This window comes from Beta vulgaris, chromosome 3 (genome assembly GCF_026745355.1).
Source record: "Beta vulgaris subsp. vulgaris cultivar EL10 chromosome 3, EL10.2, whole genome shotgun sequence".
NCBI lineage: Eukaryota > Viridiplantae > Streptophyta > Magnoliopsida > Caryophyllales > Amaranthaceae > Beta > Beta vulgaris.
The window spans coordinates 7,091,362-7,162,004 of NC_079204.1; the positions used below are offsets into that span (position 1 = coordinate 7,091,362).

The 70,643-nt window shown below is 35.3% G+C and overlaps 8 protein-coding genes across 13 annotated transcripts in view; 5 read left to right on the forward strand and 3 right to left on the reverse strand.

The window, feature by feature from the left end:
* Window positions 1-1,410: 1,410 nt before the first annotated feature.
* Window positions 1,411-6,611, reverse strand: LOC104888455 (probable pectinesterase 67). The gene is made up of 5 exons (XM_010673436.4): window positions 6,145-6,611; window positions 4,818-4,980; window positions 3,852-4,058; window positions 2,590-2,837; window positions 1,411-1,785 (listed from the first exon to the last, which is right to left on the reverse strand). The coding sequence occupies exons 1-5, from the start codon at window positions 6,420-6,422 to the stop codon at window positions 1,629-1,631; spliced, it is 1,053 nt and encodes a 350-aa protein (XP_010671738.2). The 5' UTR covers window positions 6,423-6,611; the 3' UTR covers window positions 1,411-1,628.
* A 3,055-nt stretch (window positions 6,612-9,666) lies between these two features.
* On the forward strand, window positions 9,667-15,088 carry LOC104888457 (pentatricopeptide repeat-containing protein At2g37320). 5 transcript variants are annotated; one of them, XR_007272426.2, is made up of 4 exons: window positions 9,667-9,851; window positions 11,458-13,200; window positions 13,728-14,530; window positions 14,670-15,088. XR_007272426.2 is itself a non-coding variant. In XM_048640960.2 (2 exons), the coding sequence occupies exon 2, from the start codon at window positions 11,517-11,519 to the stop codon at window positions 13,101-13,103; it is 1,587 nt and encodes a 528-aa protein (XP_048496917.1). In that variant the 5' UTR covers window positions 9,667-9,851; window positions 11,458-11,516; the 3' UTR covers window positions 13,104-15,088. The 5 variants fall into 5 exon arrangements, 1 of the variants encoding a protein (XP_048496917.1); XR_007272424.2 differs by having other exon boundaries at window positions 13,342-15,088; XR_007272423.2 differs by having other exon boundaries at window positions 13,728-15,088.
* On the forward strand, window positions 14,687-20,897 carry LOC104888456 (peroxidase 29). The gene is made up of 4 exons (XM_048640961.2): window positions 14,687-14,802; window positions 16,539-18,517; window positions 18,884-19,250; window positions 20,392-20,897. The coding sequence occupies exons 2-4, from the start codon at window positions 18,287-18,289 to the stop codon at window positions 20,799-20,801; spliced, it is 1,008 nt and encodes a 335-aa protein (XP_048496918.1). The 5' UTR covers window positions 14,687-14,802; window positions 16,539-18,286; the 3' UTR covers window positions 20,802-20,897.
* Window positions 20,898-24,632: 3,735 nt separating this feature from the next.
* Window positions 24,633-30,255, forward strand: LOC104888458 (protein ABA AND ROS SENSITIVE 1). Of its 2 annotated transcripts, XM_048640962.2 has the most exons (9): window positions 24,960-24,983; window positions 26,510-26,609; window positions 27,324-27,397; window positions 27,540-27,756; window positions 28,452-28,671; window positions 28,832-28,907; window positions 29,139-29,185; window positions 29,283-29,469; window positions 30,062-30,255. In XM_048640962.2, exons 3-8 carry the CDS (start codon window positions 27,350-27,352, stop codon window positions 29,461-29,463), a joined length of 789 nt encoding a protein of 262 aa, XP_048496919.1. In that variant the 5' UTR covers window positions 24,960-24,983; window positions 26,510-26,609; window positions 27,324-27,349; the 3' UTR covers window positions 29,464-29,469; window positions 30,062-30,255. The 2 variants fall into 2 exon arrangements, with proteins under 2 accessions (XP_010671750.2, XP_048496919.1); XM_010673448.4 differs by lacking the exon at window positions 27,324-27,397 and having other exon boundaries at window positions 24,633-24,983.
* A 1,957-nt stretch (window positions 30,256-32,212) lies between these two features.
* Window positions 32,213-41,449, forward strand: LOC104888459 (pathogenesis-related homeodomain protein). The gene is given in 13 exon segments (XM_057393234.1): window positions 32,213-32,238; window positions 32,357-32,455; window positions 33,172-33,206; window positions 33,209-33,713; window positions 35,622-35,787; window positions 36,190-36,313; window positions 36,394-36,506; window positions 36,596-36,952; window positions 37,662-37,895; window positions 38,023-38,112; window positions 38,738-38,788; window positions 39,140-39,349; window positions 40,946-41,449. Coding segments are annotated over 13 exon segments (2,295 nt in total). The 3' UTR covers window positions 41,231-41,449.
* A 16,302-nt stretch (window positions 41,450-57,751) lies between these two features.
* On the forward strand, window positions 57,752-62,038 carry LOC104888461 (GDSL esterase/lipase At4g16230). Its single transcript, XM_010673450.4, has 5 exons — window positions 57,752-58,099; window positions 58,995-59,125; window positions 59,731-59,976; window positions 60,655-60,910; window positions 61,567-62,038. Exons 1-5 carry the CDS (start codon window positions 57,835-57,837, stop codon window positions 61,788-61,790), a joined length of 1,122 nt encoding a protein of 373 aa, XP_010671752.1. The 5' UTR covers window positions 57,752-57,834; the 3' UTR covers window positions 61,791-62,038.
* Window positions 62,039-63,137: 1,099 nt separating this feature from the next.
* On the reverse strand, window positions 63,138-67,638 carry LOC104888462 (putative ubiquitin-conjugating enzyme E2 38). Its single transcript, XM_010673451.4, has 2 exons — window positions 66,449-67,638; window positions 63,138-63,991 (listed from the first exon to the last, which is right to left on the reverse strand). Exons 1-2 carry the CDS (start codon window positions 66,920-66,922, stop codon window positions 63,440-63,442), a joined length of 1,026 nt encoding a protein of 341 aa, XP_010671753.1. The 5' UTR covers window positions 66,923-67,638; the 3' UTR covers window positions 63,138-63,439.
* A 2,348-nt stretch (window positions 67,639-69,986) lies between these two features.
* Window positions 69,987-70,643, reverse strand: part of LOC104888463 (probable enoyl-CoA hydratase 1, peroxisomal) — a 4,634-nt gene continuing 3,977 nt past the window's right edge. The window contains exon 3 of the mRNA XM_010673452.4: window positions 69,987-70,643. This exon is cut by the window's right edge and continues 10 nt beyond it. Coding sequence (XP_010671754.1) covers window positions 70,555-70,643 — 89 coding nt within the window. The 3' untranslated portion in view covers window positions 69,987-70,554.

Here is a 70,643-nt window from a genome sequence, read left to right on the forward strand (position 1 = left end):
TTCAGGTCATTGCACTAGTGGAAAAATGAAGACGGGCTGCACTGAAAAAGGCTTGTAGTGCTGTGCTTTTTGACAGCAGCTCTTTCAATAGCAGCCCTTCACTTTTTAAGTAGGGCTGCGCTAGCCCTTCACAAAGAAGGGCTGCACTTTTTAGGTAAAAGCTCATCCCTTCTAAGCTAGAAGGGTTGCGCTTTTACCTAAAAAGCGCAGCCCTTCCTACCAAAAAAAAAATAATAATAAAATTTTTTTTTGACATTTTTTTACTCATAATCTCACATTTTCTGAAATTATACAGAAGAGAAACGAAACGAAAATGAAAATACTAAACCCAAAACAAAAAAAAAGAACGGAACGAAAATGAAAAAAAGGAACAAAAACTAATATACAGAAGAGAAGAATTATAGATCTGAAAATACAAGAACATTAATCAAAACAAAGATGAAAATACAAGAACATTAAACAAAACGAAGATGAAAATACAAGAACATTAATCAAAACAAAGAGAAGTATACAAGAACATTAATCAAAACAAAGAGAAGTATACAAGACCTATAGATCTGAAAATACAAGAACTACCTCCAAACATTAACCTAATAATGTTTAGATACATAAAACAAAACCCTAATACATAATTAAGGAAAAAAAAAATCGGAAAAACTTAAAATGGCTATTTGGAGCCTTAAACGAACTCGGATGGCTTAAAAAACCTAAACATCACGGCATAGCGGTGAGTTTGACTCGTTGGCCCGTTCCGCTTCCGAAAAGGTATCACAATAGGCAATCGGACTCCGTCGGCATGATTAGTGCAAATCATTTCAGGCTTTTTGTCGCAACTTTTCTGGGAGTTTTTGAGAGAGAAGAGAGAATGAAAGAGGAGGAGGAAAGGGAGGACGGACGTGAGAGAAGGAGGAAAAGTGAGGAGGGACGTGAGAGAGGAGAGAGAATGAGGGATAATATATATTTTGACGAATCCCGCTTAATATTTGAAGCCCGCGAACTTTTTTATTTCAAATTTTTTTTAAGAAGGGCTGCGCTTTTTTAAAAAGCGCAACCCTGCTAAGTGAAGGGCTGCGCTTTTCTTCAAAAGCGCAGCCCCTTTCTTTTTTTTCCCCTAGTGTTGTTATAGTCATCCGTAAAAATGCTTTAGGGTGGCCAAATTATTGGGACCAGATAAATAAATTTGATATAATTATTTTGAAATTATAGACGGCTTAGAAAAATTGATATGTTTTAGTATAACCACATTGGAACAATCACAAAATTCATTTTAATTTCTCAAATAACCTAGACATTTACAATAAACAATACTATACACTCCAACAACATGAATATAAACATCCATCCACACCACAACTAATAAACATCCATCCAAAACTATCATTGTCAGAATAAAGTCTAACAAACTACTTACTCCAAAAGAAGCAAAAGAAAATAATTTTATGTATAGCAATAACACTCAATTTCAATTCCATTTAATAAAATGATTGAAATGGAGTTTACATGAAAAAGTTGAATCAATTTGAACCCCTTTTAGCTTCTTTTTGTTTTAGTTGATCAAAGTTGTGTAATACATATTTATACAACCAACTCTCTTTATCAAAGCTCAACTAATGAATGGAAAACACACATTAATCCAGCCATGCTGGTACCCATTGCTTGCCATCAATGAAGTCTATAGATAGAAAAGGAGCTACTTCTTCATCACTTAAACGACGACTCCATGGAGCTCGTTCTCCTGTGCTTGATCCAGGTCCATGGCATGCATACTCCGCATGATATAAATTGCTGATGACATTCAAACAATACATTCTTTTAATATCAAACCTTATGAAGTAATTGATAGTGATTCATGTTTATTTATCATGAACAACATGGATAATGAAAATTAAACTACATGAAAAACAAATGCACCCTTTTCTTTTCTTCTTTGAATGTAAGGTTGTAGTCTTAGTAAAAGTGAATCTAGATAAATCTAATGGTTAGAATCTATCTATACAAATATATTAAAAGGTGTGTCTAACAACGTCTGCACGTCACGTGGCACCTCTACCCCACTAGAAATCTAGAATTGTTCAATATGTACATATGTCATGTCAACTAACAAAACTAAATTGGCTTGCAACAAGATCTGAACCCATGACATCTTATTATTACATAAAGCATAGTTACCATGTATCTCAACCAACTTTTAATCATGCTTATAAATGTCCATATTATTATATTTGTACCTTTCACATGGTGACTTTCCTTTATTATATTTCAATGCAAATGGAAAAAAATGCATATCAAGTTCGGAAAAAATATCACCCGGGACAACGCACGTTCAGGCCTAAATACTAGTTGTACTTTAAAGTATGACAAATCCCAATTTACAATGTCCGGGCCTAAATACTAGTTGTACTTTAAAGTATGACAGATCCAAATTACAACGTCCGAACCTAAATACTAGTCGTACTTTAAGGTATGACAGCTCCCAAGTTCAAATTTTTATCCTTCATTTACACTGACCTTTGTAACGTATGTTGTATGAAAAGACAAAAAACAATAAGCATGCCATATAAGTAATGGTATGTGAAAAGAATGACTTACTCAGTGGAACCATCATAACTCCAACTAGTCCATCCTTCAGCAGTAACTGTTCCAGAAAAGTAAGTATTTGCAAAGATTACTCTTGAGTAGGCACCTTTAGCTCTACCTAGGTAAACTTGTCCTGTGCCATAAATTTTTCCTTTATTGAACACATATCCACTTGGTTCGTTTGCACTTTCCCTGTTATGTGCTGTGATTGAGCCATGGATCTTTATCCTACGGTCGACGAGCACAAATATCTCACAATCCTACAATGTATGGGCAACAAATTCATGCATAAAACAATCAACACGTAATCAAATCTATATAACATAATGCCTAAAAGATAAATGGTCCACAAAGTATTGATACATAGTAATGATTTAGGCAGTATTTAACTATTTATCGATGTCAAGACAATTAAGTTAGAGTAGTAAGACAATATTGGCTGTAATTAGGCCATCTTTAGCTCACCTTAGTATGTTATTGGTTATATCAGATCAAATTAGATATCAACAAAAAAAATAAGTTCAATTTAGAGTAGGAATATTAAGGTCTGATTAAACGTGGGAAAAAAAATTCACATAAAAAAATGGTTGATTAGATGAGATAAGTTCATATTAGATCAATGCAATACTAAGACCCTCCACATGGATGGTTCAAATTCTTAGGTGTTCCCGAAAGCATGTAGAACTATGTGGTCCTAACTCCCAAGAACTCATTTTTGTCACATACTGTAAACGCTAAATATGCAAAATATGTGATAAGGAACAACTAGTTCTAGGTGCTTCCGGAAGCACTATGAAAGCATTGATGAGTAAACTTGTCATTTTTCTCTCCTTCAATTTCCTCCTTACCTATACGTCACCTTCTATTTTCCCACCTTACTTTCCACTAATCTTATTCCTTTTCCTTTCCAATTAATTCTTTTCTATTATCCTTATTAATAAACTCACCCAACAATTTTACTCTCCCATTTTTTAAAATCCTCACAAATGTTTAAAGCATTAAAGCGCCACGTGATCCTATTTCTCATGTCATTTTTTCATTTTGGGATGTGCGGAGGAAAGAGAGAGAAAAAGTGAGGAGAAATGAGAGTAAAAGTGATGTTCCAAAATGAAAACAACGGAAACAGGATTGGATGAACATTTTTGGACATCAAAATAGAATACGGAAACTATATTTTGAGACGGATGGAATATAAAATATTAAAACTATTAAAAAATAATAGTAATAAGTGTTTAGAATAGTCAATAAAAAAAGTAGTTTAAGAGAAAACTCACATGGAATAGGGATCTAGCACGACCGAAGATGAAATCGATGGAGCCTTGAATATAACATGCTTCATAGTAATGCCTGCCCTTTAGATCAAAGAGAGTGTTATGAGTACTGAAAAATCCACAATGGTAAAATGCAACCTTATCTGCTGCTACATATGCGGCCACTGATTGATTTTGTGAGGTGTATGCTTCTCCAGTTGGTGCATCATTCTGTAAATACAACAATATGAAATTAAAACTACCTAATTGGAAAGTATTCTATAGCTTTTTACAGTGTCATCAAACCAATACGTTTTAGATGGTTATTTGACATACTTATATTTGAAAAACTCAACCCTAACCCGACTTATTTAATAAACGAGTTACCCGTATAATCCGTTTAACTCATTTAATACATTATATTGAAAAATAATTATTTTTTTAGAAATTAAATGAGCAAGTTCACTATTAAAAGTATGCATGTTTAGAGTTTATTGGAATAATTATGACATACTTTAGAGATATTTTAACCAAATTTTAGATTTATCAATATATTTTTTCGAGAATTTTCTATATGTTTAAGTTAATCGGGTCAAATCATGCCCTTTTCAAGTCAGAATTGTCAACCTAAATCTAATCCGTTTAATCAAACGGGTTATCGTGTCAACCCATTTAATTAAATGGGTCAAAAATCCAAACCCTAACCCGTTTATTTTGGGTTAGGTTCAAATCGGGTTGTCGAGTTGGGTCAACTTTTGCCAGTCTTACTTTCAACCAATCAACATGTTTGACTTTCTTTTTGAAATACACCAATGCGCCAAAACTCTTATATTTCTTGGGTTGTGTAATAAGATTGCACAATGCAAAACATACCCTAATACAACGAGAAAATATTATTCTAATAATATTATTCTCTACCACAATGACTTGATGCAACACAGCTTTTACAGTAAGCAAAGAGTTGTATAAAAAGTCCTTAGATAACATTACCTTGATACTTAATCCAAACGCAACAAAATTAGGGGCTTCAACCTTGAAAGTTGCAGATTCAATGTTGTCAGTAGAGCTTTGTGACCAAACAATGTACGTCCTCCCTTTACCATTTCCTCTCATGAATATGTTAGGTTTAGATCGAGGTATGTGTACTTTCTCTCTGTTAATTAAAAACCACATCCTCTAATTAATTAAGCACATAATATTCGTAATAAGATAGATATACAATTATCTTTCAAGAAAAAAAAAAGTAGACATACCATTATAAATAGGTAAGATGTTTTATATATAAATCTCTTACTAAAATTAAATTTGAAAAGAAAATATATGACCACATATATATCTATCTACCTTTTTATTTTTGAGGGGAACATATATATATCAACCTAATAACTCTCTTAACGCACTTCTTACATTCGAATATCACGTTGAAATGAACCAAATGTGATGTCCAATGAGCAAATTAAAGTAACAAACCTTAATGTCAAAGAAAATTTTTTGAGCTACTACAAATAATAATATGGATTATTATCTATCAAGTTTCATTTTGAATTTAAACGTTAAAGTTCAATCATGACTCAACCTTTTTAATAAATGGATAATGTCACGTCAATCTACATAATAGAATAGGCTGAAAATCTCAACCCAAATCCATTAATATGATGATATGTTTGGATCCTTTGGTTGATCATGTCCGTGTTTGTTGCCTCTCCATTTAACCATGTCACAAACATACTTCCAACAACAATGAAGGTTTTAGAAGAAAAAAACACTCCTTCTTTTAGTTGTATCATCTGTCTTTTCATACACTCTAACGTGCTTCTTTGGACGTACATTAATATTTTTAATTGCGTATAAGTAAAAATTATAATAAAACTTGTCATTTGAAATGTTCGTATTGACACGAATTTAACAAGACCACGTCGGATTATAATTTTTTCCCCTATATTATGGGATTTACGATGAAATAAAGCTTGTCAAAATTGATTTATGAATTATGCTGAAATATCAATTGGTACAACTGAAAGAAATATAGGACGTATATGAAATGCTTTAGTTATTAGTATTATATATTACTCCCTCCAGTCTTTATTAGTTTTTTTTCCACAAATTTTTATGAGAAACAATATTGTGCGATATAGAAAGAAAAAAAGAGATCTATTATTTTATGTTAAAGTTGAATGTATATGTGATGGAAAATTAGTAATCTTATTCCAAAAATAAAATAAAAGAAATAGATAAATTAATAAGGAATATCCAAAAGAAAAATACGATAAACTAATAAAGACAAGAGGCGGTATACAGAAAGGAACTGCATTATAACCTGTAAACTCCTTTCCTAAGATGAATTAATATCCAATTTGGATTTCCATCAGGAACTGCATTAATGGCGGATTGAACAGTTTTATAGTCTCCCTTTCCATTAGGATCAACAACAATTGTGCGATTACTGCCAATTTTTTCTGTTAATTCAGGAGCACCAATTGCTACCTTATGGTGAGGAGCCACATGTTTATGATGAGAATTATGCCCAGCTTTTCCAATAATCACATTTGAAATTAGAACAACAAATATTGTTGCTAAATTATTTAGAATTTTCATAGTTGATAATGATGAAGAACAATATGGATAAGAAAGTTGCAATTTTTATTTTTCTTTGAAAAAAAAAGGTTTTTTTGGGGTTGAAGAAAATGGTCTAAGTTTGAAGGAAAAAAAGAAAAGGTTGTAGTAAAATTTCAATTAGCCATTTTTGGTGCTTGATATTATTGGATTTTGGAACCGTAATATAAGGAAAGGAGATTTTCTATATTGGAAGATCAACCAGAGATTTTCTAGTGGTGGTTAAAAATATTATTTGTTTTCTCTTAAAAAAAAATCTTTTGGATTCTAATGGTAAATGAACTAATGAAGGAACAAACATTAGGTGACATTAATTAGAGGTGATTTATCCATTTTAAACTAGAGGTGGTAAAGAATGAGAATTCCTTTTATGAATTTTACTATAACGAGAGATAATATTTTAATTTTTAAGTGACTCCTTTTTTTTATTGATCACCTCGTACATCTCTACATCATACTTAAATCTTTAACCATTAGAGTGAAGGAGTTTTCATTCCATTAAGATATAGCAATTATCATATTTAGTATTGGATTATTTATGAAAATAAATAAACTTAAATATACTAATATTTCACCAAATACCTTTAATTAAAATTCCTTTTTTCATCAAATATCCTCCGATTTTTGAAAATTCAACATATGTTCCTCAATTTCTTATAATTAACCACATGCCTTCTTTAACTACTAACTATTGTTAGATTTTTAATTTTTAAGTCATTAATTAATCCCTACTTCAACTACTAAACCTTATTTGACCTCTGTTTGTCTCGTTTACCTCATTGACAATCATTGAAATACCTTTTATAATCATTTTTTCACTCTGTTCCTCCATAACTCTATTTTCTCTTTTTTTTTGTCATAACTGATGTTTTAACTATGATCTATTAGAGTAAATGACTCAAATTGGAGTTAATTAGGATTTAATAAAAGAGTTAGGGGTTAACGACTAAAAAAATGGATGGTCATTTGTCATTAAAGGGTTATGGCAAATTTAAGAGAAATTTAGAAAGTATATGGTGATTTTAAAAGGTTTGAGAATATTGGTGAAATGTATATTATTCGAGTGTATTTGGTGAAAAATCCTTTAAATATATATTCTTAGGTAGTTGTACTGTTTTGCTCTAAACAAACTACAAAATCTAAGTCCTAAATTCCTAATTAGATGACTTATTGCTAATAGTATTCAGATCTTATTAAGACACACATTATAAGTAATTGAACAAGATAAGAGAAGTAACCATAAGTATTCGGAAGGCAACCATGGATTATCTTTTGTATATATCTAACATAACAAATTTTGAGAAGCAAAAGCTAGTCAAATCTCCTTTGGCGGCCCCCTAGAGTAGGGGTGATAATGGGCCTGACAATGCAAGCTCGCGAGCAGCTCGGTCTCGACTTGGTCAAAGCTTGGCTCGAGCTCGAAATCTGCTCGTGACTTAAACGAGCCGAGCTTGGCAAAGCTCGTGAACAGCTCGATTAATATTTTGTACTAAAAAAAATATTATATAAAAATAATATTTTATATTAAAAAATTGTATATATATTAAAAAATTATTTATATATATTAAAAATTATACTAAGTATTTCTTTTAAGATACTAATTAATATATATAATAGAAGAAAGATAAAAACAATTAAAATGAAAAAGAAAACAAAAACGATAAAGAAGAGCTCACGAGTCGAGCACGAGCCTAAATAAGCTCACGACAAGAGCTCGAGCCGCAAATTCTAATCATGAGCTCAAGCCGAGCTCGGCTCCCCCGAGCTCCCGAACCGAGCCGAGCCAAGCCCATGAAAAGTTAAACGAGCTCGAGCCGAGTCCAATGCTATTCAGGCTCGGCTCGCTCGATAAGCACCCCTACCCTAGAGGCCCTAGTGGAAAGAAAAGGAAAGTTTTGTTCCTCCTTGTTCACTTGGGTTCTTGTTCGTTATTCAGTGGACCAAGTAGATAAACTATACTTGAAATCTTGATCTTTATTGTAAGGTTGATTTTAATGGTACATTTGTCTATATTTCAATAGGTTGATTTCATTTTTCAGCATTGTTTTGGATTTTTCTCCATTTTTGTTTTTTATACCTCTCTAGTTCTCGTGTTCCACTTCTCTCTCGTTTTAACAAAATTTCTACCCATCCCCTTCTTCAAATCATGCATATCATTTGTGTCACATCATATGGTGTGACACATATGATATTCATCAATTTTCTATTCAGGTCTACCTTCAATGCAATACATAATAATGAATCACATCAATTTTTTACGATTTTGTGTCACATAAAAAAGAGACTAAATCTAATAATGGGAGGGGGAAAATCACACCAAAAACTGAGGAAAAAAGAGCAAAAGGAGGTAAAATAATAATAATAATGTGCTAGGGACGTGTGGGTCAACACCAAAAAAACGAAGCCGATTCAACATATTAATAAAGAAAGTAGTTTCGTACCCCTTTCTCATTAGGTAGCTTTTTGCAAAAAAAAAAAAAAAAAAAAACGCTTCATTTCATAAAATAGTTTCAAGCAGATTTTCCTAGCACTAGCTTCGAAGTTCGAACACAACATCTTCTTTGTTTCATCAAAGCTCGACCGTTATGATAATCGGTAGCAGTGGGGTTACGTGGAGAACAATAAAATTTGTACAACTGTACTTATTCTACTTAAAATATGTTTCCTAAATTGATAAAAAGAATAACATATTTTATTTCATTTTTCTCTAAACACCTTATGTCTAATCCTTTTATTAGTCGTACTTTCTTGTTTTTTTGTTGGTACGGTGTAAACGAAGAAATTAGGGCATCCATCTTTTAATAAATACACCTAATGAATCAAGAAGGATATATAAACTTATCCAAACAAGCTCGAAGGACAAATACATAATTCGAGCATTGTATAAGATTTGATTTCGTGATCACAATATATATATTTCAATCTTAACCGATATAGTAGTAGTTTATACTTCCTCCGTTTCTTTTTACTTGCAACGGTTTGAGTTTTACACTATTCACCAACTCTACTTAGTTTATATTTGGTGTATTATAGTTAAGGAAAAACATATTCATGTGGGATTTTGTTAGATTCGTCTGAATGTATATTTTTCGAATATATACTTTTTATAAATTTTATTTATCGGTAGTCAAACTTATTTTGAAATTATGCATTGACAAACGTGAAAGTCAAACTATTACAAGTAAAAAGATACACAGGAAGTAACTAAAATTTGCCCTTACTTTCTCCTCTTTCCACAGCAAACTGCCCAAGTATTTGAAATAAGCCATCCTCATTGATTCTTCAGAGTTCACTCCGACATACCGACTTACACCGGCCGACCACCTCCATGCACGCCGGCGTAGACTCATCTGGCAGCCGGTGGCCTCCTTCCTCAATTCCTCTACTGTGAGATTGCAACTCTTGAAGATAGTAAGTAATTTTATTTTTCGATTTTCCAATTTTCCAATTTTTTTTTAGTAATGCTTGGATTAATGACAAATTGGATTATTGAAATGCTTAGATAAATTGGAATTATTGACCCATGAGCTTAATTGAGTGAATGATAGAATATTAGTTAGTAGGTAGTATTGCTTGGATTAATTACAAATTGGATTATTGAAATTATTGAGTTAGCATGAGCTTAATTGGGTGGATGATAGTATATTAGTTTGTAGGTAGTATTGCTCGGAATAATTACAAATTGGATTATTGAAATGCTTGGATAAATTGAAATTATTGAATTGCCATGAGCTTAATTGGGTGAATGATAGAATGTTAGTTAGTAGGTAGTATTGCTTGGATTAATTACAAATTGGATTATTGAAATTATTGAATAACCATGAGCTTAATTGGGTCGATGATAGAATATTAGTTATTAGGTAGTATTGCTTGGATTAATTACAAATTGGATTATTGAATTGTTATGCCATGAGCTTTATTGGGTGAATGGTTCGAGAGATACAAGCTTAAGAAGTGCTAGAAGTATTAGATATGGGTGAAATTGAAGGTGGACAAGGGTTAACCAAGAGCTTGGTTTGAGTCCCCGTGATTATTGTTGGGGGTCACACTATAAAATAGTCAAACGATTTCGCTTCATTATATTATGCAATCGTTAAGATTCTTGTGAACATTGGAGAAAATAAGATTTATAAAGAGGATCGCGTGAGAGCTATTGCTATTATGTCTAATTTTGAGTCGTTTATGTTTGTTTCCATGATACATCTGATGTTAGAAATATTTGGGCAAACATATAAATTGTGTGAAGCTTTCCAAGGAGGGAACCAAGATATTGTTAATTTTATGTCATTTGTTTCTTTGACGAAAGAAAGATTTCAAAAGTTGAGTGACCATGGATGGAATAACTTTTGCAATATTTTGACTTCCTTTCGTGCTAAGCATGATATTGAAGTTCTTAATATGGATGATTTGTATGTTCCTCAAGGAAGATCAAAACGCTTATTTGCCGTAGTTCCCAATTTCCTATGCTTTTGGGTTGAAATGTTTTTAAGTATCATTGATTCGCAACTTCAAGAGCTTAGCAATAGGTTTGATGAGGAAAATATGAAGTTGCTTATTTGTATGGCTAGCTTGAATTCCGTTGATTAGTTTGCGGTATATGATATTTAAAAGTTGGTTAGATTCGCCGAGTTTTATCTGAAAGAGTTCTCAAGTAATGATATTTGGTCCTTTTTTTGTTTATCGACTCATCGATTCGGAACCGATGTGGGTGAAATTCTGGATCTGCCACTGTGATGTCTATCAATAATATATAAAATCTACCAACATATCTGTATGTCTTGTATCAAACATAAAGATCTTGTGATATTTGTCTAATCTCCATGTGATTAAAAGCTAAAGAAAGCTTTTCATCAAAAAGAAGATTAGACTTATCTGCATTTCTATTGTGGCTAATATCTAACTGATGTTAATTTTATTTTCACCTACCTGTATCCTTCATATCTCTTATTGCAATATTGTTTCGAGTGTTATATATACATTTTTTTTCCTTGTTACTACACATTTATTTAAACTTGAGTTTTTAAGCTGTGTGCAGGAGAGGGAGCAAAATATGGTACTGGTGAAATTTGTTTAGGGATGAACATCTGGAATCTTCCTGGGTGCTATATGAAGTGTAATAAGAGGATCTTCAAATCTAAAGCATATTTGGCGGTTTTGCAGACACTTTTTCAATTTAGGAGCTTCACTACTCATAGACTGAAAAGCAATGATATCAAAAGTCTGAATAAGGCACTGAGAATTATAGATCTTGTGTCTCCCAAATCCACTCATGCTAACAACCAACATTGCCATTTGCAAATTATTCAGGACTTACTACAAACTCATTCAAAGAATCCTAATGAAGAAAAATCATCCGATGACTTTGCTGTCTCATATTTTGGAAACCAAAATCTATTTGATCAAATCCTTCCATCTTCCCCTTTGAAGGATGATGCAGTTTCTGGGGTTTTTGAACTGCATAGAGAAGGGTTAAGAATTGATGTTGCAGTGCTTTCATATGCACTAAGCGTTTGTGGGTATATAGGGAATCTTCATTGTGGAACCCAACTTCAGTGCCTAGTTATCAGATTTGGTTTTTCAGTAAATGTTTATATTGGAAGCTCTTTGATTAGCATGTACTCAAAGTGTGGGGATTTACGATCTGCTTTTATGGTGTTTGAAGAGATGCCTGTAAGAAACATTGTATCATGGACTTCTCTTATTTCTGGTTTTGCACAGAGATATCAAGTTGAGATCTGCTTGGATCTTTATAATCAAATGAGACATTCAACTCTCAAACCCAATGATTTTACGCTAACAAGTCTATTGAGTGCATGTGTAGGTAACAGCTCTCTTGGACAAGGAAAAATTGTTCATTGTCTGGCCATTCTATCGGGTTTTGATACTTATGTTCATGTTGCCAACGCTCTTATCTCAATGTATTGCAAGTGTGGTGATGTTGAAGATGCATTTTGTGTATTTGAAGCAATGCATGATAAAGATATTGTGTCATGGAACTCTATGATTACAGGGTATGCGCTGCATGGACTAGCTTGGAGAGCAGTCGATCTCTTTGAGGAGATGAGACAGCAGAAAATAAAGCCTGACAGTATCACATTCCTAGGTGTTCTCTCATCATGTCGTCATGCTGGTCTTGTTAAAGAAGGTCATATGTATTTTAATTCAATGGCAGAATTTGGTGTGGAGCCTGATATGGCTCATTACTCATGCATTGTTGATCTTCTTGGTCGAGCTGGCTTGGTTGAAGAGGGCCGAAATTTGATTTTGGAGATGCCAATACAACCCAATGCCATTATATGGGGCTCACTTTTATCTTCTTGTAGGCTTCACAATAATGTGTGGATTGGAATAGAAGCCGCTGAGAATAGGCTTGCACTAGAACCTTCATGTGCAGCCACCCATGTACAACTTGCAAAGTTGTATGCAAGAATGGGATTGTGGGACCAAGTGGCAAAAGTGTGGAAGATGATGAAAGACACAGAGCTCAGAACGAATCCTGGATACAGCTGGATTGAGCTAGGGAATGAAGTCATCAGCTTTAGAGCAGATGATACTGCTAATTCCAAAATGAACGAGGTGCTCTTTATGTTGGAGCTGTTGAATGTTCAACTGATGCCAGATCATGCGCCTGAATCCCATGGAGAGTTGGATAGTTATTCTTGAACCATAGTTTCATGATGAACTGACAGGGTAATGCTAAAGTACAAATTTGTCCAGCTGCTACATACGTTTTCAGCCATCCACTGATTGATATCATGAGGTACATGCATCCCCCTGTTGAACTATCAGATTTTGATTAAATATCAGTCATGTTTTTTTTAATGAAATCCCAGTTTTTCGAACCATATCATTTTACTACCTCCGAATCTGATTCGTTTGCTTTACCACTTACATTGTATAGTTTGTCGAGGTGCACCTTTGTGGTCTTGTGCATCAGTGCATGTAATGGAATATTTTGTAAAAATAGAACCTTGTGATGACACGATACTAAAAAGGACTTGTAGCCTGATAGCAGCATACTACAGGTTATTTGTAAATCACAATACGCTACCATTTAAACTCACATGACTTAATTTACCTTGTATGTGGTCAGGCAAGCGCTACACATGCTCATATACATTCAGTTAAGTATATTGTTAGCTATGTTGATCATAATCTGAACCTGTTTCCTCAATGGTTTTTCAATAATCATTTTTATTGTCAATTAACGTGGTTGTGGATCTTAAGAAATCCATTGTGGATATGATTTCTTTTTGAGAATCTGGTTTCTTTGGATTGTGACTTTAGATGTACGACTTTGACGAAGGAGAAGTTTCTCATATACCTGCTAAAACATATTGGGTGTACGGTACACCAGTTCCTAAGGGATGTGCTGGGTTGTCTGTGCTTCACTATATTGCTCAACGGAAAAACATAGAAACTACTTTATCAAACTGATAGTCTCTCACCACCACGAGAACTGCATAGGCCAGTACAAGCCACTGAATGTGAAAAAGACAGGAACAGAGGGCCGATTTTGCACTAGCATAGGAAAATCTGGTAACATAAACTTCGTTGAAAGAAATGAGTAATAAGCCCCTTGTCTATGTCACAGGGAATCTTAGTGGACTCTGGAGAGGTGATGGTGGATCTTAAGACCTTCCTTCAATTCATAGGACAGCCTAGAAGAGTAGAAGGCGATGAGTCACAATTTTAGCATCGCGTCCCTGTCCCTTGGGGTCAGCTTGCGAATATTCGCCACGAGGACTCCGAGTTCATCAAATAGGATCACTAAAATTTGTCGCTGAGGTAACGGGAATCAGTTTCATTAATAGCCCTGGTCAGACTATAATATCCTGGCAAACAGGAGCCCTTGTTTCTGGCCAGGAGCGCCGCAGGTAAAGGAGTCACAGTGTTGAACTTGACAGAAAATCTTGTGAACTACTCTCCTTTATTTTCAACGATGACACCTTCAACGATGGCAAACAGGGCAGAGTTTCACCGAGATCCATCTGTTTTAATCTTCATAGAACCTGGAGGAGGCTTCTGAGCAATAATTTGGCGGGGAAGAGTGACCAGTGTTCCGTTCTTCTGAAAAGCATATTATTGAGGTAAGCTAGGAGAGAGAAGTAGGCTCTCCAATGTGTCTTTGAAGATTGCTTCATCTATACTGCTATAAGCCTATGCTGCTCCCCATCAGCATATGACCATCTGTAATGACAGCATAACTGACGGCACATTGGTTATCAGGATGCTAACTTAAGTTTCGACTTTTCGTGAAAGGAGTTACCACATCAGTGCTGATTTCTTCTTTGCTGTTGAGCACATTTGACAAGATGATCCCTGGATTGTCACTGTCCGAAGTACTTTTCACGTTATCCAGGTGCGCTATTTACCTTGGAAACTTCTTCTCAGAGACATTTCACAACTTTGGTTTCTCTACCCTGTCCAGATTTTTAGGGTCAGATTAGTTATTTGGGATTTGAAGATGTGAGATATCTGTGGGCTTTTTTGTGTTTTTGGTCGCAATTTTTGCAAATTTTGAAGTAGGATTATCAAAAAAGATCGAGAGTAACTCATTTGTACAGTATACATGCTCAACAATGTATCCACAAACTCTCATGTAACTTAATCCAATTTTATGCAATGATAATCATCTTGATAACTCATGACAAGATTGCAATTTCAACATCATGACATGTAATGTTATTTCTGCTACTGAATTAATTCAACATCTTTAAATGGAGACATAGTTTGTGACTTATTAAAAGTGATCCCTGCCATAGAATGTCTGAAATTTTTTCTGCTGTATCTCATTTTGTTTTTGTTCTCTTACACATCTATAAAGTCAGAAGAGACAGTTGCACAGAAACTTTTGATTTGTAGTATTTTGGTGATGACAGATTCTCTTTCCTTAGAAAATTTTCTCTGCCTTATTTTAGGAAGCATGAATGCGGGATGCTGTAAGTAATAAGTATTAACCAAAAGTGTAATATGGTTGTTAGAAGTCCTTATCATTACACTCAATACTAGTGAAGTCGTTTCTTTTATGTTTTTTCTGTCCATTCAGGTAAGAGAGGTAAATTTGGGATATCAGGGTTCATATTATGCTTTTGCTGATAAAGCTAGTGTGGGTCATGTTTATACCATCTAAAGAAACCTCTTGGAAACAGGAGAAACTGATAGAGGGGAAGAAATTTTTGAGGACCACGACGAGAGATTAGTGTAGATCTTTCTGCTCTATTAAAGTACTAGCTGTCATAGATACATATTCTGATATTCATATTTTTATTTCCCTGCTATAGAAACAGGAGGAAAATGATGAGTTAATATTCCCTATTTATTTCTTGTCAGTATTGATTTCGGCCTCGCACTTTCGAGGGGCGAAAATTATTTTATGATGAAGAGAAAAACCGTGGCTGGTATTGGCTTACAGAATCATTAGTGATGGAAAAATTGTCTATATGTATAAGTCCATTTTATAGAAATGGAGAGGATCATAAGCTGAATGCACCAAAAGATATTCAGAATTCTGATTTGAAAATCCCAAATTGAAAGAGTACTTGTAAGTTGTATAGTTGTATTTCCAGGATGTATATACAACTCCTTTTCTAGTCTTCCTGTTTGTTAACAGAAATAGGTGATTGCTTCTTAGCTGTGGTAGGTGATAAATGACATTAAGCTTTTCTGATTTTCTTTATATGATTTGAATGTTCAGAGATTGACACTAGTAATTATGATTTCATGATTTCAATGTGTTTGAAAGTAAGAAAAAAAAATCCCCATTTTACATTCCCATTCTTGTATAAGATTTTGCCTATTATCTTCTACACTTAAATTAGTTTTAATTTATTTGTAGATCAGGAATTTAACACTACAAGATGTCGTTAAGGTCAATTTCTTTCGCATTAAGGGAACTAGAAAACAAGAAGAAAAAAAATTAGTGTGTCTTTGATGTCTAATGTATTTCAGAGTTATTAGTAATTGCTACCATAAAAACATTCCATACATAATAAAGAAAGTTGGTGCTTCCAGCAGTTTGGCTAAGATAGTCGTACATCACCAGTATAGTTTCTGCTTTCAGTTGTCTAACATTTAATCTTGTGATGTAATTTTTAGTTTGCAGTATTGTTCGCTTAGAAAGAAAAAGGAGAAAGGCAAATTATAGTATCAGTTTTCTTCAGATCATGTGGCAGGTTTGGAAATCTACTGCATGTATGTATGATCTTTCTTTAATAATGGAATGCATGGATAGCAGTTTGGTAATGCTACTTTTACTTAAGGGGTAAATTCTTGTTTGTTAAAACCAAATTTCTACAACATTATAATTTATAGCACCAATTCTTGAAAGGTAGGCTGTACAAAGACCAGGTTCGCACCGGAATCTCGACCGGATCGGGCCAGATTTTTGACCATGGTCCACAGAAAATCCCAATTCCGAGTTTTCGGTTCAGTCCGGTCCAAAACCAGAAAATTTTGGTTCGGACCAGTGGATTGGAATTTTTGTTTTTTAGTAAAAGAAAAATTTATATTAAAAGTTAAAAAGTTTAAAACCTATTATTTATTACTTTAGTAATTTTGTTATTAAAATGATTAAATTTAAATGTATCTAATTTATAAATATGTTTAAATTAAATAAAAAGGATTTTCTTTTATAAAATATAGATTTCGATCGAACAGGTTCACTAGCCCAAGCGGTTCTTGCCGGTCCTGGACCGGTGCACATCCCTACAAGTTTAGCCATTTACTTGGCAATAGGAAATCATAAAATATGGATAGAAATTTCCTTTTCTATGGCAAGTGTCAGTGAGAGTACACCTCATTCTTCTAGTTCTTTAATTTGAAAAAAAAAGTATACCTTGGACAAAATTACTAAATAAACCATATATTGGCTTGGCTGATATACTGGGTTGTTGCTTGTCCTATATTTGCAAAATAATGAACAAATATTGTGAACGTTTTGTATACGTGGTGTCAATTTTGATATAGAAAAAGGTTAGCAAGAGGGAATAAGCCATTTAAATCATTGTAACTTAAATACTACATTACCATCAATAAGCAATAAGAGTATCAGATATACTTTATTGTCCACGCTTTTCATCTATGAAGCATATAAACCTCTAAAACATGAGGTTTCACCACTTTTGAAATGTTTTCATTCTTGAAATCATAGCCTCTAACAAACCCCATAAATTGGTTAAAATTTGATGTTCTCCCCTGTTCTAAACAACTATGTTCCCGAAATCCGAATCATTTCATGTCACATTTCTTTTCAATAATAGTATTAGCGTACATTGGTTCAACCTTAAACAAGCTAAGTTTGACCTAATGATAAGAATCGTACTTTCTAATCTCAAGTTGGGAGGGTTCAATACCCACTAGGGACATCAATTCCTTACCTTCCGGCTTCCCCCACTCTCAATGTCTAGCCCACTAAGGCACTAACTTGGGCTAGGTTGACCTTCCAGCCTGATATGACCCTTATCTTAGTTCCTTGAGTTCGAATATTACCAAGTATGGTGTTTGGGGAGTATGAATGCCCTTATCTTTCCCCCTTTCAAACACCTGATCCACAAAATAATAAAATAAGAAACTCTAAGTTGAGGTCTAAACAAAATCCTTCACCTTACGGTTTAGAAAAAAACATTGGTTCACCCTAGAACAACTGTGATAACTCACAAAAAGGTAGTACTTCATATAATGTTGTCAGCCGAGACTTTTACTGCTTTTCTAGAGTTATAAATACACCATTACACTCCCAACCGGCCAACCCCATATCATATATTATCGTTTTCCCAACAAATAGTCCAAAACCATACCATATCCTCCTAAAATATTGGAAAAATTTGGTGCAAACTAGGTATATCATGGGTGGCATATGCATTACCTTATCATTTATTCTCATCATTTTTGTTGTAAACAACAATTTAGCTGGTGCAACTAATCAAATTCCTAACGGTCTTTCCTATAATTTCTATGAAAAAACTTGCCCTCAACTTCACAACATTGTCAGTACTGCCCTTCTTCCTGTCTTTACCACTGATCCTACTTCTTCTGCTGCTCTTCTAAGGCTCATGTTCCATGACTGCCAAGTTCAGGTACACACAAGGTCATATTTGTCTTTTTCTTACTTCCCCTACTTTTAAGTTATCACACAATCTTTCTGCTTCTTAAGGTTATTGCTTTTACATAGTACTAGTATATACTACTATATGATGTTTTAATTTTAACATATTAATTAGCAATGTTCTATACCTTCAAATACTGCATTGGAGTAAAAAAAAAATGAAGAAGAGATTTTTTTGTGGGGCACATGCCATCCAGGCACCCTAATTAATATGGCCCTATAGTCCAGGGAACTAGCTGCTATATGTTGTAAATTTGTAATGTTGGTCGGGAAAATTCGGGCTGTTACATCTTATTGGTACGAGTTTTTCTTAGACGAATTCTTATTTTCTTGGTAGGGTTGTGATGCATCAATTCTTATCGATGTTTCAAACTCGGACTCCTTGGGGCCACCAGAGTTGGGTGCAAGCAAGAATTTCGGGATTCGAAAGAGGGAATCAATTAATATGATAAAATCAAAAGTTGAAGAAGAATGTCCAGGACAAGTCTCTTGTGCTGACATTATAGTGTTGGCTGCTAGAGAAGCTGTGGCTATTTCTGGAGGGCCAAGAATTGAAGTTCCACTTGGTAGAAGAGACTCAATTTCTGCTTCAAACTCTGAAGTAACTGATGCTTTGCTCCCTTCATCTGATATTGGAGTTAATGATGCTCTTACCCTTTTTTCCAAGCTTGGGATGACTACTCAGGAAACAGTTGCCATTATGGGTACTTTTCTATTTACTATTTTCATGTTTTACTTCAGTGTTACTCCGGCACTTTCATTCACCTCAAAAACAGGATGTCGTGTTACTCATGTCGTGTCATGTCCGACACAACACTTTACTTGGATACTTCATTTTAAACTAAAAACTTGACTTTTTTCTACAAAATAGCCGAGACGGACACTTGGACACCCGTATCCGAGTAGACGCACAAGTAACATAGATTTACTTCAATTCTGGTTAACTTTTCTCACCAAGATAGTTGGTATTTCCATTATTACTTTTTGCTGAACAAAAGAAGGTACTTCCTCACATGTCATATCTCATTCTCTAGCTAGTATACTTTTTGGTGTGTCACTATGTTATACTCTTACATTCATGCTTTTGTATAACAGTGTGAATATAGTAATAGGCTGTACTACATTATGTTCCAACTTCCAACTAGAACTGACATAATTTTACTTGACTTGGAAACATGATCAAAATCAGCAAAATGAAAATCTACCTAGCTAAACCTTTCAGAAAATTATCTATACAAGCAGACTATCCTACATGGCAAAGTGATCCAAATACTTGTACAAATATTTCTAATCGACTTATTGACCTTAAAATTGACTCAAAGATTTGACGTGTGACAAATGAACGCTTCCTAAATTATCACGACGATAAGCAAATAGCACAACCCGCAGTTCACATCTTATTTATTAAGTGATTGTAAGAGAAGTTATGAGTATATAAGAATTTCGCTGAAAAATAAGGGGTGTTTTAAGAAATATTTTTGTAAAAACTACATATCTCTATTATATAAGGCAATACATGGGGATACCAAAAAATAGAAAAAAGGATAAAAAAAAAGGGAGATAAGTAACTATTTCATTTGAATAAAAAAAGGGGGAAAGTATGACATTTAAACTAAATATCAGTTTTTAGAGAAAAATAAATTTCATTTTCTACTTTATATGCTATCACACGCTGTCGCACGCATTGCGTGCATGTAAGGCTAGTATATAATTGTGGGCTCAACCACATTACTAATTTACTAGTTTCTTCTACTATAGTTGGATAGAAAAGAATGTATGTTCTAGCAATCAACTTCATAGGTCATTCAAACATATTGTAAACAACAAACTTATTTATGGTTGCAGGATCACATACTTTAGGAGTCACACATTGCTTAAACATCATGGATCGTTTGTACAGTCCATCTGATGAAAGAATGAGCAACATGGATCCAAGATTTGAAGCACTGTTGAAATTTAGTTGTCCAGAATTTATACCCTTAACTCAGAATATAAGTTTTGTGCTGAATGATCCTTCAGCATTTATATTTGACAATCTGTATTACAAGAATTCCATGCAGCGTCGCGGTGTTCTAAGGATTGATGCAGAGCTGCCTTTGAACACACAAACTGCAGGGATTGTGGAGCATTTTGCTGTTAATGCTGATGATTTCTTTCAAGAATTTGCTTCAGCTTTTGTAAAGCTTTCATATGCAGGAGTTTTAACTGGTAATTCTGGTGTAATTAGAAGCATGTGTAATTTTGTTGACTACTAGTTAAGGACTATATTATGTAGTAGAAATGAGTAGCTAACCTAGGCCTGCCTAATTTATGTATTTATCATTTAATGCTGTAATCTACTATCTATCTATATATATGAAGTATGAGAAATTCGTTGAGTAATACTCCATCTTTTAAAATTCACTTTTTGCTTAGAATTACCCTTTTTCGAAAAATTGGCTTAAGAGGTATCTGTTTTTGAGATTCCAGCCAAAAGATTCAACATTCTTGTGCTAAATTTATTAAATCCATTTTCCCTTACTTCTTTTTATCGTTTTCTCACCCTACTTTATACCTAGGGGACCAGGAGTGTGCAATTTTGGAACGAGATCGGAATTTGGACCGAACCGGATCGGAAAATTTCTGTCCAGTCTCCAGTCCATAAAAACTTGGGATTTCGGGTTTCCAGTCCGGTCCAAACTCGGAATTTTTCGGTCCGAACCGTTTTTTGTTTTTTAAAAATAGGTTTGAAGGTTAAAAAAAAAAAGTTTGAAACTTAGAAAAGTTAGAAAGTTAAAACTTTATTTTTATTGCCTTTAAAATTATTGTTTTTAGTATTATTAGTTTTTAATTTATTAATATGTTTAAACTTTAGCAAAAAAGATTTTTTCAATAAAAAAATACAAATTCCGGTGAAATCGATCCAATACCGGATCGAAATATTCTGGTCCGATCCCGGTCCGAAAAAAATCGAATTTCGATCCAATCGATCTGGTCCGGTCCAGTTTTAGACCGGTTTACACCCTACTAATACCTACTTTCCCTTCATTTTCGTTTTTATCTTAGAAATGGTTAGGTGAGTAAATGGGAGGGAAATTGGAAGGGGGGAGGTGGTACAAGGTAGGGTGAGAAAAACAACAAAAGAAAAAGTTAGGAAAAAATCGATTTAATGAAAAAATTTTGGTTGTAATCTAAAATATATGTACCTTTTTAGCCACCAGAGCATCTTTAAAGTTATTTTTGAGGACAAAAAAAAAACAAATTTCCTCTATATATTTTAATAGAACTGTTGGTAAATATTGTCTCTTGCCATTAAGTGTCGTCCCACCTCATACGCTGATGTGAGTTGGTTGGAGAATATTTTGTTCAAATCATGGAGTTTTTAATAAAGCAGTGGCGTGTGCTTTTCTTTGAAGAAAACAAGATTAAAAGAAGACTTGATAGAGTTTAATGCAATTACTATGTTATATGGTAAATGTCAAATATTGTAGGATAATGCCTAATGTAGCTTCTCTCTCTAAAAGAAACACCCTCCCAAACCCTAACCCTACAACCCTCCCTATCCGTCGCATTTCTTCTAGGCTCGCCGGAGGCTGGCTGGCCTCGTCTCCGGCGAGCTTAGGCCTCTCCCTCTTCTCATCGCCTCCCTTTACTCTGTTTTTCACTCATTGGTGCCGTCAGTACTTTCCCTTTTCCGGTTTCAGGTTGATTTGTTTGTGTGGTCGCGGCGGTCCGGCTGCCACAGTCGAGCGTCGGTCTTTTTTTGGTTTTCCCCAGTTAGTCGTCGTTTCACCAGTCTGTCGTCGTCGCTGTGTCTGTTGAGCGATTCCCCCCTCCCCTGTTTGGTGAGTCCCCATTCCTTTTTCCCCCCTTTCTTGTGGTTGTTTCTTCTTCCCTCTGTGTCGCCCACCCTCCCTTTTAGCTCGTCGGCGTAGTCAACCCCCCAGCTTCCCTGGTCAAGAGTCTCCCCTTCCCGGTCCCCCCTCTCAAGGTAGTTTAGGTTCAGTTTCCCCTTCCCCGTCCCCTGGTTAGGCTTAGGTGTAGTTGAGTGTCCCCTTCCCGTTCCCCCGCTAGTATTAGTTGGAGTTAGTTATTTAGCGTGCCACGGAAGTGTACGGTATAGGTTCTTTGACGGTGTATTTCTGCCGGCGTGGCTCTATGTGTCGGGTGGTAAATCTATTTTCATTACTTTCATGTTTGTTTATTTCAGATCTGTTGCTCGTCGGTCTTCTGGCTTTGGGATTGTCATTTTGGATCTTAGGATATGTCAGTGGGGAGTAGTTCATCAATTTAACTCGCCCCAAATTCTCGTGATGACTTCATGTGTCATCACACCTAAAAAACGCATCTTGTGGGAGGCCCCCCAACTTGATTTGGGGTACGTCAAGACCTCCACCTCGTTTTTCGGGTTTCAGTCTAATGTGACTAATTTTTGAAGACCCTCGCAGTAGGGTCTGAAGTCACTCTCGAACGTGACTTCTTTGTTCGTCGAATCAGGAGAATCCCAGGAGGCTCATCAAGGACCTTGGGATTTCGTGCCTAGTGGACATTGGGATCTACTAGCGGTTGTACGACAATCTCTTCATGAAGATCGTCAGAGTCGTGTATTTCAACAGATTTCCTCTCATATCCTACTTCACTCCTCATCGCTCATGACAAAATGTATTCGGACTGGACTGTTACTAGTTAGTGTTTATGTTAAGTTGTTTGTACGAGTTAGTGTCGTTTTTCTTAGCGTTAGTTGTTTCTTGTTTTTGTTTCATTTGGTAGTATTACCATTAGGTTGTACTCTAACTTTTCATTAATGCAAATTTCCTTGTTGTCAAAAAAAAAAAAAAATGCCTAATGTAGAACTGTAGAAGTGTTCGATCCAAAAATTGTATAGAATAATAATGACATTTTACTATTTTAGTAATAAGGAAAAAGTTAAGTAGTATAGTGGCAATTTGGTAGATATGAGAAAATGGTTGAGTGCAAAAGGTTGAGGATTAACATCATTCTGTTAAGAAATAAAGCTAGTGGTATAATAAAATAAAAAAAAAGGTAGTCCATCTAATTAAGAAAAAAAATTACTACATTTAACCAATAAAATAGTATATTAAATCTAAAATTTATTACATCTTTTTGTTGAATATATCACTTTTTTAACCCTGAAATAACGGTGTCAATTGATCAAATTACTTTTATAAATTTATATAGAATAATTCTAATTATGCGACCTTCATATGTTGTATAAGAAAATATTAATGTCGTTCAAAAAAATGACAAATGTTGTATAAAAACTTATGAATTTTGCATAATAAATCGAAATAAACAGGGCTATGATTAGAAATTTTAGGAAGACATTTAACTGTTCCATCACCTCTCCATGCATTACCGAGTTCCTTTGTCCTTATTTGATTCAATCTGTTATCATTATTCGATGGTATGTATTCCCCTAATATGGTACCTTCCTCTCCCCTAAAGCAACAAAATTCATTAGTCATTACTTGGTAGTAATGGTTACTTGAACCAACCACTCAGACGCCGTTTGGTTGGGTGTAAAGTAGTGTAAAATGATTTTCATAGAAAACAATTTACAATGAAAAACACAATTCAAAATTAGTTTTCCGTTATTTGGTTAAATGTAAGAAAAGGAAAAATGTTTTCCCTTCATTTCGAAAGGAGAATGTCAAAAATAGAAAAAAAAATTCAGTAAAATATTTTATGCTTTACCAAATTATGCCTAAATAAAATAATCATTTTCGTGTCTATTTCCTTCTCTAGCATTCGTTCCCTTTTGGACGGCATTTGGTTCATATTATTATATGGGTTTGGAATCAGAATTGAAACCAAGGTGGTATGGGTTTGAAACTTGATACTTAATACCTTGTGTTTGGTTTCATTTAGAAATGAAAAATCTTCTTTTATTTGATACCTAGAGGTAAGGTATGAGCCATACCCACCTCACTCCATTAGTTTCTAAACCTCATACCTTATGAGTTTGAGACTTTGAGGTATGGGTTTAAAATTTAAAAATAAGTTGAACAAACACTAAGTATGGGTTTTGTTCATTCCAAACCCATACCTCATACCTAAAACTAGTTAACCAAACACCCCCTTAACTCTATCAGTATTATGTCGATTCTGCTGCTCAATACACCAGCATCTGATTTGATTACACTATCATTTCAATCCCAAGTTTCATACTTGCGAAATTTCTAATACCCTTTAATCTCACATAACCAAAATTGCAATTTTACAGACTTAAATTTGATGGTAATCTAATTCTATGCTTAAAGAGGAGCCCATTACTGTAGTACCTCGAATTTGGGAGTTTTTGGTACTTTTCAAGAGATTCTGGAATTTTTATTGAAGCTTAACATAACAATGGCTGATCGAGATAGGAAGAAAGCATTATTTCGCGCTAAATTAAACGCAAAACAACAGAAAAGCCGTATTGATTCTCCTCTTGTGAGGTATGGTACTTTTTCTCATTCAATTTGATTTTAGTTTTTCTTTTTGCGAAGTTGGATTTTTTTGTTTATGCTAATTTGTAGAAAACCCTAATTAAAGAAATTATGTGGCAGTTTTTTTTTTTTTGAATGTGCTGTTTTAAAGTTGGTGATAATAGTTGAATAATTTTCTTTGAACACTTTACTATGGAATAACCCTATATTTTAATATTTGTATATGCACTCAAATACTCAATGCCCGTGAGATATACTGCTTGTGGTTGCTGTTCTGCTAGGTTGTGCAGAGACGGATACAGGGACGGAAAACGGTGAGATTTTTAAATTTTAGGGATGGGTAAACTTACCCATACGGGATACATAACGTATCGGGGACTAGTACGAGTACGTGACCTAGAAGAAGTAGCTGTGCTACATAGCTGTTCTGTTTTTCGGGCTGTAGCTCGATAATTGCTGAAATTTGCAACTTATATTCGTAGTTGGCGGTGGCGTAATATCTGTTCGGTGGTGTAGGTGTGGCAATTTTTGATTGCTAAATTGGTGTCTGTGTCAGTTTCTTCTTTATTAGTGTGTAGTAATTGCTGCTTGAAAGTATGAAGTTCGTTTGTTGATGAAGTTAGTAAAGGTTAAGGTGAGTGGTACACGGCTGCATCCAAGAATTTGTGCATAGAGTATATTAGTTGGATTTACTTCGCAGGCTACTTGTACATCTGTCTAATACAGAACTAATTAGATGTTAGAATCGAGAGAGAGATGACAAGAGATTGAGAGATTAAGAGATATAGAGAGAAATGCAAGACAGATGTGAATTGTGTTTCATTATTTTCTGAATGGTTAGCTGTAAGAATACTTTGCTAAGAGTATTTAGACAGAATTCTTGTTACAATTCTGTTACAACTAATATGTTATCACCTTTATATATGACATTTCAGCTGGAATCCACCTTCCTATATCACTGTCTGCAATCAGAAGCTACTGAACCATAACCAAAATTGTTTGTAGAGCACAAAGATCATTGTTTATCCCTTCTGCCTTGTTTTCTAGTAAGTAGTAACTATTTCCAGTATCGCAGACAGCTATTGTTACTTAATTAGGGCTTGTGTGGAAACTTTTTTTCCGAAGACATTTAACACTGTCAACCTTTTCTTTCATCTTCTTTTTACACCGTGTGGTAGATCTCCTTCAGTGATGAAGTTCATTCGGTTCAGTTTGGTAATAAGATGGAACTTGTAAGAAATAATCTGCTTTTTAGAGAAGAATGTGGAGAAAATTGTGGTATTACTAATTGCTTATTGGTAGTAGGGTCTTGCGAGCCTAATGCACAATACTGGGAGTGTATGTTTTAATAGAAAGGTAAGCAAGATAGATTAATGGCTTCTTTGCTAGTTAGAAGAGAGTGGGAGGGGGATATTATCTTCCACGTTGATACTTGATCTTACTCTTATTCTTGTATAAATTATTAATTTAATGAATGACAATGCTTGTATTAGAACATTGATTGACAAATTTTCCATTTACCTTCTCATATGCAGGTATAACGAAATTGATAAGCCTGTTTGTCGAGTTTGTGACGTCGTATTAAAATCCGATTCTGATTGGATAGCACACCAAGCCTCTCGGAAGCATCATGAGGTAAAAGTTATCCATTTATGGTACTGAATTCGGATTTGATAATCTGGTTCCACTTTAATTATGTTTTGGTAATTACTTCTTGGTGTGAGGCTCTGAGCTCTATCCTGAGTGTTGATTTCTTGCTCATTCTGACTGCTCATATTCCTATATTTTCTTTTTTCTTTCACTCCCTATCTGGGTCTATTCGAAATGGGTGGGATAGAGAGAAACAATCTCATTTGGAGGGTTGATCTATTCTGTATTTGTGTTGGTTGTTGCCACTCTGTTACGCAGGGAATCTCGATTGGTGCTTGTAGAGAGCTCAGTTCCTGAGTCATTCCTTTGTGATTTAATGTGAAGAAACAACCTCTTTGCCTCCTTGTTGGTGTAACTTTGCGAATATTTGATCTTCAATGGACATGTTTGAATGAGAGGATTTCTGGGCTTTTCTTCTTACTTCTAAATTAGATTTCAAAGATATACTCTGCTACGGCAAAAGATTGAAACCGGGGATGGCATATGGTACTGTAAAGATGATTGTTTATAATAGATAGGTGAAGTCTTTTCTTGTCTATTTGACTGATATACAACTTCTGATCTATGTGTGATTGTCTCCTCACTGAGAAGCTGCATGTAAAGATTGTTTTTACACATCTTCTGTGGAACTGGTGAACTGGTTTCTCCTCTTTTCTCTTGTGTTCAACTTGCTGATTTTACTTGTACTTTTGTGGTCAGCTGATTAAACATTAAAGCCTCATTGGATGGACAACTTAAGTGCTCTTTATCAAATTTGCTTCAGTTCTGTGCTTGTGAGTTGTGATATTAAATTTTTATTTATATATTTGAAGATATGTCCCGCCAAAAAAAACAGAAGAAGATATGGCTTTTGTGAGGAATGCAAATGTAGTTGAATTTTCTCATCAGCAACTAATGTTAATGGTTACTTATCAGGCAATTAACAATCTTAAGGCAAGTGCGGGTAAGAAAAATGTGTGTGACAACAGAAAATCTGAGACCGTTAAAGAGATTCCTAAACAACAAGGGGATGATTCTCTAACTTTCAAGGATGATAAGCCAAATATGTCTTCGGATGTACAGAAGTCCAGGCCATCTTCTGTACTTCCTGCAGATTTCTTTGACCAAGGGAACGCCAAGCGGCAAAAAGATTGTAAGTCCTGTGTTGTGCAGAATCTCTCTCCCTCTAAACTGGCTGTACCTGCTTCCAGATCATGTATATGTGTAGCTTTCATGGATAGAAGAAATTACACTCAGGAAAAAGGGGAAAACATTTTGCATTGCGGAAAAAGAAAGAAAGAATATTTTTTATCAAATAAGACAAATAATGTATTACATAAAAGTTAAAAGTTATTCCTTGATGGCTTAGCCAGTTAACAACCCTCTACTTGGTGATGATAATTGCATGACATGTCTAGAGACTAAATCTGCTGCAAATAACATGTTAAGAATTTTTTTGTAAATGCATCTTGTTATTAGATTCTATCTCAAACTTCGTTTGGAGGGCAATTATCTTGCATGCTGATTTTATTCCTGTTACATTGTAATTTTATTTTCTCTCCCTGGATGCTCATTTGATTTTTGACTTCATTACTGAGGCATTCTCTTATGTGTTATAGAACTTCCAGACTAAATAAACTGGAAGCGTATGGGTAATTAAATGACATGAAGTGAAACTTTTAGTGCTTCCTGGTTATTTTGCTCTCTCTTTTAACTTTTTATTGTTTATTGGACCTTTTAAGTTTTAAGTGCGGAATGATAGATTTTCTTTGGCAAAATAGTCCTATTATTTAAATTTAAACACCCATATCTGGAAAGAGAAGTAATGTTGATTAATATTATCTCTAGTATCTGCTCAAGTACCGCAAGCTAATGCTGGTGTGGGTGCAATTTCATCCAAGCCTGCGAAATCTAGTCAACGTGAAACTCAGCCGGCTAGGGTTGCAGAAAATGTGATTGCTGCTTCAGAAAATAAGCAGATCAAGGGAGAATTGCCTGAAGGTTTCTTTGATAACAAAGACGCTGATCTACGTGCACGTGGTATTGAACCTGTGAAGCCAGATGTCAAGTGAGCTTTTCTTTTGTCCAACTTGGGAACCTTAATGTGTAGTCTGTATTGTTTATTTGCTTAGTAGGTTGAGTATAATGCATTTATCAGAATGCTACCAGCTACCACATCTTTTACTAGCTATGATGTAAGCTGATGGCTAATCTGTAATCATTATCAGAGATGAGTACAAGGAATTTGAAAAATTGATTCAAGAAGACTTGGCCGAGGTGGACAACCGTTTTGAAGAAGAAGAGGTGAGACTCTCCCTTTTACTTATACAAGGAAAACACGAGTCAATCTTCTGAACCAAATGATTCTATGACGACTAGAAAGGGATATTCTTCTCTGTGTATGTTGGGCTGGGTTCACATTGTTAGAATCAATGAGAATTTTCAATTGAGATACTTCAATGAAGCCATGTGACAATCTCAATAATGATGTTGGTTTGACTCCTTATGCCCTGTTGTATTATATTGTTGTTACAGATTGATGCAGCTGAGTTGATAGAAGAGGAAGAAATCATAGAGCAAAGGTTAGCTGTAGTGCCGAAGACATTACATGGCTGAATCTCTTATTTCAAAGGTCCGGCTAACTATGTTTCCCCCTCTCCTTTCCCCTTCTTCTTGCAGGACCTATAGAAGCAGAGTGGAGGAGCTAAAGAGAAAGAAAATGGAACTTGCTGCTGCTAGATCTTCAAGAACTAATAAGCTGTCTGAAGTTTCTGGACCGAAGGCTGAGCAAGATGGCACGTCAAGTGAAGATGAAGATGATGAGAGCTTTTCTGTTGATTGGAGAGCACAACATCTGTGACAAGATGTATAATTTCTTCTCTATCTTGTTAAAGCTCTAACTAGTCTTCAGTAATTTACTTCAGGAAAAATTTAACCATCTAATACTCTTAATACTCCCTCCGTTTTAATTAGTTGTTCCACTTTGACTTTTACACTATTCACATAACCTACTTTGAGTCTTTGACTATATCACTTAATTATATATAAAAGCAAATATTATCATGTAAGATATTGTTGGATTTGTCTCAATGTATATAATCATAATATTAACTTTATATATTTTTTTTACTAATTGGTAACTAAAGATATAAATGGTCAAAGTTGTGCATTTGTGAGTGTGAAAGTCAAAGTGGAACAACTAAATAAAAAGATGGAGTATATAGCTCATAAAAATAATATTTTGAAAGTTGATTTCAAGATGAATCTAGGGGTATAATTTTTTAGTATCAAAAGCATATTATAAGAGATTAGCGAGCACAACAAAGTGTCAGAGTAGCGTGCATGCGTTACGAAGTAAAATGAAGCAGATGGAGTATTATCGAGGGTTTGTAATCCCTATAACACTTCAATGACTTGTTTGTATGGTATTTTTACACACTTCCAAGTTCCATCTGTAGGTTGAAAGGAGGAAGTACGCCAGTTTGTTGTAGCTGTTCACAATCAAGTATCAAGGATCCTGGAACTGAGGAGATTTTACAATTTTGTTTATTGCACTTCTTGTACATTATTTGATAATATGTGAGCAGACACTATTGTTAACCAAGAAATTTCAGGCAATATAATCCTTGTAAGGAAATGAGTTCATCTTATAGTCCATTCTTCATTTTTATGTTGTTGCCACTTTTAAGATTGCAATTCCGACCTTTTATTATCTCCTTTGTACCAATTTTTTTAGTTACAAGCATTTTGTGTGTGTGTGACTTGATCAATTTAGCCTGGCTAATCTAAAATAACCAACTTCATTGTAGACTATGTTAACACTGTGTTAGTAGTATATTGAAAAGATGAGCAATGGTGTGTAAGAAATTTTGGCATGTTGGTTTGAAAATTTACAAACATAGATACTTCATATGTTTTTTTTTTTGGCAACAATATAGGTGTTTTATATAGATACAACATCTTCTTTCTTGGTAACGATTCTGAGGCAATTTAACCATTTTATTTTTTATTTTACCTACCCCACATGCAAAAAGTATGAATATTTGTGTTAAATCTTAATTTCTCTCGTCTTCTTTCCTTAATATTTGTGGAAAAAGACATTTCTTACAACTAATAAAAATAGAGGTAGTATTAGATAATTAAAGTTATTACATGTGACAATCTATATTTTTATCCAAATGACAACCAATAACTTTAGAGTACGTCTACATTAGAAAAAATGAAAAGTATTATTGTTGTATATAGTCTTAGTTGTAGACCAAGGACCCTTGGATCCAATGTATGACTTCCTATTTCCCACAGGCCTACATGGGAGATCAAGGTTCAAATCTTGATGGAAGCAAAAATTTCAATATTGTTGTAGGGTAGGGGTTGGCGGTTGGGGCTTGTTGGGCCTCTGAGTAAGTGACCCTATACAAGGATAGTCGAGAGGAAATTCATCTTACCACGGGTTCTCAAAAGAGGATCCCAAAAAAAAGTTCGTAGTTGTAGATATAAATAACGAATTACATGTATGTGACGGAAGAATAATGCTACATTCGAATTTGTGAAATGATTTTCTAACTTTAGCTGTAAATAATTATTACATAAATTTAGGTGAAGACCGCCTTACAATAAGACAACTATAAGACTACCTCATTTTTACTTAGAAGGTCATTACTCTAAAAGGGTCTCTTTTTGAGGTAAGTTCAATTAGGTCACTTCAACTAAACTATGTGAGTAATCCCTTTGTGACCAAATATTTTCCCCGTCTCATAATAATTTATTTTAAGATGATTTTTTTATAAGATTGTGTAAATATTATTTAGAGAGTCTTGAATATTTAAATGTTTGCACGTAGTCTACTAAATAAATACTCATAAAAAAAATAGTGAAGGTGGCTTAATTGGTTACAGTTCCATATTTTCTTTAGGGCCGGGAATTGGAATCAACAATTAATTGAAATTTTTTCCTTGGATAATGCAAAATTGGGTTTTAATTCCCAAAATATGCCCAAAAAAACTAAAAATCCCTGCGTACCGTCCACGTAGGACGGCACGCGAGAATTTTTTTTTTAGTAAAGCCGCTACTTGCAGTAGCGGTTTACAAGTGCCGAGATTTTTTTTTTTTTCAACTAAAACCGCTACTCGGAGTAGCGGTTTACAAAAAAAAAAAAAAAAAAAAAAAAAAAAAATTATGAAAACTGATATCTGCTTACCATATTTTGCGCAGGTAAACCGCTACTCAGAGTAGCGGTTTATATTTATAAATCGCTACTCGGAGTAGCGGTTTATATTTATAAACCGCTACTCCGAGTAGCGGTTTATTTTAAAATTAAACCGCTACTTTGAGTAGCGGTTTTCGTGGGTTAAAACAAAAAAAAAATAATTTTCTCGCGTGCTGTCCTACGTGGACGGTACGCAGGGAATTTTAATTTTTTTGGACATATTTTGGGAATTAAAACCCACTTTTGCATTATTTAAGGAAAAAATTCCAATTAATTGCCAAAAAGAAAAAATTACCCTAAGAAGAATACAAAATTCAAAGTATAATCGAACCTTCTCATGCTAATTGCTTACGCGTGAGGGGTTTAACTGAATCGAAAGGAGAAGTGCTGGAAGTCTAGAACAATGGAGAAATTGAGTGAAAATAGAAAGTTTTTTAGTGTACATTTCTAGAATTTGTACATAGAAAAAAAATTACTAAATTCATCTTTATCAAACAGTAAAAATAAAATAACATTTATGAATTTAAAATTTAGAGCTCGTTCTCAGTTTCGCAGAATTTGAAAGGTCTCATAAAAAGGCTTCAAACAAAAGGGATGCAACCCATGGTTGTAAAAATAGCAACCAAATTGTTACTCGTGATTTCAGGTATGTTTTTTTATGAACTTTTTGATAAAAATTAGTATGGAGTATAAATTTTTTGATGAATGAAATTATGTGTTTGATCTTTCTCATGAAGACTTGGGTAAAGTTTAAAGGTCTCATATTTATAGATCAATTAATCAATTTCTTCTCTTTCTGAAAGTGAAAGATGGGTTCTTTTCTATGATCTTAATTGTGCTAAATTGGGTAGCATTGCAAATAAATTAGTTATGTTTTGATATATGGGAAATTGAAGAATTCCCCAGTTATTGAAATTTTGCAACTTTTTCAGATTTTAATGAATCAAAGATTTTTCGAGTTAGAAGTAAGATGCTACCCCATTATAATGTTTGAGCGTGAAATTTTTTAGTGTTTTTTCTGCTTTTCTGCAGTCATGAATATCATGATATGATACTAGTGTTTTTTTTTTTTTTTTTCCTTTGTTTCTTTATCCAACTTTAGTATTTTGTTGTATAGATAGATATTTTAAAGATTTTTTCTTGCTTATAGAATTGTCAACTTAAATTTGTCTCGGGCAAAAAAATTTATGAAGTTCCCACAAATTTAGATGACCAATTGACTATGCTTGATGTTTGATTTATGTGTTTCCTAAGATCTTTGATTCCACTGTATTTAATGGAAGTCAAAATAAGTGACTGATTTACTTTGGGAAGTTGATTTTATTGGTTTGTTTATTCTTTACAATGTTATTAATTTTGCAGTTTCTTTGCACTTTGGAATGCTATGTATGGAGGTGCGGGAGAATTTGCCTTCTAGAGTTTGATGTGTATCCTAAATCTATTAAAACTAAGGTGAAGATGAAAACATTGGCGCAGATGAGAAACGGTGTACTTAAGAAGCTTAATAAGAAAAGAAAATTAGAGTTTTCTTCTCTGGTAATGAGCCCGGGAACGAGGCTAATTAAGCAAAGAGATCAGAAAATAAAGGGTGAATCCACCAGAGAAAAATTGGTCCACAAAGAACATCTGCAGAAAGGCCGTCTAATTGATTCTTCTAAGAAGCAAAATCATGAGGAGTTTCGAGGAGAAAGATCTTCATGCTCAAGCTCTACTGGTAAAAAGGACGGTGGGGTCTCACAAACTGTAAGTTTAAAGCGAAGGAGAAATCATAAGGAAAAGAAAGATAAGGTGGTTCCAGATAAAGCTGCTCAGTTGCAGAGGAGAGCAAGATACCTTATGGTTAAAATGAAGCTAGAACAAAACCTCATTGATGCTTACTCAGGAGAAGGTTGGAAAGGTCAGAGGTACCGGAAGAATCTTACATTTCTTCGCTGAACATTTGATTTTGTGATTGGAGGGGGATAAGCCACCTAGGCCCATCTTGCATATGTCCTGGATCAGTTAGTATGTATGCATGTATATCACTTTATAATCAATTCTGGCTATATGCAGAAAGCTCTGTGAATGACCACTCTTGATTCTGTTGTGTGGAGCATGCTGAACAAGCACTAGCAGCTAACACAGTTTCCTGTATGTTGAAGACTTTTAGTGTGCTTCGTGTTGCATGCCATTGCTTTCAGTTAACATGATCAGCTTGAGTTCCCCAAAACTTTCATATTTCTTTTTGCTCTTCTGGTATCATTAGGTCCTAGCTTGTTCATATTGCACTGTGACAAAGTTGGGATTTTAGCTTTGGACTTATTCTATTGGAAGGTCAAGTAAGAAACATTCAAGTAGTCCTGGTCTTGCCAATATGTGGTTGGGAAGGTCTCCTGTCCTGTGAAATGGTTTATATATCTCGCAAGTTCATTCACATCAAGTTTATTTGCTTGCCTTCATATTGATTATTGGCTACTACCATAATATCCAAATCTGTTATTTTTGTTTGATTGCATTCTCATTAATTTAGATTCTTCCTACCCAGTTCAGTCTACCCATGAAAGAAGTTTGTTGGCAACTTGGGATAGAGAGGCTAGGAGATGATCTTCCATTTTGTTTGAGAAATAGATGCTTCTGTGTTTGATACAATCGTTGAATTCTTCCTCAGGCCTTGTGTTGTCCCTTATACTCACAGACTTCTTGACTAAAGGGATATGTATAATTGAGTTTGAGGATGAGTGACCAAACTGAGGAGTTCTGTGCATTCCTGGCACCTGGATTTTGGAGGAGTGAGGTTTAAAACTTAATAGTGGGGTATGAAAGGCAAATTGATATATTGAATTGTTGGCATCTATACCATATTTGCATCGGATATTGAGGGATTAAAATTTCGAAGAAAATTAATAAAATAATATCCTTCTTAGACATGTATGAGTCGTATGGGAGTATAGGACCCTTACAAAGGGTTTTTATCTTCTAAGATATTGTTTTTGCTATTACACAATGCTTAATTTCTGATTGCTTGCAAACTCTTTTTTATTTAAGCTTTTCTACAGAAGCCATTCCTCATCTAGTCATGGTAAAGATGGTTTGAAGCGATACAAAACAGGGCTTTTAGAGTATTTTATCTCTATTATTGCGCAAGTTTAAGCACCAGCCCTAAATATGATAAGATTTAGGGTGTGGGACTGGGAAATGGATCACTTTACCTTAGTCTTCCTGATTCCCATAGGTGTTGTTCTGTTGTTGATTACGTATTCAGATTGTTCATGATAGATGGTAAATATGCTCATTGTTGAGAGCATATAAGGAAAGATTTCTTTATTTTTGTGCTAGACACTAGCCTCATTGATCAACTAATAGGTTTCCCGTGCTTGTAGCTTTTTTTTTTCTCTTCTATTGAAATAATCTTAGGCGTAGGGGGGCCATAAAAAAATGCTTGGATAGAGAAGCTGCAGTTATGTTTTAATATTATGTATTATGGCACTCTTGTGAGTTCGATGATGAATAGAGTATGAGATCTTTTGGAATCTGTTAATGAAATGAAATACTTTCACCAATTTAATGTTTGTACTGGGCATGCTGCAATGGACCGGAGCTGTCAAGTGTCTCATATACTTTTTCCACTTATTGAAAGGTCATGGCCTTTTGGCTTTTTACTGATATATCAGTTGCTATATTTGACTATTGATTTCCAGGGGAATGTATGACATTGAGTGCTCACCATCTTCCCTCCCTTCAACTCGAAGTGTGAAAATTGTCCACCTGTCTTCTTCTTTTTATTATCATTATACTCATTGCATAACTGACTTGCTATATTGATTTGTTAATAGTCGAGAAAAAATTAAGCCTCAAAACGAGCTACAGAGAGCCAAGGATCAGATAGTGAAATGTAAGCTTGGAATTCGTGATACAATTCACCAGTTGGATTTACTTGGCTCTGTTGGGAAAATTGATGACTCTTTGATTGAACCAGATGGCTCCATTCATCATGAACATGTAAGTATGCATATCTATTTCACCTTTTGTCCTTAGAATATAGGCAGAAGCCATCTAGTGCTAAAGGAACTTGTGAGAGACTTCTTTGTAAATTCTCTTGGGTGAATTGGACATTGAGGATGCTGTCTCTGATGGTTGTCTTATAGAATCAACTTCGTCTCTTGGACATGAATTTTCCAAGTTCCTATATAGCGAATAGGCCAATCCTCATTGATGTGGAGATTGGAGTCATGACAGCTGCATGCTAACCTTTTTTTCTTTTTCTTTTTCTTTTTCTTTTTCTTTGTGGTGATGATTGATGAATATGCTCCAGATCTTACTACTATTAAGCAGGTTATTTATTATTTGGATATATCTTGTGATCTAAGCTTAGACTTAAAGCTTCCTGCTTTATGCTTGTAGATCTTCTGCAAAAAGTGCAAGTCTCAGGAAGTTTCAGAGGATAATGATATATTATTATGTGATGGCTCCTGCTATTGTGCTTTCCATCAAAAATGTATTGATCCCCCATTGGCGACAAAAGATAGTAAGCTCTGTGACCTTTACTTGAATTTTGACAAACTTTAGATTATCTCATGTAATTTCTCTCTTTTCTACATCTTGAAGTTCCTCCTGAAGATGAAGGTTGGCTATGTAAATATTGTGATTGCAAGATGGAAATTCTAGAAGCAATGAATGCACATCTTGGAACACAGTTCTCTGCGGATAGTCCCTGGCAGGTTCGTAGTTGCAGAAGTCTTTGTTTTGTGTTGGTCTTTGACTGCATTCTAGCACTTCCAAAACGTAATGCCTTGTGTGTTTTATGCAGGATATATTTAAAGAAGAAGTTCTTTCTAATGTTGGGACCGGAGATATTAATCCTGAAGAAGAGTGGCCGGGTGATGAGTCCGATGATAATGATTATGATCCTGACAGGGATCAAAATGATAGCAGTAACAGGTGTAACATGGAAGACAGTGATCCACTTGAGGAAACCAGCACTAGCAGCTCATGTTGTTCATTAGAAAGTGAAGTTCTCTCAGAATCTGGATTCTCTGGAGGAAGACATGTAGTTTCCAGCAATATTGCTTCGTTGATTCAAAACTGTGTCATAGAAACTAATGATAATGAAATTAATAGTGGTCCCAGACGACGATGTGCTGTGGATTACATAAAGCTCTATGATGTAAGTAGCTATAACTTCCATTATTCAAGGTTCAAAAACATTCTTGGCTTTTAATTCATAAACATGGAATAAGAAAACTGTATATTTTGCAAGGTAACTTGCTAGGATATACTGTTTTCCCTTAATATAGGCGTACTCCTCCTGCTAGGGGATCAAGTCCTTTGCAGTTCAAATTTGATATTGTCATTCTTTTTTTCTTTTCTATATTCCCAATCTGGTCTAGCCAACCAATGTATCTCCACCGAATACTTGATGTGATACAAAAATAATTAATACAGTGGAATTGATTCAGCAGTTACGCCCCATAATATGGCTTACATTTAATCCCGAAAGAGAAAAGTATCATCAAATATTTTTATGTTGATTTTCACCTACACTGCATTGAGAAGACAGGAAAGATATTGTGCTGATTCATAATGACAAACCTTATAGTTTGCTTGAATTCACCCATTGTCATAAATAAGAATTAAGAATGTTGTTAGAATAAGAGCAAGCAAGCATGGTTACGAGAGCTTAATTTAGTTCACATATGAGGGTTTTATTTCATTGTTCTATTTCTTGTATAGAGACTAAACCTACAACCCATAATTTGTTAAGCTCCTGTTTGTAGAATGTTACCTAGTGCAAGAATGCTTCACTCTCTTTTTCTCCCTATCAATTAGTGGTGCATCTTTGGTGATCAAGCCCATAATATTTTTCCTGCTTGCAGGAAATGTTTGGGAAAGATACTAATACAAGTGATATATATAGCGAAGATGAAGATTGGGACCCATCTAAAAGAAGGCGGAAGGAAAAGGAGAGTGATGTTGCTAGTACCGTTGTGACTCTGTGTGGAAGTGAAGTTAAACATTCAGATCCGCAAACTCTGGAAATGGGCAACAATGATCTTCCTCATGCAAAAGCTAGAAAGCCTCTGTCACGGATGTCTATTGATGCGGTGCAGGTACTTAGCTTCTTCATCTCCTAGTTCCTTAGAGGCCTAGAGAAAGGAACACCAATGGAGGCATCTGCTGAATATAAGAGTTCTTAATCTGCATCTATATGCTAACTTATTTTGTTTGATGTTTCAGAAACTTCGTGAAGCATTTGCGGAGAATGAACTTCCTTCTAGAGATATTAAGAGAAAGATCTCAGAGCAATTGGGTCTTGAGTACGAAAAGGTAAAAATATCCGAAGTATTAGACTCATCGAGGCACCCAAAAGCACCATACTATCCATCCCAAAATTATTTTAGGAATTTATATTGGGGTGGGGGGTTATTATATATTGCTCTATTTACCTCCTGACTTTCATGATCAATAATTATAAAGGATTGAGAAAATAAGTAATCCCAACTTTCGGTATTAGTTGTTAGAATTAGATTTCAGTGACTAGTGCAAACTTTGACCATTGATAATTTTTACCTATTTATGAGAAAATATAAGAAGTTGATATTTTGGAACCAGACATTAAAACAAAAATGAATAACATTTTACATAATAACATATGTTTTAAATAAATAGAGTGAAGTGAAAGTGGGTTATGCGATTAGTGCAAAAGGCAAATTGGAACATTCAATAACAGAGAGTATACTTCATGATGAATCTGGCAATCATGTTATTGTATCGTTGCTTAATTACATATTTTGACAATTTTAGTGGTCAATATTAGTGAATTTATCATCACCAAAGTTAAGTGTGGCCTATATTTCGTAAGGGGAGGAGTAACATATATATTTAGGCTCAGATAGTCATTTGCATTTCTTGGCAACTTCTTAATTATCCTTTCCTTTTGGGGTATGGACAGGTGAACAAGTGGTTCAAAAATGCACGCTATATGGCTCTAAAGAAAAAGAAGGTGAGTACTATTCTGACTGGGACTCTGATTTATAGGTTGCTCTCTGTACTTTCACGATCATCTGTGGTTACTCTTTGTGATTGTGTCCTTGGTCACATATTGTTTGCATTGTCAATTTGTCATCTAGCAAATCTTTTATTTTGTTTGGGGGAGGGGGTCATGATCAAACTTATATGTCATTGCTGCCTGAAGTCCATCGTGACATTTGGGCAGTTCGTCATATCTTATCAGATTTATGGTGCCCTTTTTTCCATCACATTGCTCATTTAGGCGAGTTAACCTATGTCTTAGTCCCTATTGTCTGTTTGTCACAGAACACTAATTAACCAAACAGTTATTTTTGTTCGGCAGAGAGAAAGCGGTTCAGACTATTCTCTTGAGAAAGCTGATTCAGCAGATGTTAAAACAGCTGAGGTTATTGTTTCTAAGTGTTCCTCCACACCCACTTCAATCCATAAAATAAAGCGACGGAAGAGAGTTAGCTGGAAAACTAATCTGACAACCTTTATCAGCCCTTTGAAGAAGCAGAAGTTGAAGATAACTTCACTTGGTAAATCCAAGGTATTGTTTTACCCATTTTACTATTTTTCCGTTTTCTGTTTGTAGTTCCTCATTGTCGTTCGGCTGACTGGTAAAATGTTAGAATTGGCAGATAATAGAAACAACTTGCTCATTTTGCACGAGAACCAAAATTCATTATCTCAACTTGTGATGGATTATTTGGTCTGTCATTATGATGTATTGTAATTTATAGGTACTGGCAATCTGCTTTAATTCCCAGCCATGAATGCTTGTGTTATACATTGAGAATCTAGTTCTACGGTTCTACCTCAGTCTATAAGAGATTAGATATCTCCCTATGGTTTATGTCTGCCTTTTTCGTGCCGCGAAAAGTGTTTCTGCTGAACTATGGCCAGAGGAAATTGCTTCTTGAAGGCTAGAGAAAATTCCTGGTTGGAGTGGGCGATTAGGATATAATTATATTAGTAAGGAGATTGAACGGGGAGTAAATAAATCCGTGGAGTGGACGAATAGGAAATTAGTAAGTAGATTGAATGACGATTGAGTAAGTAATCTTTGAAAGTTACATTACTGATTTCCTGTATTATTTTCCTATCTCTAGTGAGCAACTTCATGAAATTATGTGTTTGATGAGATACGGTAATGAGAGCACTGTGATCTTCCTCTGAGGAGCATGTATTATAGCACGCTAGTAAGTTTCAATAGAAGCTTGCCTGTGGAAGTAGGGTTGCTAATAAGCCTAGGTGGCTTGTGAACTCTTCGAGCACGGCTCGAAGTTTCTACGTGTTAAGTACAAGTGCACAACTAAGTTCAACTCAGGAAGCTCGTGATCAGGTTCAAAATAGATTTTACTAATCTATTACTTAAAACTAATAGTATACATGTGCATATTACACAAGTGAAAATTTAAAAACTCGAGAAGTTAAAAAACAAACTTAATTATGAAAATAATACTTCCTTATTTTTGAAATACAAGTCGAGTTTAGGTTAGTTGAACTAGAACACTAAGCTAGGAAAAGCTTTGAAGCTTGGTTTCGGGATCGAGTATAATTGTTACGAGCCAAGCCAAGTAACCCCATGTTCAGGCTCGGTCTGGCTCTGCTCATTAACACCCCCATGTGGGAGAGTCCTCAATTGGTTGTCAGAAATGATCTAATGCTTCTGGCTACCAATTGCTAGCTCAGAATTGTCAACTTATCATTATTTTTATCCTAGTAGTCCAATCATGTAGTTTCTGTGGCATGAAATACTGGAAATTCTAGAAGTGACAATGATGATTATATCCAGGGTGTTGCTACTTTCGAGTCTTTTGACATGTTTTTGAAGGTGAATACTAATTACATAAGCTAAACTGTGATTAGATATAAATTGATTGCCAATATGAAGGTCAAGGAAGTTATTGAGACTAGATGTTTTTTGGTTTAACGGGGAGCCATGAAGGGCAAGGATATACCGTTTAGGCTAGCTGACATTTAATTTGCAGTTATAGATCCTTGGTGTTTTCTGTATTGTTATTGTGTGGTTTAATTTTATTGTAGTTTCTCCCTCTCCCTCCCTTTTTCTCCCCTTTGCTGCAGCGTCTGAGTTTTTTATTTCCCTTGTATTTGTTGTCTGTTTCTTGTGGTGTTACACCAGGCTACGGTGGATCTGAGTGACGATATGAGCTTAAAGAAGCACCTCTTATACTTGAAAGCAAAAGGCAGGCAGAAAAAAAGAGTAAAGCACAACACTGAGCAACTTCAAGGGCAACAAGCGGAACAGCAGATGGAACGTCTATGGTGTATTGAAGCAAAGCTTTGGAAGTTGAAACAAATTTTATCAACGATCAAAAAATCCGTAAACGATGAATTAGATGACGCAAACTTGAACAAACAAAAGGTGGTCTATGTCCCTGTTGCAGAGCTCAAGGAGAAAGATTAACGTTGGTTTATCACTCTAGAGGTTGAAGCCAAAAGCTATGGCCTGAGCTTTAGTAGCTCTATAATCAGTCTCAAGAGTATTTTGTAAATACCATGGAATTGTTGCAAATCTAGTGATTAAAGCCAAAAGTTATGGCCTGAGCTTTAGTAGCTCTGTAATCAGTCAAGAGTTTTTGTAAATACCATGGAATTTTTGCAAATTTATATAGACCACCTTCGTTATTTCAGATCGATTTCTTGGCGAAAATGGCTGTTACTCGTCTGCGTTTAATCAACGAGGCCAACCTGAAGCAGTCGACTTTACTCCTCAATCCATTCGTCTAAATTTCACCATTAAAGCATCAAGATTTTGTTTTTCTTAAATGTTTTGTGTTGCTTATCCTCGCTAACACAATATGCTTGGATTGAAGACTCATTGTGCTAGCTAATAATGCTTATAAATGGAGTATATAACTAACAAGAACCAATAACGGCGCGTTTTGGTTGGGGAAAGCCAAAAAAAATTGGTCAGATCATGTGGTGGATTCCACTCCCGTGCTTGATTAAGTTTTCAATGGTCCCATACCAAATTTTCACGCCAATCATTCCACAATCTTTGTTTCATTTATTGTTAAAGACTTTTTTTTTAAAATCAATCACTTAATCTTTTTTTCCCAATCATCACTAAAGATGCTATTAGATTTAGGCTAGAAAACAAACATTAAAATACATGTTGCAAATTTCCACCACACGAACATGCTTAGTTTTGCACAGAATTACAAGCTAATGTTGAACATCTAAGTAGCCACTACATCAAAACACAATAAGAAGTCATTAACTCATTACATCTAAACATAATTTTTTTTTTTTTTTGATTAGGAAATGAAGTCAGCCCAAGGGACCTCAGAGATCAGAGGGAAGTGCTCTACCACATGAGCTAGCTCCTCATCCTTATTTTTACATCTAAACATAATGACTTGCACAGACGTGCAACATATCGTATGAGCGTACATTCTTCCGTATCATTATTACTACTTCCTCCGTTTCTTTTTACTCGCTACACTTCTTATTTCACGGACTCCTAGATAATTTTTGAAGAAGAGAGAGGTAGAGAGTAAAAAGAAAAGGGACCCATGTGGGAGGAGAGAGATAGAGAGAATTTATTGCCCAAAAAAGAAGTGTAGCAAGTAATGTGAAACTTCCCATAATAGAAAGTGTAGCGAGTAAAAAGAAACGGAGGAAGTATTTATTAACATCATCTATCGAACAAACTATATTGGTTGGCTTTTAATAATAATCTCTAGCTACCAATTAATCTCATAATATATAGATAAAAAAAAGTTTGATGGTTGGCTCTCTAGACTCTAGTAAAACTTTAAATGCTGCATTCTGCAGCACGACATGTGCTGGTCAAATAAAATTTATTTTGTGGTTCGATGATGAGTGAGAAAAATGAAGAAAAAGTGGCAAATCTCAACCCCCAACAGTTTCAATGCATGACAATAACAACTAACTAGATCTGGTGGAATGAACAACACCATATGCGTGCTTGCTGCTTGCAGGACTAGGGTTGGAGGTTGCTGGATGAACTCACAATAATGTTCTAAACTTGTTGCCCCCTCATTAGTCATTAATTTACATTGGCCTATCTTCAGAGTCGCAAGTACTTCCCCATATACTTCCTCCGTTATTACTTCGTCCGTTTCATATTACTCGCTAGACTTTTCAATTCACAGATTCCTAGACAATTTTTGGAGAAGAGAGAGGTAGAGAGTAAAAAGAAAAAGGAACCATGTGAAAGGAGAGAGATAGATAAAGAGAGTTTATTGCCCAAAAAGGAAGTGTAGTAAGTAATGTGAAACTTACCAGAATAAAAAGTGTAGCGAGTATTATGAAACGGAGGAAGTATATGTTGTTTTCCTCTATCAAAAAATTAGATTTTAATTTTCCAAATAAGTTTACTTTTTAGGGTCTTCGTGCCAGTAATTACAAAGTTGGGTCCAAAAATAAAGAAGGTAATTACTTTGTAACTAAAAAAATGTAGCACTTTAATTCTCATACTTGTCAATGTATAAGATTAGTTATTGATATCTTCGAATATGTGTTAGTAATTAAAAAGAATAAAAATTGAATATTGAAGATATACAGTTGAAACCCATTAAATGCCCGCTTGTGAGTGTCCCACATTGGAGAAAGAGGAGAGAATAATCACTTTATAAGATTAAGAATTATTCCGCCTATCACCAATTGATTTTAGGATGGAACATCCTAACTTGTAAGTGGGCTAAACTCTCCTCATATATAGTTAGTGTAAAAGTCAAAGTTTTATATCTATAAAAATAGTACTTTATAGTAGTTGAGTTATTTATATCATTTACCATATAATGGAGAGGGAGTATGGGTGAAACAAAATCAATTAACAGCAAAGAAGTCAATAACGACCAACTAAAAAAAACATAAATGCATGGGCAAAAAATATATACTACTATATATGACATTGAAAACAAGCTCAATCAAAGCTTTCTAGCTAGTTGTATCATCGCACATAACTGTATCACCAAATTGAGATACATAGCGTAAATATTTAATTGCTTGGTTGTGGTTGGTGCACGATTATTATGTCTCTTGATTCACCAGATCGAACTCTTGGATGTGAGTAATCCCTAAATTTAATTTCTTCAATAGTACTGAACTAACTATTTAGTACGTCGTAATGTAGTAAATACTTTATAATTTATTTATTTTATACATCAAGAATATTTACATTAATAAAAAATATTAGAATACATCCTACTGCTAATACAGTCAAATAGAAACAAACTAACAATAATAAGAGATTTATTAGCTCGTACATACTTGAAGAAAAAATTATCTATTACTTATCCAGACCGAAAGAAATTTGTCTTAAGCGATGGTGGGAGCTAGTGATGGCAACTGGTGCCGGCTGGGCGGGCTGGACCGTGGGCTGGGTTGAGATTTCACGGCCCAGGATCGAACCGTGAAATTCAAGGGTTAGGCGGGCTGGTCCACGGGCTGAAAAATCTTGGCCCACACCGATCTGTTAGCGTTTTTTACAGTTTGTGGGTCTGGTGGGATGGACCGAGCTGATGGGCCGGCATGAGAATTTTTTTTCAAAATTATTTAATCATTGAAATTATTTATTATTGTTACATAAAATCTTTAAAATAAATTAAAAATATATACAAATTTTAATATTAATGAATAATTTCATTATTTTTAAATTTAATTGAATTATAATATATGCAATTTGATTAAAATATATATAACTTGATTAAAATATACACAATTTGGTTCAATATTTACTTGGATTGGACTGGTCTGGTTCATGGATCGGGTTGGACCGGTTTCATGGTCTGGGCTGGGTGGTTTTAGTAGTGGGTTGAGCTCAAGAAACCTGGCCCACAACCCAACCACCAATTTCACGTTTCGAGCTGGGCTGGATCGGGCTTTTTGCTGGCCCGACCCACATGACCCACGAGGTGGGCTGGGCTGGATTGGCCCGAACTGTTTGCCATTTCTAGTGCGAGCTATATGTAAGTACTCTATAATTTAGGGCCCTCAAGATAATATATAGAATTTTAATGCAACTTAGATTTTTATTTTCCTCGCGTCTATGGACTATGCAGTTGTATAATTGTATTGTTATGTCCCATCTTGCATGCATGCATCACTGAAATTCCATGAGTCAGACCATTACAATATTACATGTACATTGGCAGGCAGCACCTTAAAGATCATCGATTTAATGCGTTTCAGGAAGTACTTCTATTTTTATTGATAGAGTTTCAGGAGTTCTTTCAGTGAAAACCCTACTAATTTTAAATTTTAGTGTTTGACGAAGCTGGTGATGGGTGAGCGTGAGAACTCTTATTCCCAAAAACGCTAAATTTAGTTTCTGAGGTATGTTTTGCCGGAGTTCAAAGTTATCTTTTGGAAGACTGGTTGGCACCATTTTAGATCACCCACACTGAGGTTTTCTCGTACGGTGATTAGAATATAAGAGAGGTGGTCATGGGCCGGGCATTGGCCAAAAATATGTGGCCCGTTTCGGGCTGCAGGTCGGGTCAAGGTTCGGGCCAAAAAATCCGTGACAAAAGCCTGTTATTTTGGCCGGGTCTAGTGGCTTTTCGGGCCGGTTCAAGATTTGGCCTATTTTTCCAAATCTAGGTTGCGCGTAGCCTGGAATTTTTGCCCAAAAAATCGGGCCCGACCCGACAGCGAGCCAAAAACCGTCCAAAATTGGGCCGGGCTAATCTTGATCACCTCTCGAATATAAGTTTAATGAGCTATTCCTTCACCTTAAAAAAAATATCAAGTCTAATAAATTTAGTTAAGTTTAAATAAATTTTTTTAGCACCTTATATTTATATATAAGATGATCTTGAATAAGTTTCAACAAGTTTAATTAAGTTTTGATTTCTTCAATTAAGTTTAGATAAGTGAGGAGGATTAGGTGCAGAGAACACTCCCCAAATAATGATTTTAGGGTCAAATCTTAAGAAACTTGTATGTAGTTTGGACTCTTTTCTATAGCAAGGCTTGTGTGGTTGTGTCTAAGCCTATTCATCAGCAACTGGTAACGACAAACCAATTACATTTAAAGTACACATCAGAACTATTATTGCTCTATAGTTTGGAAGAAAGCCAAGAGAATTGCGGGATGACGAGGTTGTGCTCTGATAATACTGCAAGAGTGGACATATTATATTGATTGTGTACAGGAGGAAACCTCCTCCAATGGAGAAGTTGGTAGATAGTAGATACAAAAATTACCATTGAGATATTGTGGCCTGGTGTCCACAAGAATCAAGATGCATATGTTGCAGGCAGCAGGATGAAGCTACAAGGGAGCTGGCAGGGGCCAGCGTCCAGACCACCGCGTCCCATCTTTGCGGTCCATATATTTTTTTTTATAGTGACTCCTGTAGGTTTTTGGGATATATTTTTATTAAATTCGCTATTGCATCATATAAATACTTTTATTTTAATGGTAAAGCGGGAATGATAAATTTATTTTTTTGTCCATATATTTGTTAAACATATTCTTGGTCCCGTTCACTTTTGATTTCTGGCTTCGTCCTTGGTTGCAGGTTTAAAATGCATGTTTATGTACTATTAGTCTTAGATCTCTCGTGACATGTATTATGTATAGTAGGTGGATCGTCTTATTTAGCAGCCATGAGGTTGGATGCTTATCTTGGCTAGCATTAGTCTTAAGTTGATTCTACTCCCATGTCGACATTAATGACAAGGTTGGACACAAAGTCATTACACATACAACTATAACAGCTAATTTTGTTGAATACACTCTTCAACATACTTAAATTATTGTTTGCTATGATACTACAACCGATGCTACCAAGGTACACTTCCTTTCGGATGAACTGATGTAAAGTTTTCAAGGTATACATGAGTGAGTATTAAGTTGAATAGACATATGTGTCATGTGTGTAGCATGAGTTATCAAATACTAGATGCATATTTAGTAAATATCTTATATCTAGGATAGGATTTGATTGTTAACCTCATTAAGAATACGCGCGTGTTGTTGAATTCCATCGATGATCACATGTGAGTATCCTCATTGGAGAAATAAGAGAGACTAAATTACTTTATAACCTTTACGGTTACTCCTCCTATCACCAATTGATTTCAGGATGAAACCTCCTTAGACTTGTAAATATCATGGATTAAACTCTCTTTCTCCTTATTGGATTACTCACGCCAATTTTATCAAATTCATTTTTGATTCATGTCAATTTATTTCTTTTATTATATGATATAATATTAAATAAGTCATTCATATTGATAGTACCATGTCTTACATACGGAACATACCCTATGTCTCCATGAGTAAATTCAATGAATAATACCATAGGCCTACCATCCTCTGCCCAAGTTGGAATTCAGAGTTACATCAGTAATTACGTTAGTTGGACGCTACGATAAATATATATATATATATATATATATAATATATATATATATATATATATATATATATATATATATATATATATATACCCACAAAACAGCAACAAAATCAATTTCCTGTTGGTTTCTTTAGTAAATTAGTGCAAGTGTTCTAGTACCACTCTGTTTTAGCAATTCATATAGAGAACGTATTGTGTCGGACTCGTCCGACCATAATCTTGGTCGGACGACTTTCAGGTGGTTCCAATTTTTTTTCAGGTAGTCTTCATTTTTTTTTAGGTGGTTACAATTTTTTTTCAGGTAGTCTTCATTTTGTTTTCAGTTAATCTTCTTTGTTTTTCAGTGGGTTTTTGTGCTTCAGTTAGACTTACTTGGGTTTCAGTTGGTCTTTATTCTTTTTCAGGTAGTCTACATTTTTCTTCAGGTAGTCTTCATTTTGTTTCATTTAATCCATTATTTCTTTCAGTTGGCCCATTATTTCTTTCAGTTGGACCAACTGAAAGAAAAGAAAGTCCAACTGAAAGAAAAGAAAGTCTAACTGAAAGAAAAGAAAGTCCAATTGAAAGAAAAGAAAGTCCAACTGAAAGAAAAGAAAGTCTAACTGAAAGAAAAGAAAGTCCAACTGAAAGAAAACAAAAACTGACTGAAACAATACAAAAACCAACTGACCTTCACTCTCCTCAACCTCACCAATATCTTTCAGTTCCATAATTACTAACCTTGCGCTTCTTTCTTCTTCCCTCCTATGTCCCAACTCCCAGGTTGCTCTCGTTAGTCATCCCTGCTTTCTCTGCCATTCTTTTACAAGTACTCTTACATCATAAGGTCCGAATAGTAATTATATCATTATGGAGCCATTCAAGAAAGAAGACATAGAACTAATGGTGAGGTCAAATGTTGGAGCAGCCTTCACGCTTGATCAAGATGTTATGACTCCGGTATGACTCCTTCCTTTCAAAAAAAAAAAAAAAAAAAGATGGTATGACTTCCTTACTGAGAGCATTTCAAGAAGTCTGCTTTGGTCGAGAGACAAAGATGGAAACACGCCGCTGCATTTGATGATTGAAGCTAACCGTTTCGACCTATTAAAGATTTTCTTTGATGTTCTTATGGAACGTGAGTCGCAGTCGCCATCAAGTTCAATGCATCTATTGAGTATTGGGCTCAGCCCGTCTGACAGTAAGTATTGGTCAGACGGTCTGACCCAATACTTTCACATTCATATATTACGTATGCCACCAAACAAGGATGGCTTAGGCTATGTTTAGTTCACCTGAAATTTTCTGATCTGAACTTATCTGATCTGATCTGAACTTATTTTTTCTAATCTGATCTGATCTGAACTTATTTTTTCTGATTACAAGATCTTATCTTTTAGATTTTTCTCAATATATAAAAAAAAATATAGTCATGTGGGGTCTTGTTTGATTCGTCTCAATGAGTACTTTATTAATATTCAATTATTATAATTTTTACTAATATGTAATGAAAGATATAATGATTTTTAAATATAAGCATAATCTGAATTGATCTGATCTGAACGTATTTTTTCTGATCTAATCTGATCTGATCTGATTAGATCTGAAATAAGCAAAAATAAGGTGAACTGAACATAGCCTTAGTGGTAGAAATTTGGTCTTATTATCAAGGTAATAGGATTAAATCTCACCAGACGTTCTTTGGGATAAGGTTTTCCTAATTTCCTTACCACCTTCTCCCTTCACGAAGTCTGACCTGCAAATATGGCTGGTTATATCTGTGCGAGGTACCAGCTCAGTAGGATTTTTTTTATCTTACCAACTTAAAAAAAATTACGTATGACATTGCAATATACTCCCTCGGTCCCTTATAAAATGAAAGTTTTAAGTTTGCATCAATTGTAAACGTATAACATACAACCTATCTATAATACAAGTGTAATTATATGGAGAAAATAAAGGAAGGCTAAACATAATATCTACAACAGCAGAATACTAGTTAAAGATAAGTACAAGTAGAGAGATACAAGGAGTATCTAAACAAACAAAGACATATGTTGCGTAAAAGATAAACATCGGTATGAACTAGGCTTATCATGCCCTCGCAAGATGGGCGGACGGTCAGTCAGACCGATCTTGAGCAGCAACATGTCGAGACGAGGCCGAGTGAGTGACTTTATGAGGAAGTCAGCGAGTTGGTCCCCTGTAGGAACATGAGCAACATGGAGGATGCCATTTTGGACATGCTCCCGAATAAAATAAAACGCCAAAGCCAAATATTTCATCTTGGAATCAAGAACGGGATTAGAGCTTAAGAACGTGGTGCCTAAATTGTCATAGTAAGTAACTGGTTTTTGTGTAATGTAGAGACCAAGTTCAGTAAATAAGTTACGGAACCATAATAATTCACCAGTTGTATGAGCAATAGCACGATATTCCGCTTCCGTGGAAGAGCGAGCGACACCCTTTTGTTTCTAAGAGCACCAGGTAAGAGGATTGCAACCCAAGAAGATGACATGACCCATAGTGGACGTGTAATCATCTTTGTTGCTAGCCCAACCAGCGTCAGTGAACGCATGTAGAGTAGAGGGAGAGTCACGAGCGAGGCTGGGGGAGTGCTGGTAGGGGTAAGCGAGGGGAGTGGGGAAGGCGGAAGAGACAGATGTGGCGTGGAGATAATTGGGAGGGTGAGGGAACACCATTGATCAGGAGTGGGACGTAGGGCGGTAGGGGGTGTATTGGTGAGGTAAGGATAGGGAAGTGTAGATTTTGTGAGTTTGGAAATCGAAGCAATGGTAGGCACCCTGTGATTTGGAGTATCCCACAAAGATGCAAGGGGTGGATTTTGGTTGAAGTTTGTGAGAGTTATAAGGGTGGAGCCAAGGGTACAGAGACAACCAAAGTTATTCTGGAGTTTGAGATAGTTAGAGGAGAATTGGAAGAGACATTCGTAGGGAGATTTGGAGGCGAGAGTAGGTGTGATCATGCGATTGATGAGATAAGTAGAGGTAGAGAAGGCATAGCTTCAAAAGGTTAATGGTAATTGTGCATGAGAGAGAAGAGCGAGACCAATTTCGACGACATGGCGATGACGTCGTTCGGCAAACCCATTGTGCTCAGGAGTGTGGGCGGGGGTGTGAGATGAGAGACGCCATCAATAGTGAGATAGGAGGCAAGGGCTTGATATTCACCACTGTTCTCGGTATATAGGATTTTGATGGAACGCTCAAAGTATTTTTCAGCAAGTGCTTTAAAATGAATAAACACTGCTTTAGTGTCGGATTTGAGTTTGAGAGGATATAACCAAATGTATTTAGTGAAGTGATCGACAAAGATAACATAGTATTTATAATTGTCAAGAGAGGGAACGAGGGAGGACCATAAATCAGTGAACACAATGTCAAGTAGAGCATGAGAACGTAAAGTAGATTTATGAAATTGGAGTTTATGACTCTTATTACATTGACAAGCATCACAATTGAAATTATTGAAATCTGAAATATTAAGATTGAATTTGGACGCTAATGCCTTAAGGATGGAAATAGGAGGATGCCCTAGTTTGTGATGCCAAGATTGAGCAGAGTGATCAGTGATAGTAGCGACTAAGACTTGGGGTGGAGATGAAAGCTCATAGACGCCGTGAGTAGTTGGTCCTTTAAGAATAAGTGCCCCCATGAGACTTTCTTTAAAGACAAAGGAAAAAGAAGAGAATTCAATTAGAATATCATTGTGAGCACATAATTGAGAAATACAAACAATGTTACGAGACATAGTAGGTGCACATAAGACATTGTCTAGGATTAGAGTTTTAGAGGAGTTGACAGAGAGATGTAAGGATCCTATGTGAGTAACAGGGACGCCCATACCATCACCAATTACAATTTCTTCAGTGCCATCATAAGGGTGATGAGTAGAGAGGTCATGAGTGATATGATGTGAAGCGCCGAAATCAAGAAGCCACGCAGAATCCGAGGCAGCAGTAAATGTAGCAAGGTGAGCACGGGGAGGGTTAGAGGAAGAGGAGGAGTTGGCGTGAGGTGGAAGAGTAGGCTTGGCAGTAGGAAACTTAGCTTGGAAGGAGGGACATTTGTAGAGGGATTGACCAAAGGCATGGCACCATTGGCATTTGCCTTGGTAGCCTTTTGGTGGTCTTTTTGGGGAGGAGTAGGGTGTGGAAGACGTGCGGTTGGAGGAGGGAGAAGGGTGGGTAGAGGAGGGTGTGGGCTGCTGAGGGTGAGTGAGGGTGGAGTGGACACTGGCGGGAAGGGAGGTAGGAGACGGGGTGGTGTTGAGTTATTTTCGCACATGAGAAGCTTCTCGTGAAATGCATCAAAGGTAATGAGTTTGCCACGGTTGTTGACAGCCTCAATAAGAAGGGCGTAGGCTGGGTCTTGGATGCCATCATAAATCTGTTCGATGACATCTTCAGGAAGTACGTTGTCACCAAGAAGAAGGCGTTGATCGACACACATACGAATGGTGTTCATGTAATCAGTAATACATGAGAAGCCTTTAGTGATGTTTTTTAATTATGTTTTGAGAAGGTTGAGATGGCCACGAGATTGACGAGCATAGGTGTTGGATAAGATGTCCCAAGCTTTCTTGGAAGTGGAAGCACGAGAAACTAGGGGGACAAGGGTGGGTTCCAAAGTGCCAATAAGAGCACCGAATAGGAGACGGTCTTAGCGCAGCCAAGTTAGGTAGGCGGGGTTGGGATGTTCTGTGGCAGAGGAGGTGGAGGAGGTGGCTGGTTTGGTGATCGTGGCAGGCGGTTTGGGGTGGGTACCATCAAGGAACCAAAAGAGATCGTAGCCGAAAAAGGTGGCTTGGAGTTGAAGTTGCCATGAAAGATAAATAGTGGAGTTAAGTTTGAGAATGCTGGAGAGGTTGACAACAACAAGAGGGTGGGAGGGGTCAGCATCATTGGTGATTACGGGGGAAGCCGTGGAAGGGGAAACTCGAGATAGAAGTAAAAAAAAAATCAGATTCAAGGATTGAACCGCTTCAATTTTGCACCTCAAAACCCTACCAACACAAAAAAAAAGACCATGAACACTCAATTTAATGCAGCCTCTATATTCGCCTTCTTTGGCACATGTACCGCATTATTAACACTCTTCAAACAGTTATACCATCAACATGTCCCTAAATATATCCGTGAATACATATATGAGGTGATCAAGAAGTGGTTTAATAAGCCATCAATCTTAAATCCCAAATTATTCACCCTCATAATCAAAGAGTACTACGGTGACAAGGGCGGCTATAGTTGCTACACTAGCAACAGAATCTGCAAGGCTTGTGAAGCGTACCTTTCCAACACCCTTCAATGCTTATTGACTCGACTCGAGGGGTGCCGCAATAATGTTAATGGGGTACCCGTTTCCTATCACTTAGCCCAAGGGGAAGAATGCGTTGAGTATGTTCGATTGAGTGACAAACATGATAATGTAAAATTTTGTTGGAAGTTTGCTTGTAGGAATGATAAGAGTAAGGAGGACAATTTTGGTAACAAGAAATCATTCGAATTGAGCTTCGATCCTCAATACAAGGACATGGTGCTCGATAGCTTCCTTCCCTTAGTTGTGCTAAAAGATATGACTATATGATAAAGATGAAGAAGGAGATTTTTGTACACACTTTCGATGGCACGACATCTAGGTATTGTCATTGGGATCGTGTGTTTTTTAATCACCCTTTTCAATCCTGTGTTTTGGCACATGTACCGCATTCTTAACACTCTTCAAACAGTTATACTATCAACATGTCCCTAAATATATCCGTGAATACATAGATGAGGTGATCAAGAAGTGGTTTAATAAGCCATCAATCTTAAATCCCAAATTATTCACCCTCATAATCAAAGAGTACTACGGTGACAAGGGCGGCTATAGTTGCTACACTAGCAACGGAATCTACAAGGCTTGTGAAGCGTACCTTTCCAACACCCTTCAATGCTTATCGAATCGACTCGAGGAGTGCCACAATAATGTTAATGGGGCACCCGTCTCCTATCACTTAGCCCAAGGGGAAGAGTGCGTTGAGTATGTTTGATTGAGTGACAAACATGATAATGTAAAACTTTGTTGGAAGTTTGCTTGTAGGAATGATAAGAGTGAGGAGGACAATTTTGGTAACAAGAAATCATTCGAATTGAGCTTCGATTCTCGATACAAGGACATGGTGCTCGATAGCTTCCTTCCCTCGGTTGTGCTAAAAGATATGACTATATGATAAAGATGAAGAAGGAGATTTATGTACACATTTTCAATGGCTCGACATCTAGGTATTGTCATTGGGATCGTGTGTTTTTTAATCACCCTTTTACTTTCGACGCTTTGGCGTTCGATCCAGATTTGAAGAAGTCCATTGTAGATGATCTTGATATGTTTTAAAGACGAAAAGATTTTTATAAAAAAATTGGGAGAGCTTGGAAAAGAGCGTACTTGTCTTATGGTCATCCAGGAACAGGGAAATCGACCTTGATTGCGGCCATTGCTAATTACCTTAAGTTTAATATATATGACTTACAACTTGCTAGTATTGATGATGATTCAACCTTGAGTAAATTGATGGTTTCTATTACTAATAAGTCCATTCTTGTAATCGAGGATATCGATTGCGCCTCCGGCTTGTCTAGGAACGCCTCTTTTACTAGAGAATCGAGGGATTGTTATACTGATGATGAGGATGGTGAGGATGATGGTAATGAGGGAGCAGAAGTTGCCCCTGTTTCCAAAGAGAATTTAGAGCCATTATTCTCTCTTTCGGGGCTATTAGACTTCATCGATGAATTGTGGTCTAGTTGAAAAGATGAGAGGATCATCATATTGACAACAAATTTATAAAGAACGTCTGGACCTAGCTTTGTTACGTCCAGGACATATGGATATGCACATTCACATGTCTTACTTAGAAATGCCTGGATACAAGGTATTAGCCTCCAATTACCTTGGCCTTGAGGAGCATTCGCTTTTTGAGAAGATCGAAGAATTACTCGAAACTACAGAGGCATTGGTCTTTGGTACCATTGAGATAACGAAGTAGGTGTTTGAGCGCATGCCAGTGATCAGTGGAAGGGGACTGCATGAATTGGGATAAGCGATTTACCGCAAAGGAGATATCCAGCCGAGTGATCGTTAAGTACTAGAGATTGCCCACGGCAGCACGATAGTCTTTGGGTGTAGGAAGAGGGGAGCCAGAATTGGTGAATAGCGGAGTCCCAATAGCGAGGGGAGTGGAGGCGGGTTTAGTGTCGGACATACCCAAGGAGTCAAGTAAGTCACAAACGTACTTACGTTGACTAAGAAAGAGGCCTGTAGAGGATGGAATCACTTCAACTCCCAAAAAATAGGATAGGTTACCTAGATCTTTGAGAGCAAATTTTGTGGCGAGGGTGTTGACAAAGTGAAGAAGATGATCATGATCGGGACCGGTGATGATAATATCATCCACGTAGTCTAATAAATAGATAGCCTTGGTAGGATGAGACTGAATGAACAAGGACAAATCCGAGACAATGCGGCGGAAGCCGAGGCTTACAAGGAAATTCATGAGTTCGGTGTACCAAGCACGGGGGGATTGTTTTAGACCATAAATGGCTTTGCGAAGCTAACAAACTCCAGTAGGAAAAGTAGAGTCAATGAACCCTTGGGTTGAGCCATGTAAACTTCATCATGAAGGGCGACTTGAAGAAAGGCGTTGTTAATGTCGAGTTGACGTAAGGGTCAACCCTTCGTAGTAGCGAGAGTTATAATGGTGTGAACCGTGACCGGGCGAACCATATGACTGAAGGTGTCAGTGTAATCTAAACCGGGTCGTTGTTGAAAACCATTTGCCACAAGACGGGCTTTGTGAGAGTTATAAGGGCGGAGCCAAGGGTAAGAGAGACAACCAAAGTTGTAAAGTTTGAGAAATTTAGGGGGGAATTGGAAGAGACATTCGTAGGGAGATTTGGAGGGGAGAGTAGGTGTGATCATGCGATTGATGAGATAAGCAGAGGTAGAGAAGGCATAACTCCAAAAGGTTAATGGTAATTGTGCATGAGAGAGAAGAGCGAGACCAGTTTCAACGACATGGTGATGACGTCGTTCGGCAAACCAATTGTGCTCAGGAGTGTGGGGGTGAGATGGAGATGCCATCAATAGTGAGATAGGAGGCAAGGGCTTGAGATTCACCATCGTTATCGGAATATAGGGTTTTGGTGGAACACTCAAAGTATTTTTCAACAAGTGCTTTAAAACGAATAAACACTGCTTTAATGTCGGATTTGAGTTTGAGAGGATATAACCAAATGTATTTGGTGAGGTGATCGACAAAGATAATATAGTATTTACAATTGTCAAGAGTGGGAACGAGGGAGGACCATAAATCAGTGAACACAATGTCAAGTGGAGCATGAGAACGTAAAGTAGATTTATGAAACGGGAGTTTATGACTCTTATTACATTGACAAGTATCACAATTGAGATTATTGAAATCTGAAATATTAAGATTGAATTTGGACGCTAATGACTTAAGGATTAAAATAGAAGGATGCCCTAGTTTGTGATGCCAAGATTGAGCAGAGTGATCAGTGATAGTAGCGACTGAGACTTGGGCTGGAGATGAAAGCTCATGGACGCCGTGAGTAGTTGGTCCTTTAAGAAGAAGTGCCCCCGTGAGACGATCTTTCAAGACAAAGGAAGAAGAAGAGAATTCAATTAGAATATCATTGTGAGCACATAATTGAGAAATAGAAACAATGTTACGAGACATAGTAGGTGCACATAAGACATTGTCTAGGATTAGAGGTTTAGAGGAGTTGACAGAGATATGTAATGATCCTATGTGAGTAATAGGGATGCCCGTACCATCACCAATTACAATTTCTTCAGTGCCATCATAAGGGCGATGGAGAAAGAGAATAGAGAGGTCATGCGTGATATGATGTGAAGTGGCAGAATCAAGAAGTCACGAAGAATTTGAGGCAGCAGTAGTGGTAACAAGGTGAGCACGAGGAGGGTTAGAGGAAGAGGAGGAGTTGGCGTGAGGTGAAAGAGTAGGCTTGGCAGTAGGGAACTTAGCTTGGAAGGAGGGACATTTGTAGAGGGAGTGACCAAAGGCATGGCACCATTGGCACTTGCCTTGCTAACCTTGAGTGGTCCTTTTTGGGGAGGAGTAGGGCGTAGACGACGTGCGGTTGGAGGAGGGAGAAGGGTGGGTAGAAGAGGGCGTGGGCTGCTGAGGGTGAAAGAGGGTGGAGTGGACACTGGCAGGAAGGGAGGTAGGAGACGGGGTGATGTTGATTTGGTTTTCGCGCACGAGAAGCTTCTCGTGAAATTCATCAAAGGTGATAAGTGTGTCACGGTTTTTGACACCCTCAATAAGAAGGGCGTAGGCTGGGTCTTGGATGCCATCACAAACCTGTTCGATGACATCTTCAGGAAGTACGATGTCACCAAGAAGAAGGCGTTGATCGACACACATACGAACAGTGTTCATGTAATCAGTAATACATGAGGAGCCTTTTAGTGATGTTTTTGAATTTTGTTTTGAGAAGTTTGAGATGGCCACGAGATTGACGAGCATAGGTGTTGGATAAGATGTCACAAGCTTCCTTGGAAGTGGAAGCACGGGAAACTAGGAGGACAAGGGTGGGTTCCAACGTGCCAATAAGAGCACCGAATAGGAGACGGTCTTGGAGCAGCCAAGTTAGGTAGGCGGTGTTGGGTTGTTCAGTGGCAGAGGAGGTGGAGAAGGTGGCTAGTTTGGTGATCGTGGCAGGCGGTTTAGGGTGGGTACCATCAAGGAACCGAAAGAGATCGTAGCCGAAAAGGGTGGCTTGGAGTTGAAGTTGCCATGAAAGATAATTGGTGGAGTTAAGTTTGAAAATGCTGGAGAGGTTGACAACAACAAGAGGGTGGGAGGGGTCAGCATCATTGGTGATTACGGGGGAAGCCATGGAAGGGAAGCTCGAGATACAAGCCGGAAAAAAATCAGATTCAAGGATTGAACCGCTCCGATACCATGAAAGTGTTAAGTTTGCATTAGTTGTAAACATATAACATACAACCTATTTATAATACAAGTGTAACTATATGGAGAAAATAAAGCAAGGCTAAACATAATATCTACAACAGTCGAATACTAGTTAAAGATAAGTACAAGTAGAGAGATACAAGGAGTATCTAAACAAACAAAGGAATATGCTGCGTAAAAGATAAACATCAGTTATGAACTAGGCTTATCATAAAATATATAGGTAAAGAAAATTCTCAAAAAAAAATCAATATATATGAAAAAACATAATCATGTCACACGTGAAGTCTTGATGTGTACATTAGGAAAATCAAACTTTTATAATTGTAATTATACAAAACGTATATTAGATAAATGAGAAATCTAATAAAGGATTGAGGGAGTATGTTTTTTATATAAAAAAACATTGTTATCTTGTTAAATCTGTTAATGCCCAATTGCATTTGTTGAAATGACTTTCACGGGTTGGGAGCTGATCCTGCAGGAGAGCATTCAATGCCTTGATTTCACTTTCACACAAACTTACACATTCTCTATCCCATCTTTTATTTCTTCTATAAATAAGGTCTGAATCATTTCTCATCTTCATTCTTCATTTCTTGTCCAAAATATTATTCCTTCTTATTCTTTCCCTAATAAGTTCATTTTTTTTCATTCTTTTTAAACTTATAAAATGGGTTTATCTCACAATAATCCAAGGAAATTTATTTTCATTCTCTTGATAATTTCTCAAATATTGTGTATGATTAACAATAGTAAAAGTGATGAAATTACAGAGCAAAAACCAGCAAATTTTGTTTTTGGAGATTCATTAGTTGATGTTGGAAACAACAACTACATTATAACTTTGTCTAAGGCAAATTATGTGCCAAATGGTATTGATTTTGGAAGACCAACTGGAAGATACACCAATGGACGTACTATTATTGACATTTTAGGCAAGTTTTCTTTTTTACTATTTCCTCTCTTCTTTTTATTCCTCTGTTTTTGTTACCACTTGGCTTTCTTATATTTAAGGAGTATGGGAAAATAAATGAAGGATTTTATTTTGTTTTCTGCCCTAATCTTCACAGGCTTCTAAGAAAGAGTAGGTAGTACTTAGTAGGTACTTCTACTTAAATGCGTATTATTATTTTTATTTTTATTCATATGAGCCATGAACACAACACAATGTAAAAAGAAGGGGAGAGAAGATTCGAATTTGTAACTAATCGTTCACAGCATCTCAATCTTAACCACTAGGCCAAAACATCCTTAGTAAATGCATAGTATCATTGACTTGAGGAAACATTTTTTTTTATATACATTGGATAATTAGACATATAGTAACTCCAAATTGAACGCCAAAAGAAAATATTAGTAACTCAAAATTTTTTTTAAGGAAATCTCATCCACCCCAACACCCTAATTCACTCTTCTTTAGTCACTCTACAATGCATAACATAACAAAATATTCATGCAAATATGTGTGCCTAGTCCAGTACTCACATACACATATTTTTACTTTTCAGATTTAACTAAAACTTTCTCGTCCTCTTTGTTTATGTGATTTTCAACGTGTGATTCTAATGTAATAAATTTCTTTTATTACGAATTAATAAATTATAAAAATTTAATATAATAGATATGGTCAACTTTTTATCATATAAATAAATAAATTGGAGTATATTAATATAAGAATCAAGTAGTGAAGCTTGTATCTAATTTTTGGTATAGAAGGTGCTATGCTACTTTTAAATTAATTCACTAAAATATGAAGCTGACTAATAATATTTCAACAATGTGTTTTTTCTATATTTAGGTTTTAATTATGTATTTTGGGTTCGAGTTTAGGTCAACAGCTTGGATTGGGAGGATATACCCCACCTTACTTGGCTCCAACCACAAGAGGGAGTGTGATTTTGCGAGGGGTCAATTATGCTTCTGGTGCTGGTGGTATTCTTAACAAGACTGGTTATGCTTTTGTAAGACTTTCTTTTGTTTTCTTTATTTTTCATTACTATTTTTACAAAAAAAATTAGTATGAAAAGTCAACTAGTTCATCAATAAATTAAAATAAAAAAGTATGAATAATTTTTAGATGAGATTTTAATTTAAGTTTAGAATAAAATTAGATATAAGTGAGAGTATATCTAATACCAATTGGTGGATGGAGTACTAACTAGAAATCTTAGTAACAAATTCTATTCACCCAAATCTCAAAAATTACCAATATATTGTACCACATGAGTTATTAAAAAGTTCAACTCTCTTCCTCAAACTATGTCAGACTGATAAACTTCATTATCAATAGCTGTTTGATTCATCAAATACAAGGGTGTTTCGCTGCATCGCTGTATTTGATTCTTTCTCTAAAGAAGATTTAATTCAATGTTGTTTGATTGTTCTTGTTTTTCTTTAATACATATTGTAAATGTCGTTTGGATGAAATTTCTTTTAAAAAAACAAAAAAAAAGTTACAATCTTATAGAAGTGTGTAAATCATTTGATTTTGAACCACAAAAAACAGAACATATGCTAGATTTTTGCTACTACCTAGTTTTAACGTGATTATATCATGCATATTTAGGGTGGGAGATTAAATTTGGACGCACAACTGGATAACTTTGCAAATACAAAGCAAGATATGATCTACAGCATAGGAGAAGCAGCAACAAAGGAACTTCTAAGTAAAGCCTTGTTTTCAGTGTCAATGGGATCTAATGATTTCATCAACAATTACTTAACTCCAATTATGTCAAAATTTGAGCAACAAGTGGTGTCTCCAGAAGCTTTTGTAGATGCCATGATATCAAAATATAGACTTCAGCTTACGGTAAGATAACCTTGTTCAACTTAGGGTTAATTAATCCTTTTTTTTGGTTCGCAACCATATTTGTAAAATGATGGAATTTATTAGACCTGATAGTAACAAACTTTTTTTGAACTACAATTTTCTTTGGTTGAGTTATAAAGATTAAGGAGTCGCGGTTTTACAATATGAAAGTACATGTTTTTTTTCATCTATTGCTTTTTACTTGCGTGTTTTTATTTTTATTTTAATCAAACTTGTCGACTGTCACCAATACCATTCTAATAAACTACTTCTATATTATAAGTTCGTGAGATTCAATTCGAGTTGATTCCAATTTTGAGTTGAAAAAACTAGTTCAAAATCCAACCAAGTGGTCATGACATAGTAGTTGCTCACTTTGTCCCTTAATCAATTGAATGGGAATTCGATCCTTAATCTTTGAGAACAGAAAGAGATTCTTGACCAGCCATTTACTCTTAAGTGAAGCACTCGGGACAAAGGGATTAGTCAATATTATCTGCGGTGGATAACTTGGTTGTTAAAAAACAAAACTAAACCCTAAAAATTGAGCTGGATTAGGGCTAGATTTTCTAATTGGATCAAATTTTAAGTGGTCCAAGAAGATAGTAATGTAAATAATAAATTTGATAAAACAACCTTTACTGATGGTATTAATAATTTTCATGTGATTTTGTACAGAGACTTTACAATATGGGGGCCAGGAAGATAGTAGTGGTAAATGTTGGACCAATTGGTTGCATACCTTATGAAAGAGATTTAAATCCATTAGCAGGAAATGATTGTGTTGATTTTCCTAATCAATTAGCTCAATCATTTAATCTTGAATTGAAGAGCCTTGTCACAGAATTAGGCACCAACCTTGAAGGATCTCAGTTCGTTTATGCAGATAGTTACCGCATTGTCATTGATATCCTCACCAATTACCAAACTTATGGTATGTTCTTTTTTTCATCTACATATCCCTATATTTTTCTTTTGGTTAATACTGTACTACTCTAATGTTAAAATATCTAAAGGTTTACATGAGGTGAGCTTTTGGTTATAATAGTTTTATTTTTCATGTTATAGATTCAATTAGTTGTTTACCCGGTTGATGCCCCGGACCACATATCTGTACTAATATATTAAACAAAAATTATTAAAAGAGCGGTCTAATTTTAATATAAAAGTAGACCTAGTCTCTAAATGAATTAAACTAATCATTGAAAGAAATTAACCTAATCACTATTGGGCTTATTCTCTTTTTGATATTGGGTTTGTCATTGCCTAATTTTAATTTAAAAGTAGACGGTCTCTTACAAGACAAACTCATGTCATCATCATGTATGCACAATAAAAAAAAAATAAAAACAGGCTTTATACAAGATTCGACCACGTGATCTCAAGATAATATACTAAAATTCTAACTAATAAACTATGTAATATTAGCTGATATTTATTAATAAGGAAAATGTTAATACCCCGAGACATCACCCGAAACTATAAACTAGTTTTTATTTACTAACTAGTTATTAAATTTGGCTATGACCCGTGCTTGAAGTTTCGGGATCAAATCCTAGGTTCTGATTAAATGAATATTATGTATGACAGGTTTTGAGAATGCAAATTCTGCATGCTGCTATGCTAGTGGGCGTTTTGGGGGTTTAATACCCTGTGGTCCAACATCAAAAATATGCAGTGATAGATCAAAGTATGTGTTTTGGGACCCATATCATCCGTCTGATGCAACTAATATCATTGTTGCTAAACGTCTAATTGATGGAGACTCCAATGATATATCCCCTATCAACATCCGACAACTAATCAATCCTTGAACTTAATGTTGCATTCATTTATGCATCATAAATTTAGTACCATACTTCATTACTGCTACTCTTACGTAAATATTGTTATTCTTTCACTATGCTTGCAAATTGCAATCATACAAATTTTTTACATTTGTATCTGTAACTGTGTTGTCTTTTTTTTTTTTAATGTATTATTTCTTATTATTAAAGGTGTAAGATTATATGTAGTGGTGATTGATGAGCTAATGATCAATAAATTCAAAGTTGTTCATTTATTTTTATAATTATATTTCGTTTTTATATTTCTATTATGTTTTAAAAGTTTTTGTGAATGTCCGCTCTACCTTCAACTATTTTTAATGTTCACGTTGGTTATATGATCCTTTTTTTTCTTTTTAATTTACTAACTTCAGTTTAAAAGAGAGACGAGGAGGAAGTCCAAAAATTTTAGAGAAAAACTAAAAAGATGGAGAGAGACACAAAAAAGTGAGAGTGAGAAACTAAAAAGTTGATTAGAATATAAAAAAAGGATGGCATGGGTGGACAGAAAAAGAGAATAAAGTAGATATGACATGTTATCAAGAATAGAAAAGGTAACAGTGTGTAAATTTAAAAAAATGGACCAAAAAAAAGTGTGTAGATTGAAAAGAAACGGAGGGAATAGTGCACATTGTTTGGTTTATGAAATATCAATAGTAAAGGTGCATTTGGTTTATGAAGGGAAAAAAAGGATTTAACAAAGAGAAACAAGGTAAATGGAAAGCTAAACCCTCTCATTAAAAGTGTTGTTTGGTTTAAATACATCTTTTTCTCATCTCACCTTTTTTTCGATACAGTGGTTGTCGTGTTGGTCCACTGGTTTGAGTGACGGGATAGTTGGAGAGGTGGTTGTGGTAGCTTAACTGGTGGATAATAATAGGTGAAGGTGACCATGGAGTAAAAAAGAGAGAAGGGTAAGTGAAACCTAGATCAGAAGTGGTAGCATGGTAGGGAATGGAACTAGAGGATTTTGGAGAAGAGAATAGGGTAAAGGTAACTATTAAATTATTATGATAATTAACCAGTTTGCAGATCAATTTACTTGATTCTCTTACTTTCTCAATTAAGTATTTTATTAATAGACCATCGAAAATTGAGGTATATTTTGCCAAATTTCAAATGAAATATTAAAAAGATCATAATTAAATCTCGCAGGAAGTACATTCCTCTAATTCATAGAAAATATTTACTACTAGTATATTTTTGTCAATTAAACAATTATACGAGTTTCTACTTCTCGCCAACGTTCTATTGAAAAAAACCGTTCACTTCCTTTAAATTTTCATGTAAATCAAACACGCTTAGTCAATTCAAAGGCAATCCAATGCTAGAAGCTCAAAAAAAATATGCAATTTCCATCATCAATAGTTATTTATGCTAATCACTCTTAGTCTTAATATTTTTATTAAAGAACTACTCCTAAGATCTCACTAAAACAGTAAAACCTAGACAAGAATTGTCCTGGGTGGAAAATGTTTGAGTAACCCTTAAGGTCGCCAACCCTCTTAGACACATTAGAATAAAATATTGATATGTATGTAATAAATGAGGAGAGAAGAGATATAAAAATAATGTTTTAATGTATTCCTAACCAATGAAAATTCAATAATAAGAGGGTTGGCAATCCTTAGGGTCACTCAATCAATGTCCGTCTTGGATTTCTTATTCTTGTTTTCCGTCGTAAATCCCCAAAACACAATCTTCTTCAATTTGCTAACAACACTTATAATCTTCCCCACATAAGTCGCAGTTGCAGTATCTGTAGCTGTTTTCTCTTTCGCCTTCATTTCTTTCTCCTCCCTAACTTGTTGAAGTAATGGCTCAACATGAGCCCCAGTTTTCGAAAACGCCAGCACTAAGACTCCATACAATCGATCCATTTCCCCTTGAAACTTAGCTGAAACTTCCCCTTTTACGAACCCATCTTTCGGCAACCCTTTTCTGTAAGAATCACAAGCATTCAGTATAAACTCTGCGCGATCCTTAAAGTGTTGATTGATCAATGGTTCGAAGTTCTTTAGCGGCCTTCGAAGCACCAATAACATAGTTTTGCAGCTTAAAATAAACATTCTTTCGTTGTATGTTATTGATTTCTTCTCCCAGAAAGCTCGCCCTAGCCATGGTGGTAAAGCTGGCTCATTGAAGAAGGGTTTTTCATTCAGGACTAATGCCTGGATTGATAGTAGCAGCTGCATGAAATTTTCAATGTTTTGGAGTTAATATGTGTGTTCTAAGCTTCTCTTTGATTAGAGCTAACAATCTATAAAACAATATACTTTACCAAGCCTTTTTACATTTTGTAAAAAACTTATACGGACATGGTCCACACTCATTTTAGCGTGGACCTAATGCAAATTCATGTGAATTATGAAAAAAAATCACTATATAAACAAATAGATATAAAAAATGAGTAGGTAAAGTTTATGAAAAAAAGTTATTATGTCACAAAAATGAAATTTGTTTATTATGATAACTAATGTAAAAAAGGTTAACTATATTTATAAAAAAAAAAAGTCACTATGGTAAAATAGTAACAGTAAAGTGGAACTTAAGATTTTAAAACGTATTATATGTAAAAAAAAAAAAAAATCACCTTGTTAAATAAGTGGATTTGGTCCACGATGACCAGGTTCACGCACGCCTGACTTCAAAATCAACTCACCCAAAATTTATTATTATGGAAATTGGTTGAGTTTTTTATGGTAAACGCAACTAATAACATACTCAGTATGCTTGTTTGACAAAGCCTCCACATTTTTTGCAACATCTTTTATTTTGCACTGCCATTTGACTAAATCATGTGATTTATGTGTAATGTGTACAAATTAAGTTTCGGAACACATAGTTCATAGTTGCTCGAGTAGGGCTGGCAAAAACTGACGCAACCTGATAACCCGACCTGAAACTGACTTGAAAATTCAGGGTTTGGGTTGAGATTTTCGACCTGAAAAAAAAATGGGTCGACCCAACCAGACCTGAAAATATAATGGGTTAGGTTCAGGTTGACCGTACCTTTTCAACCTGAAAATAACCCGAAATGACTTGATTTAAAAATAACTTATATTAAGTTAGGTTAGCCCTTAGCCGGTTAGGTTATAATATTGGGTCAAGCCCAACTTACTTCAACCTGAAAATTCCGGCTTTGAATGTTGAAACTTAAACATGTTACATGTACATTAGCTTTTTGAATTAAGTTGGCGTATTTTTTATCATTGGATATTTAGATTTTTATTTCAGGTCATTTTGGATTGGTTTCGGGTCAACTCGAAAAGTATAAAGTCGGGTTTGGGTTGCGATTTTCAACCTGAAATATAAATCAGGTCGGGTTTGAGTCAGGGGTAAGTAACCTTAAATACAAATCAGGTCAACCTAAAACTGACCCAACCCGACCTGATTACCAGCCCTATACTCGAGCACCTAAGAATTTGCAATCAGTTGCAACCAAACCAAACCTAATGGCTCATTACTCGAATACCACCCGGGGGATTAAAAGGGGGTACATGATAACTTACAAAATAAGCTTATCTCACAAGATAATAATTGAAATTCTAGTATGATTTCATTTTCGATTAATACTATTTTCGAGTCTATTAAAAAAAGTACTATTTTCGAGTTAGATTTTAAATCCGGCCAAAATTATAATATACAACAATTTTATTTATAATATCATTTGAACCCCAATTTTCTAACTCAATTTTCAGTTTCTTACCTATAAAGACTCCATCGTCGGTCACATACTCACATCCCCGTCCCAATAAACCGATCATATAGTAACATACTACCTCCGTTTCCTAAAGATCTTCCCACTTTCCGTTTAAGGGTGTTTCCAAAAGATCTTTCCACTTTTGCTTTATTCCTTATTTGGCAAAACAAATTTCCCTATTTACCCTCTCATGTCACTATCATATGGTCCACCATTATATTATTAATTTAATTTTACTCCCTTTCTCTCTCCTACTTTAGCCCCTTTTTATTTGTTTATTTATCTTAACCCCTTTCTCTCTCCTACTTTACTCACACCATGCCCCCACACAACTTGATTTTCCTTGGTATGTGTAGGAATGGGAAGATCTTTAGGAAACGGATGGAGTATTTGCCTAATTCGGACCTAAAATATGAAACAAAAAATCCTCAAAAATAACCAAAAACAATGCAAGATATTCAAATCAAAGTATAAAAAAAATGTTTTGAAAAATGCAAAGCTACAAGTGCATATAAACATTAAATACATTTTATAACATAATTACACGTCAGTCAACGTCGTAATTAAGTAATGTGTATTTATTGCTTGTTTTTCTTTTCTATAATTACAACTTATTCATAATCAGTATATTCATTTTTAAAGAATAGAGTAAAACAGGGTAATTAAACTATAATACTTCCTCCGTTCTATTTTAAATAAAATATTATCAGTTTTGATTCCAATTTACCACCACTATATAAAGAAAAATATAGTCAAGTGGGATCTTGTTACATTCGTTTGTATGTATACTATCAATTATAATTTTTTTATATTTTTTTTTACGTGTGCACCATCCAAAATATTAACGATTAAAAAAATGTGTTGGGTTGCCTGAAAAAACAAAATTTTCATCTAAAACAGAACTAAGAATGTATTCGAAGAAATAAAAACAGATGATAATTACCTGAAGAACAGTAGAATTCTTAGAATCCCACTTCTCAGACTTTTTACCATTCCAAGTATTCAACAAGCTAAGACAAACACGCCCATTATTATAAATATTCGGGTTGATCCTATACCCGAATGAATGATAATAGACCACAGGAGGCTTTGCTGGATAATCCGACGGAAAAGCAATATCAAAGAAGAAAAGCCCATCATGGTATGGTGTTCCTTGGGCTCCCACTATTGCGGCCCGAAGAAGGTCAATCCGGGTTTCATAGGCCCTAACAAATATGGATTCGGGTAAGTTTTCTGATAGGACTTTCCATTCTTGCATTATCTTTTTATGGACTGATGCTATTGTTGATATTGATGTTGATAATGATGTTTTCAGGCGTTTTCCGGCGAAGTGATGATCGGAGATGTCGGAAACGACGTCGAATTGTGGGATTTCGTCGTCGGAGAATGACGGTGTGTCGTCGAAAAGTGACGTCATGGTTTGGTTAGAGAGAGTGGAGTGGAACTGTGAAAGTGTGTGAGTGTGGGTGTTTTGTTATGCAAAAAACGGCGGTGTTTGCGGAGTTGAAGTTTAAGGAAAGTGTAAAATTAAATGGTTTTTAAAAAAAGGTGGAAAAAAAAAAGTAGAGAGGAAAAAAATGGAAAAGGATTAAAGTAATTAGGAGAATATTTTTTGTACCCCTCGAAGAAAAAAAAAAAAAAAGTAACAGGGAGAGTGATAAAGAGATTTTACCTAAATACTCCCTTCGTCCTCTATTAATTTATCCCTTTCTTTTACACAGAGTTTTAGGAGAAATAACGTTGTGGGTCATAAAAATAAAGAGAAACTATTATTTTATATTAAAGTTGAATGTATGTGTGATGAAAAGTTTGTGGTCCCATATCAAAAATAGCAAATAAAAAAGGGGTAAACTAATAAGGGACACCCTTACAAGGAATACGGGTAAACTAATAGAGGACGGAGGGAGTAATTAGGTAAATTTAGAGGTGGTCATGGGTCAGGTCGGGTCGAGTTCGAGCCGGACTGCGCTTAAAAATTGCCTATTGGTCGGGCCAGGTTAAAATTTTGTGCGCAAAGCCCGCTATTTTGCGCCAAAATCGAGCCGTGCAAAAAAAAAAAAAAAAGACTAAAAAGTCATTTTTTGCTTTACCAATGCCCGGCCCAAAGCAAAAAAATTGAATCGGACCCGACTGCGGGCCACATAAATTCCTTGATAGATCTTTAGTTTCTTTGACGATATACTTTTGCGGCCCGTTTGGTAGTTGGTCATAAATGGTGGTAATGGGAATGAATGTGAAAAATATCATTGTCCATTCCCATGGTAATGCTAATTTATCCTAAAGTGTCCACTTTTCTTTTTGAATTTTCATTCCCATCCAATACCACCTTATAAATGAAAATTGCTTTCCCTTGAAGACAATTAGACAAAAACACAAATTTAAGGGGTGAGAGAGTGCTTGTACATGGAGAAAAAATGCATCCCGTTGGAGATTTTAAGGGTGTTTCCCTAATAAAATTACACTTAAAATTCATTTTGATTACTGCAATTTATTCACGACTACCAAACGGGCCGCAAATAACATATCTTTTCGTTAAAGATAAAAATTTCGATCTAAAAAAATTGCATTATTTTCTAATAAATCTAAAAGTAGTTTAAGTTGTAATTCTGAGTTGATTTAAGGAATATTATTATAGAGAAATGGACGGTGATAATTGATAGGAATGATTTACTAGAATTAATTTATTTGTTTTATCAAAATTGTCATTAGTAAGATTTTTTTAATTGTAAATGATAAAAGAGGTGAGATCTCGATTTAGAAATAATTGAAAAATTAACCTATTTTAAGGAAAACGTGTACACTGGAGCAAACGATATGAGCAGGAAATTTCTCACCTAACTCACATAATAAGGCTCTGTTTGGCATTACTAGCTGAAAATAAACTGAAACTGATAAGTTAACTGCAACTGATAAGATAAAGCTGAAACTGATAAGGTGCTGAAACTGATAAGGTAATTAATTAGTTTAACTGTTTGGCAAAATTAGTTGATTAAGTTGATGAATTATTTTAGCAAAATTTAGTTGTTGTCAAAATTTTGGAAATATTTTCCAAAATTTCAGTCACCTGATTGTGAAAAGGTAAATTTTTTAACTTATCATTTAAGTCATTTTAGTCACCTGAAATTTTATTTTAGGTGCTCCCCAAACATTACTAATCATTTTAGCACCTAAAATATGTTAGCACCTTATCATTTAAGGTAGCTAAAATGCTTCCCCAAACAGAGCCTAAGTAGGGAGAACGCAACTGACGTGAATTTGTTGCATAATCTAAAGTAATAGCTATTTTAAGCTATAACTGAAATTGTTTCATTTTTTTATTTCTGTTGAATTTGGGAGTAGTTGCATGAGTGCATAATACATTTATCATACACCCACATATATCATGTACATGGTACATTAAAGATTATTTTTTGTTTATTTGAGCTCTACTTATAATGTGATTATACTCGTTTAGATATTTTAATTGAACAATGAGCAAAAAATAATAATTTTGAATGTACCATAATTATGATACACCCAGGTGTATGATATAAATTGTAGTAGTTGCATAACTTTGCATATTGTTGATTGTGATCTTTTTTTCTCCTTTTTCACTTTGTAAGGTGTAAGTTTAGAGGCTTGCCATACCTCAAAATTAATACTTCCTCCGTTTCTAAATAAGTGCAACATTTGCATAGTGTTTACTATTCACAGTTTAGATTTTAATTAGCTTTGGTGATTTACATTTTAGGAAAAATATAGTCATGTGGGATCTTGTTAGATTCGTCTAAATGTGAATTTTTTTAATATCAACTTTTTATAATTTTTACTTATTGATAATTGAAGATATTAATGGTTAAAATAATGCATTGGCAAACGTGAAAACAAGGAGTGTTGCACTTATTTAGAAACGGAGGAAGTAATTTATATGAGTGATCATCTAATTATAGTCATTACTTGATAAAATATGGACTTCGTTGCAAAAATGGTTTTTCTTTATATAAAAAAAATGATTAGCTAGAACATTTGGCTAGAAGAAAAAGGAATTCTGATTAAGTAGAGATCGGATATGACATATGAGGCAGAGTCAGAGATGAGAGATTAAAGTTGGAGTCAGAGTCGAAAACAAAAGTAGAGATTAAAGTCAGAGTCCGATTACACTAGTTGGAAGTCAAAGTTAGAGGCAAAACAAAAATCTGACTACTGACTACTAGTAAGATTGGAGTCAGATCATGCATCAATTCATATCTGACTCGCCGTTATTTCTACAATAAAGATACTATTTCAAAATCTTTGAAAAGGTCGTCAAATTTCTTGAACTAGTAATGCTTCCTAATTAGAATTTCAATAGCCACCACTTATTTGTAAAACTGTATCATCCTTAATATTCATGAGAACTTGATATCATATAACTGATTCTACATAGAGGGAGTACTTGCTTAAAATTTGACCTTACCTAAGCTTGAGATACTTTCATGATATGTTGTATCTCATGCACAGTATGAACATGTAATCATTAAAAACTTGCATTATATGGTTGTGAAAATTGAAAATGGTTTTTACAAAGTGAAGTCTATACATCCAAATGGGTAGCTTTGGGCCATCCCCACAGTTCTTGGGTAATGTAACAAAAGCTTGGAAAAACCAGACATGTCGATGGATCGTTCAAGGAATACTACATGACCAAAGTGTTCAATCTACCTTTTATCCTACACCACAGCTTGCACCAAGATAGTACATTAAATAACAATTTGGAGATATATATGCAACAAAACCTTCTGTAAGAAACAAACTCCCACATGCTGTTGCAAATTTCATATAAGTGGGTGGTATACCAAGACAAATGCAAATGAGCGGAAACCTTACGGTGAACACAGAAAGTATTACTATCGCTTTAGAGGTGGTATTGAGTGGAAATGAAAAAATAAAATAAAAAACCACATGTTAGAGATGACATTTCATTACCACATCACCATGGTTAATGGGTAGGTGATTTTCCTTGTAACTTGCATATGATTTCATTGCATCACCGCCATTAGTACCAAACAGACCTTTAATTTTTGACATGGTTTACAACTTGGACCGTCCTGAACTTCGTCCAGCTATGAACTCCTGCATTTTCTTAAACTGGTCTTTTGTCATTCCATCATAATATGCAT

Excerpts from the sequence above, each read along its gene's own strand:
- LOC104888455 (XM_010673436.4), bottom strand. The coding sequence starts at position 6,422 with ATGAAAATTCTAAATAATTTAGCAACAATATTTGTTGTTCTAATTTCA. Across the intron at positions 4,981-6,144 it reads CTTAGGAAAGGAGTTTACAG|AGAGAAAGTACACATACCTC; the intron begins GTTATAATGCAG and ends TTTAATTAACAG. Across the intron at positions 1,786-2,589 it reads AGTTATGATGGTTCCACTGA|CAATTTATATCATGCGGAGT; the intron begins GTAAGTCATTCT and ends GAATGTCATCAG.
- LOC104888461 (XM_010673450.4), top strand. The coding sequence starts at position 57,835 with ATGGGTTTATCTCACAATAATCCAAGGAAATTTATTTTCATTCTCTTG. Across the intron at positions 59,977-60,654 it reads AATATAGACTTCAGCTTACG|AGACTTTACAATATGGGGGC; the intron begins GTAAGATAACCT and ends GATTTTGTACAG. Across the intron at positions 60,911-61,566 it reads CACCAATTACCAAACTTATG|GTTTTGAGAATGCAAATTCT; the intron begins GTATGTTCTTTT and ends TATGTATGACAG.
- LOC104888462 (XM_010673451.4), bottom strand. The coding sequence starts at position 66,922 with ATGACGTCACTTTTCGACGACACACCGTCATTCTCCGACGACGAAATC. Across the intron at positions 63,992-66,448 it reads AGAATTCTACTGTTCTTCAG|CTGCTACTATCAATCCAGGC; the intron begins GTAATTATCATC and ends AATTTCATGCAG.
- LOC104888457 (XM_048640960.2), top strand. The coding sequence starts at position 11,517 with ATGAACATCTGGAATCTTCCTGGGTGCTATATGAAGTGTAATAAGAGG.
- LOC104888458 (XM_010673448.4), top strand. The coding sequence starts at position 24,895 with ATGGCTGATCGAGATAGGAAGAAAGCATTATTTCGCGCTAAATTAAAC. Across the intron at positions 28,672-28,831 it reads CCTGTGAAGCCAGATGTCAA|AGATGAGTACAAGGAATTTG; the intron begins GTGAGCTTTTCT and ends AATCATTATCAG. Across the intron at positions 29,186-29,282 it reads GAAGAAATCATAGAGCAAAG|GACCTATAGAAGCAGAGTGG; the intron begins GTTAGCTGTAGT and ends TTCTTCTTGCAG.
- LOC104888456 (XM_048640961.2), top strand. The coding sequence starts at position 18,287 with ATGGGTGGCATATGCATTACCTTATCATTTATTCTCATCATTTTTGTT. Across the intron at positions 18,518-18,883 it reads TCCATGACTGCCAAGTTCAG|GGTTGTGATGCATCAATTCT; the intron begins GTACACACAAGG and ends TTTTCTTGGTAG. Across the intron at positions 19,251-20,391 it reads GGAAACAGTTGCCATTATGG|GATCACATACTTTAGGAGTC; the intron begins GTACTTTTCTAT and ends TTATGGTTGCAG.